Source organism: Lathyrus oleraceus, chromosome 5 (genome assembly GCF_024323335.1).
Source record: "Lathyrus oleraceus cultivar Zhongwan6 chromosome 5, CAAS_Psat_ZW6_1.0, whole genome shotgun sequence".
NCBI lineage: Eukaryota > Viridiplantae > Streptophyta > Magnoliopsida > Fabales > Fabaceae > Lathyrus > Lathyrus oleraceus.
Window position 1 is genome coordinate 291659328 of NC_066583.1, and position 72089 is coordinate 291731416.

The 72089-nt window shown below is 37.8% G+C and overlaps 1 protein-coding gene across 1 annotated transcript; it reads right to left on the reverse strand.

Annotated features, from left to right (window-relative positions):
* Window positions 1-43678: 43678 nt before the first annotated feature.
* LOC127083995 (LOB domain-containing protein 21) lies at window positions 43679-44442 on the reverse strand. The gene has a single exon (XM_051024357.1). The coding sequence runs from the start codon at window positions 44379-44381 to the stop codon at window positions 43833-43835; it is 549 nt and encodes a 182-aa protein (XP_050880314.1). The 5' UTR covers window positions 44382-44442; the 3' UTR covers window positions 43679-43832.
* Window positions 44443-72089: the final 27647 nt, after the last annotated feature.

A 72089-nucleotide genomic window follows, 5' to 3' on the forward strand; every position in this document is an offset into this window, starting at 1 on the left:
AGTATTTTTAAACCACTTAAAACAAAAGAGGAAAGAGAAAATTCATGAAAAATAGAAAATCAATAAAATAAAATGTGGAAAAATAAAAATCAGATGAAGAAAAATAAAAGAGAAATTTAAAAAAAATTGAGATATTTTTAGATAAAAAATGAAATTACTATGAATTTTTAAATAAAAAGAAAAAGAATTTATATCAGAAAAAACCAGGAGCGTTGGATCACGCCTCATTAATTGACGTGGCATATCCAACACTCCAAATGATGAGAAACCCGATGGAACACGCTGCAATCAGAACACATGATCCAATTTGAATTTAGCCAACAAAACATTTCAAAATTCCAACGTTTCTGGTCCAAACTCAGACCACCTGAGAAATACTCCGACCATCTTCTCTAGTGAGCTCTCACTGGAGTTTCATCGTTTGGTAACTTCAAGACACGAGACCACCACCATTGTGATCCTCTTCTCATCCCGAATTCAATCTTATGACTCAAACTCATTTATGTGAACTAAGGAAAGGGAATTTCAAAGTAGTTTCAGAAACAAGCAAGCCACGAAAAATAAAATTAAATGATGAACACGATCAATCAACACCAGATAAGTTAGGGGAAAGCATCAGAGAGTGAAGGACTACATTGTGGTAACTTATTTGAGTTCAAATGATGCCCAGAACTACCTTGTCCAAATGGTGATCAGAAGTTGATGAAGCTCGATCTGGCTGGAACAATTCAGAAGGTATCAGAGCTTGGGACTTGTTGCAAAAGTTTCAGAGGATGCCGATGGAGCTAATGGAATCAAGAAAATGGATTGAAACAGGCTGAAACTCAAAACACGATAGTTGAATTCTATGGAAAAATTTCAAGTTGCAGTAGGGGTTTATTGGCTCTCCAAAGCTTACAAATGAAGGAAATATCTTCCTCTATTTATAGGCAATGTGGTTGGATCCAAATACGTGTGGAATGATGCGGAATTAGTGTAAAACCAATTTGATCCAAGTGTGTGAAAAGTGTGACTTGAAACTCCTCAAAACTCAGCCAAATGATTTGTTTTAAGTGTCAATTAACTTCTGGAGGTCTGATTAAACATGTTTAGGACCAAAACACTTGCTAATTTGGCTTGGAATTGAGTTTAGTCATGATAAAAAAATCCGTGCAATGGTGATTTCTTCAGTTTCAAGTCACCATGTTCAATTCAATGGGGCATCCTACTCAAGAGGCTTTTTGATCCCATTCTTTTTGAAATGTGTTAACATCATGCCCAAGATTACAATGATCCAAAAAAGTTTTCATTTGGATGTTTGAGCACAAAGTTATGGTGTGTTTAAGTTGGCATAAAATACTGGTTCCATAACTTAGACATTTTTTGAATGATTCATGGCTGAAAATAACCTATAATGTCCCAATGAATTCCATGGCCTTCCAGGTATAATTGGCTCTTGTCATGTCAAGAGAAGTTGTAGAGGGTGTTGATAAGAGTCATATGCAAAAAGGGGCATTCAAAAAATGTTGAGAATTGAAGGAGTTGTGATCTTTGGAACTTTGACTTCAAAATGTTGACTTTTAGGTCAAACCACTTGGGACAAGCTTGGGAATTTGGACTTTTCTTGCACTTAAAAGCACATGGATGATCATGTGAACTAAAAATAAGGTGTCCTTAATTGCCTCTTGATTAAATTGCTCAAATCTTGAAGTTACTTGTTGAAGAAGGCATGGAAATAAACACATGAACCTTAGACTTTTCTTGAGAAGTAAGCCACCAAACTTTGAGATGCTTTTGAATTGAGGAGCCCTACCTTGCACAATAAACTTAAGAGAAACAAGACATATTTTGGTATTTTTATTAGTGGTTAGATAAGCAATGAACATATAAACACAAAGGTAAAAAAAATAGGTTCTTGCTAATCTCTGCAAGAAGCAAACTTAAAGATGGATAGGGGAAGAGACAAGATGTGACCTTGTTTGTATGCAAAAGATGCAAATGAGATGTGGGATCTTAGGGTATGACAGATGCCTCTATTTAAGTTTCTTCAATTTGGAGATATGAAGGTTGAAATCTTCGTCTCGACAAGATTGGAGAGACATAAATATTAAAGACCCAATTTTTGGCCCTAAGATACCACAAGATGTTTATGATATGATATGAATGCAAACAAAGATCTCTGTGGGGAATATAACACCACGAGAGACAAATAACTGCTAGAGACAAGAGGAGACTGAAAATCCCGCATGGGAATGACATATTCCAAAGGGGTGCCCAGATGGGGACAGACAAAATTCAGTAAGGGGAAAAGGAAAAGCTCAAAAATAACCGATGCATGGTTAGAAAATGAACTAAAGGCCCAACGGGGAAGACTTAACAAAGAAAGACTTAGCCGGGGAAAGGCAAACAACAAAAGGGGTAAAACCCGACTCCGTTAGGAGAGGAATATACCTTACTATTAGCCGAGTGATAGATTAACAAAGGTAATAAGCTTAAACAGAATGATTACCAACTACCAGCCAAGTGATAACTTAACAAAGGTAACCAATCACAAAGTAAAAGGAACTATTACCTACTATCAGCTGAGTGATAACTTAACAAAGGTAATAAGCTCGAACAAAATGATTACCATCTACCAGCCAAGTGATAACTTAACCAAGGTAACCAATCAGAGGTAAAAGAAACTATTACTTACTATCAGTCAAGTGATAACATAACAAAGGTAATAAGCTAAAACAAAATGATTACCAACTACTAACCAAGTGATAACTTAACAAAGGTAACCAATCAAAGGGGGACCAAAGTTTAGACCAGGAATGAACTGGAGAGAAGCGGTCAAAGAGGACTCAATCCAATAAGGGCATGAACTCAATGGGGAATTGATCCCATCCAGATAATGAACTGGAGGGGAAAATTGAAACAAAATCTTCCATGAGGATCAAACTCAGAGGGGAATTAGAAAGGATAAACTCTTTCTGCTTAAGATCAACACTCTCTAGAGAGAGGAAACACACACCCTGCAGGGAGAAAAGTCCTAGAGAGTGGTGAGGAATTATTGAAAAAATGCAAAAATGCATAAATAAACATCATGATGTTATGCATATGTGTATGATTATGCTGACAAAACAAACGCAAAGGCGCGAGACTGATAACACAGTACAAAAAGATTCTCGACTAATCTCAATCAAGATGGAGATGCTTGAAAAGATTTGTTAGAGATTACATCACTCTTGCAATCTGATGCTGGGAAGACTAGTATAAAAGAAAATCTGGCTTGTGGAAGTCACTGAATTCCACTCTTCAGGATCTTACCATCCTTGGGATTGCCATTGGCACTCCTCTTTTGTATTCACCAGTCAAGGAAAATACATATCTTTTTTTGTAAATTTTAAAAAAATATGATTGTTTAAATATATTTTTGTATCAAAATTGATCATAAAAAATAAATGGAATTTTGTAAATTGAAACAAAATAAGAGTGGCAAACATATTGGCAAAAGGCTCAAATTTTATTGAAAGAATGGTAGTCCGCAAATTGCATGACTCCATGGATCATTACAAAGTTGGAAGATGGTAAATACATGGAAAGGGCTACATTGAAATACAATTACCACCATTCTCCCTAACAACTTTGAAATCCAATATGCCCTGGACTTCGGTCGAGGATGACAGAAAAGGAACCTTTGATAGGCATTACTGCTTCAAATGATCTAGTCTAGCCTAATGTAGTTACTTGCCATATTCCTTATCTTTTTCCTAGATTGCCTTTTTAGGGTCAATTTACTAGGATGATTATTTTCTATTTTATATCTCTAACTTTTGCCTGGACTGTCCTTTTGGGTATTCAATCCACTGAGACACTCATTTTTGCCTAAGCCGCCATTTTGGGTTTTCAACTTAGCGAGTTGTTATTTTATTTTTCTAGGCAAAGAATTTATCAATTGCATCGGCATTCATAGGAAGAGGGAGCTCCTCACAATCCATAGTTGTAAGAATTAAGGCACCACCAGAGAAATCTCTCTTAACAACATACGGGCCTTCATAATTAGGAGTCAATTTGCCCCTAGAATCAGTGTTGAAAGACAAAATCTTCTTGAGTACAAGGTCGCCTTCTCTAAATACACGAGGTCAAACCTTCTTGTCAAATGCTTTCTTCATTCTCTTTTGATATAACTGACCATAACACGAGGCTGTCATTCTTTTCTCTTCAATCAAATTCAACTTATCATATCTGCTTTGACACCATTCAGCCTCAGACAAACTAGTTTTCATCAGGACTCGCATTGATGGGATCTCAACCTCTACAGGGAGCACTGCTTCCATGCCATACATAAGAGTCAAAGGGGTTGCCCCTATTAAAGTGTGGACGGATGTACGATACCCATGCAAAGCAAACGGGAGCATCTTACACTAATCCTTATATGTCACAACCATCTTCTGGATGATCTACTTAATGTTCTTATTTGCAGCTTCGACAACCCCATTCATATTGGGTCTGTAAGGAGAAGAATTATGATGTTCGATCTTGAAGTCGTCATAAATCTCTTTCATCATCTTGTTATTAACTTCGACCCATTCTCAGTAATGATCCTACTTGGAACATCGTATCGGCAAATAATCTGATTCTATAAATCAGACCACGACCTTCTTGGTCACATTAGCATAGGATGCTGCTTTAATCCATTTGGTGAAGTAGTCAATAGCTACCAGGACAAAACGATGTTTGTTTGAAGCTTTGGGGTCAATCATACCAATCATATTAATTCCCCACATAGATAAAGGCCATGGGGATGAAATAACACTGAGAAGTGTCGGCGGTACATGAGTCTTATCCGCATAAATCTGACATTTATGGAACTTCATCACATACTTACAATAATCAGATTCCATTGTCAGCCAACAGTAACCTTCCCTTAACATCTTTATAGACATTGCATGCCCAAGGGCATGAGTACCAAAGGATCCTTCATGAACTTCTCGCATTAACATGTTTGCTTCGTGTCCATCCACACATCTGAGGAAAATAATGTCAAAATTTCTCTTGTACAACACATCTTCATTCAGAAAGAAATTTCCAGTCAGTCTTCTCAAATGTCTTTTTATCTTTGTTGGATGCTCCAAACGGGTATTCTTGACTCTAGAGGAAACAATTAATATCATAATACCAAGGCTTGTCATCCGTGACTTCTTCTACTGCAAATACGTGAGCAGGCCTGTGAAGGTGCATAATTGTGATACTGGGCGTGTCATTCCAATGATTTACTTTGTACATAGAAGACAGGGTAGCCAGAGCGTCCTCCATTTGATTCTCTTCACGAGGTATATGATGAAATTCTATTTTGTTGAAGAAGGTTGACAACCTCCTTGCATAATCTTTGTAAGGCATCAAGCCAAGATGAAGAGTCTCCTATTCTCCTTTAATCTAATTAACAACCAAGGTTGAATCTCCGTATACATCCAGGATCTTAATTCTCAAATGAATGGCTTCTTCAAGACCCATGATACAAGCTTCATATTCTTCCATATTATTCGTACAATCAAACATCAATCTTGCAGTAAAAGGGATATGAGAACCCTTAGGAGTAATAATGATGGCCCTGATTTCATTACCATAAGCATTAACAGCTCCATCAAACACTAAACCCCATCGGGATCCAGGCTCTGGTCCTTCTCCAGGCAACGGTTCATCGCAATATTTAGCTTTTAAATATATAACATCTTCATTAGGGATATCAAACTTGATGGATTGATAACCATCGATCGGCTGGTGAGCCAAATGATCTGCAAGAATACTTCCTTTAATTGCTTTCTGAGTACGGTACTCAATGTCATATTTAGACAATAGCATATACCAACAAGCTATCCTTCCGGTTAAAGTAGGATTTGCAAAAATATTCTTGATTGGATCCATTTTGGATATCAACCAAGTGGTATGATTGATCATATATTGGCATAAGCGTTTGGCAGCCCAAGCTAAACAACAACAAGTCTTCTCAAGCATGGAATATCGAGACTCACGGTCTGTAAACTTATTACTCATATAGTAGATGGCATGCTCCCTTCTACCAGTTTCATCTTGATGTCCAAGCACACAACCAATGGACTCTTGTACACAGTTAAATACATAATCAAAGGTCTTCCTTCCACTAGAAGAGACAAGATAGGAGGTTCAAGCAGATACTCCCTGATGCTGTCAAAATCTTTATGGCAATCTTCTATCCAAACACAACTTTGATCTTTATGGAGAAACTTGAAAATTGTCCCACACATGGCAGTCATGTGAGATATGAATCACAATATATAATTCATATGCCCGAGGAATCCTATGACTTGCTTTTATATCTTTGGCACAGGCATCTCTTGAATAGCTCTGACTATATCAGGATCTACTTCAATACCTTTCTGGTTGACAATCAAGCCAAACAACTTTCCTGAACAAACACCAAAAGTACACTTATTAGGACTCGACCAGAGTTTAAACTTTCTCAACTGCTGAAACAGCTTCAACAAATACTCAACACGGTCTTCCATAGTCTTCCACTTAGCAATCATGTAATCAACATAGACTTCTATCTCTTTGTGCTTCATGTCATGGAAAAGAGTAGTCATGGCTCTTTGGTACGTTGCACTCGCATTCTTTAAACCAAATGGCATCACTTTATAGCAGAATGTTCCTCATGGTGTAATAAATTTTGTATTTTCCATGTCCTTGGGGGCCATCTTGATTTGATTATAAGCGGAGAATCCATCCATAAAGGAGAAGACGTTGAACTTAGCCATCTTATCTACCAACATGTCAATGTGTGGCAGAGGAAAATCATCTTTCAGACTGGATTTGTTCAAGTCTCTATAATGAACACACATCCTAACTTCACCGACCTTCTTTTGGAACATGCACAATGTTAGTAACACACAGAGGATACTCAGAGGTAATAAGGAACATAACATCAATATGCTTTTGAACTTCTTCTTTAATCTTGACAGCCATATCAGAGTGAGTTCTTCTTAACTTTTACTTGACCGGCAGAAAATTTGGCTTCAGCGGTAATCGATGCTCCATAATATCAGTATCAAGACATGGCATATCTTTTTAAGACCAAGCGAGCATATCTACATATTCTCTAAGAAGCTCTACCATCCTATTCTTAACATCTGGACAAAGCAGTTCCCCAATCTTGACATCTTTCTTGTTATCTTTGGAACCCAAATTGATCACCTCCAATGGTTCTTTATGAGGCTGAATGGTCTTCCCTTCGTGCTCAAGCAACCGAGAAATCTCATCAAGAACCTCTTCATCATCCTCTTCCATTTCAAACACAGGAAATTCAAAGTTGGGAGAGGGCATAGGGTCATTGTTTTCAATGGGTTTAACAATTAACATGCACAATGGTTTTATGCTTAATTTTAGAATATGAACAAATAGGCGCACATGGTGATGCAGATATAAAAGTAATTATTATTTTATCTTTTATGTTACCATCTTCCAAAATAAGAAAAAAGGAAAAAACATAATATGGATAAACGAAATAACATTTTATTAATGATAATGAAATTTGAAACAAACCCCACATAGATTCACTTTCACCTTGGGCATAGTGAAAGGATTTTGAAAATAACAAAAAGCAAACATATTACTTCGACAAGTGAATAACAGAAGGAACATAAACAACAACCCAATTCTGGCACACCGATCCATGTGTCACAAAGTCTGGCACTTGTTGCTCCTCATCGTCTTCTAAGATGGCGACATCAAACTGATCTTTGGAATGAATGAAGCCAGCACTATAAAACACTTCCTGAATTAGCTTCAAATATCTTCGAGTTGCACCAGGTGAAAAACTCAAACCATCTCTATTCTTGTTTTCATCAATCTCAACAATTTGTCCCCACTTAGAAGATTGGCCATTCTCCACCACAAACCGGGCGTCTGTCAAGGATGACATGGATTCACCCTTCTTCTTAATAGAAAAATTGTCAACAGAGAGAGCTTGAAACAATGTTCCTTTAGCTTCATAGGCATCAATATAGGAAAACGAGGAGAGATGGTTTACTAACATGGCCTGCTCACCACCTACGATTACTAACTTCCTATTCTTCACAAACTTCAATTGGTGTGAAGTTTATGTAACTGCCCCAGCCTCATGAATCCACGGACATCCTAAGGGACAAATATAGGCGGGATGAATATCCATCACTTGAAAAGTAATCTGAAATAAACACGGACCTATCTTTATCGGGAGATCAACCTCTCCAATTACAGTCTTCCTTGAGCCATCAAAGGCCTTTAGAACAACTCCGCTGAATCTCATCGGAGCAACTTGGTAAGAAGTTTTAGACAACATAGACTTGGGCATAACATTTAATGAGGATTCAATATCCACCATCATATTAGATATGGCATCTTCTTGACAGTTCATAGAGATATGCAGGGCCAAATTGTGATTCCTCCTCTGCTTGGGCAACTTTTCATCACTGAAGCTCAAATTGTTACATGCGGTAATATTGGCTACAATGCCATCAAATTGATCAATTGTCATGTCATGGTCCATATAGGCTTTCTCTAGGACTTTCTGTAAAGCTTCTTGGTGTGCTTCCTAACTCATTAGGAGGGATAACACGGATATCTTGGACAGAGTATGCAACAGCTGGTCCATCATATTGAAATCACTCTTCTTGATCAATTTCAGCACTTCATCTTAATCAATATTCTGATTCACAATACTGGATTGGCCGGCTTGTATAACAGGATTTTTCTCTGAAGTTGATTTCTCTATCACCACATCTTCAGTTCTCTTAGGAGCTGCAACAACAAATATCCGACCACTTTGGGTCACACCACTTACATCGGCAATGTTCGCAACGGATTGAGAAGTAGGAATAGGAAGTTCTTTACCATCTTCTACCATAGTATTATTATACTTGTAAGGCATGGCTTTATCAGACTCGTAAGGCGTAGGACCCGCCATATGAATAACCAACGGAGAAACAAAAATCTTGTGACCATCATACAAAATCACAATTGGTTTTGGGATATTGAAACGGGGAACTATGATGTTTACCTCATGCTCATCTTCATTTCTACCCCTCGTAACTTGAATGAGGTTGATGCAACATCTCTTTCAAGTCTATTTTCACAATAGCACATCTTCGGGGATCTCTAGAACATACTTGACAAGAAGCATGGTCATGCTCATGATAGCTCAGTTCACATAAAGTAGCATACATTTCAACCAAGGATCTTCTGATTAGATTGACGTCAAAAACTCGATACTTTCCTGGACATACTTCAACCATATTCACAGTTGCATTGACATGCTTGGGCAGCGAATTAGCTTGTACATTAGGATTAGAATCTTCAAATGACAATATACCACTTTGCATTAACCTTCTTACCTCATCCTTCAAGGAGAAACAATTCTCAATATCATGACCAGGTGCTCCTTGGTGGAATGCACAATGTTGGTCAGATTTATACCACCACGAAAGCTCTTTCGGAATAGCCAACGGAGTCCTTGTTTCCACCAAATTGTTCTGAATTAAAGCCGAAAACAACTCTTCTTAAGTCATTGGAATTGGGTCAAATTGTACATGTCTTTGGGTACAATTTTGTCGATTATGTTGATTCATGAGTTGTTGTAAATGCGGTTGATAACTCGGTGCTGCTTGAGAAACTAGTATAGCATTAATCACTTGAGTAACTGACGCGACGTGCTGATGATGTTGACTGTTCCTTAGAAGCCTTCTACGTTTCTTTTACAATATAGCATTTGAATCGTTTTTCTTCTTCTTGGGTAAACCATTCCCATACTTTCTGGAACCATCAGATGAACCACCTTCTTTTAACCGTTCTTCACGGACACCTTCTTCTAACCTCAAACCCATATTCACCATTTTAGTAAAGTCACTAGGCTCGCTTGCAACCATCTGATCATAGTAGAACGGACTCAATGTCTTCAAAAACAACTTTGTCATTTCTTTTTCCTCCAACGGAGGACTGACCTGTGCAGCGATCTCATGCCACCTTTGTGCGTACTCCTTAAAAGTCTTTTTATCTTTGCGGGACATAGCACAGAGTTTATCCCTGTCTGGTGCCATATCAACATTATATTTTTATTGGCGAACAAAATCCTCACCTAGGTCATTGAACATTCATATCTTAGTACTGTCGAGCCCCATATACCATTTTAGAGCAGCCTCAGTCAAACCGTCTTGAAAGTAGTGGATCAGCAATTGATGATTGTCAGTCTGAGTCGACATCTTACGAGCGTACATCACCAGATGACTCATAGGAAAAGAGTAACCTTTGTACTTCTCAAAATCCGGAACCTTGAACTTGTGCAGAATCTTCATATTAGGGGTCAAACATAAATCATGAGCATTCTTGCCAAACAGATCTTTCCCCCTCAAAGCTTAAATCTCTTCCTGCATAGCTTGAAATTGATCTAGGAACTCGTCCATTCTCTCACAAACACCAACAATCTTGCTTTGGTCAGTGTGAAAAACAAGTTCCTCGGTATAAGGAACAACGTGAACCACGGGAGGTGGTACTGACATCATAGGTTGGGCCACTAGAACTTTAGGTTGGTACCCCTCAGGCACAAAGTTGGGAGGCATGCCCGAAGGGAAACCAAAAGGAATGTGGTGTTGCGGAGCACTGATGGTAGCCACAGAGACTGGCATAGAGACAATGTGCAAAATTACGGTCCTTTGAAGCGGAGTCGGAGAAGGAGGTGGAGGCTGACTATGAGCAACCGCCAAAGCTTTCATCATAGCAGTAAGCCTCTCATATCCGTCACTCAAAGTTGTCACCTCTTAAGGAGCTCATAATTCTCTTGCTCTAGGCGGTCCATCATCTTCAACTGATTAGCTCGAGTATTATACCGGTGAGGCAGCTTGTCTGAATGAAGACCAAGAAAGAAATAAGACACCTGGCGAACTTGCTCAAAACAAGACCAAGATGCAACATGATGCATGATATGCAAATGCAAATGTTATATTGTTTATTTTCCAAGGAACTTTAAGACATAAGTTGCAAACATAATGATAACACATTCCAATGTACTAAAATCTCATTTTATTAATATAAAAAGGATTACAATCAGAAATACAATTTCAGTGATCATAAGCGGAAAGAAACTAGATCTATAGAATCATGACCGATGATGACTCAACTCCAAGTTGACACTTCTTGTGAAGCCTTTTGATCTCTCTCTCTCTCGTAGCTTCTTCTCATAGCATCCTTCTCTATCACGAGCTGGTCTACAATGCATTTCCAAACACCGGAAGTAGGAAGAAGAGTAGATGATGAACTGTTAGAAAAAATTAAATCCTCTTGGCCTCTGGATCTCTTCACAGCATGTTGCTCGAGTAATTCTATCAAGTTGTCCTTTTCTTTTAGCTTCTTTTGGAACTCTACGTTCTCAAGGTGTGAGATGTGAAATTTTCTTTCCCAATCATCCCTCTCTTGCTTCATCCTATCCAAAGCCTCTTGCAACTCCTTTATGCCTTTAATAGTGGACGATTTGACCATTACTAAGGACATAGGTTTTTCACAAGCGTATGGCATCTTGAATTCCTTTACTCTTTTCTTCACCCAACTAGTGTAAGCCTCAAAAGCTACACAATTCCTCAATCCAAGCTCACCTTTCCCTTTTCTATGAACATTGTGCCAAATATGCACTATCATAGCTTTCAACCCTTGAGTGTCCTTCCCTTCTTGGAAAAATAAACCTTCTAACAAAGTGTTATTAGGTTTATCCTTCATAGTGAACCCAAGTTGACACCTTGCCAAAGTCAGATTATAGTTGATTCCTCCTTGTGTACCAAGAAGAGGCACATTAGAGAACTCCCCACAACTATCAATAATCTTGACATCGTTGTAAACAGAAGAGTACCAAGGAATATCGTCATTGGTGAGATACATAAGTCTTTGAGGCCACCTCAAATAATCCTTGTTTTTTTGGAAGACAGGAGATGCAGCAAGTGAGAAATAAACCACTTGTACAATAAAGGCACATAACAAACTATAGTTCTACCTTCTTTAGAAGTCCTATAATGAATGGAGAAATAAGTATCGCCGAGCAGAGTTGAAACCAGATTCTTAATCAAGAAGATCCTCATAACATTAACATCAACGAAATTGTCAATGTTAGAAAACAATACCAACCCATAGATGAGTAAGGCAAGAATAGTTTCAAAGGCCATCATTAAACTGTATTTTCGAGTATTCCTCCTTCCAATATCAATGATCAAAATATATGCAATGTTTGCAACAAGAGTATCTAAGTTCCTTGAAAATTGCGTAAAATTCTTATGAATGCCATAAGTGCATGATGTAACAATCACAAACAAGGTCATACAAAGCACACAAACAAGGTCCAAAGGTTTGGAGTCACGAGCATGGAGCCAAGGGTAAGAACCAACCCACAAAGTATGTACTAAGGATATAACCACATGTAGAACAAGGTACTAAAAAGTTCCCAAATTCGTAATTCCAACTTTTGGATATTATCGATTTATACAACTACTCGTCAACTAATAATATTCTCAAGAAAAACTCGTTTGAGTGTAGTATCGCGTAACAACTAATTCAAGGCTACACCTGAATAGCCACCGCACTACATCCTAAAAGGCCCAAGATGGGTTAAGGGTTCTAAGGTCCTCATCTTCTCGGGCTCCCAGGTCGAAAAATGTAATGCTAACTATGACTACTCGTATGACATCAGTAATCCCAAAGGGGCCACCACTGAGTGGGGGATCTCAAGTCAGCTTATTAAGGATTAACTCCAGTAAGCCAAACATGATTATACCACCCTCTTATCATAAGAGCTCTCAAGTATGGGTATAGGACTTATCTCACCACATAGACACCACTAAGCACCAAACAGAACAAACAGTAACAAACAACAACAAACATAATATATACACAAAAAAACAAAGATGGGCTTAACCCACTATGGACTACTCCCCAGCAGAGTCGCCACTTTTCTATAGCGGTAAAAATTTTGAGATATAGCTATTGATTAAATTAACTCGCAAAGCAAGAGTCGCCACCATGCTTTTATTGTTTCCAAAGGAAAAGGGAAAAAGTACGAAGAAAACCCAAAGAAGTTTTAGAATAAAATCCACAAAAGAGAGAACAAGGGTCCGGGGGTTAGTTATGCAAAGCGAATGTATTATCAACCTAAAAATCCATGGTACTCCATGGGAATGTCTTTGAAAATATGAACATTTTAGATTGAAAAAGGTGTTGTTTATTAAAAGATTGGAAGGATGGGAAAATAAGCATTTTCATTATGATTTGGTGTTTGCCAAGACTTTTAAAGTCTCATGCCTACGTACCAACAAAGTGCAAGGGAGGATCAAAACCTCGTAGTTCATGGTAAAAATAATAAAAAGGGTTTATTTTGATTCACTTTTATTGAAAAAGAATTTTTGTCATTTTAAGGAGAATACTCAACTAGTCACCCACAAGTATGAGAACTTTGCATCATCATGACAAGGACTCCAACTTGGATAAGGATGAACAAGTATGTCACTAGCTCTCACGGATGGAAAATAATTATCATCCATATTATGGAGATATAAGGATTACAACTCAACTATGGAAATGACTCATGTCTAATGCCTTGAGAAAAAGTTTAAAAAGAGAAAATTGCACAAAAGGCACAAAATGGTTTGAATGAGTTAGGCATTTTTTAATCCTTTGAAATTAGTCTAAGTAGACTTAAGTTGGATTGACATTTATTAAGAAAAAGATTCTGAAAATCACTTGACAAAAGTCAAGGTTTATTGATAAAATGGTTCAAGTTTTAAAACAAGAAAGTTTTGAAAAAGAGAGGATATTTTGAAAATTAAAGAAGGGGGAGGATAAGGAGAGACTATCCTAAAGTATAAAATAAAAGCTAAAGAAGAAATATCTAACCAAGAAATATAAAGCTTTATGACATAAATCAAGAAAGCATTCCCTCCTTTGGATTAAGCCTCAAGAAAGTAAAATAAGCAAATAGTAATCCATGTGTCAGATTAGGGTTCTAAAGGTCTGGTTAATGCTTTTATGACACCACGCGAATGCCAAATATTTCCTCAACTAACATGAGGAACATCAGGACATCCAAAGTGCCACATTAACTGTAGCCATCATTTTGACCATTCCAGTATACGCCGGACAGTCGCGATGATCTCTTGCTACTTACCTAAGGTACACTAGATCCGGGTGTAGGATCTTTCACTCAAGCATAACATACCCAAGCAATCCCTTAAAAATAAATCAGACAAATTGAATAAGTGATCTTGTTTTTAAGGTAACCTCTCTTTTTAAATATTCCCCAGCAGAGTCGCCAGTTCTGTCATACGGTGAACTGGACTTTTTGTGGTTTTAATCGCAATGTCGCGGTTAGCAAGAGTCGCCACCGACTTTTCTTTTATCCAATAAGGAAAGGTGGAAAAGAACAGGAAAGACCTTAATTTAGATTTTGGGTTCGGGAGGTACATTATACAAAGGGAAGGTGTTAGCACCCTTTGTATCCATGGTTATCCATGGGCTCTTAATTGCTCGATCACTTATATTATTTTTGTCTAAAAAAAGTGTTTGTGAATTGTTTGGAAAATTGTTTTGAAAAGAGAATTTAACTTTGTAATGATTCTTGTATGAATGTATACAAAGTGGTTATCTCGTTTAGTTTTGAAAATTGTTTAGAAAAATATAACTCGGTAATGATTCTAGTATGAATGTATACCAAGTGGTGATTTTCTAAAGGTATTTTGAAAGGTGTGAGGTGCGAAAAAGTGTTTTAAGTTGTGAGCCAGCAATTAAGAGTTATACCGACCCAAGGTCTTTACGGGCATTTCCTATCCTTATGAGGGTAAAACTGTCCTTATTATTGAGAAATAAGTAGTTTTATCCTTTGGATGTAAAAGGGTCATCGTAGGGTCATCGATTGGTCATTGAAGGCAACAGTTATGAGGATACCTTAGCATTCGAAGGGACTATCATCATTTAATCGTAGGCAACATCGGAGGGTCATCGAGGGACAAAGTTGTATATTCGAAGGCAACATCCGAGGGACTATAATTTATTTTATGATGATTTAACCGAAGGGTCTTTGCTAAGGGTATCCCCACATTCGCGGGACATGACCGTAATATCGTAATCGTAAGGCAACAAAGAGAGGTCCAAGATCACTTATTCAAAGGCAAAGTTTTACAATTAATTAGGTGATTAGGAGGAATTCTCCCACATTAAAATTAATACATTAAAATTAATACATTAAAATTAATACATTAAAATTAATACGTTAAAATTAATACATTAAAATTAATACATCAAAATTAATTAGGTAATTTAGGGTGAAAACTCCACAAGGGTATCCCACAAATAAAGTGGAATACCTAGCCAATAACCTTTTCCTGGGATATGTGAACCTTTTCGAAGCTCAAAAAGAAACATGTCAGAATACCAAATCAGGGTGCAATCGAAGATTACACCGGAAAAATATCGCAACAGTAAATAGGATAGGATGAATAATGCATGGCTATGATAAAAACATAAAAAAAAAACAGACTAGAAAAATCAGGTACTGTCTCGTTCGCCTCTGCCTCGCCTAGCGAAGACCAGGCGAACGGCCACGGATTTTGAATTTTGAGAAAAACAGCCCCATGTTAGGAACCTTGAACTTTATGGCATTTTATCACAGGAACAGCATGGTCAAACATTCAGGGTATTCAGGCATATTTAAATTCACATACGAAAGCAAATTATATATCAACATTTAATCATGATGCATTATATGTGTAGATATGGCCAATTGAAAGTATAAACAATAGAGATACGCAAACCTGTTTGCCAATTCAAGGTTGAAGGGATTGACCACTTGTGGTATCGGAATGAGTTAGGCGGCGGGAATTGGGCGGCGATGGCTTCGGGGCGGATGAGCTGCCTTCAGGGTTTCTTTATTCTGAATTCTCCGGGTTGGCAGGGTTCCTATGCCAAAGTTTCTATCCGTCCTTCTCTGTTCTCTCTCTTTCTTTTTCCTCAAGGTTTTGTTCCAAGGAAACCTCAGAGTGTTTTGCTTCTCTTCCTTCTTTCTCCAGTGAATCTCCCAGTGTAAACTCTAAGTCTAACTCCCAGTCCTTTTCCTCTACTGAAACTTCAGTATTTATAGACTAATTTTGTGGGTAATGGGCTTGGAATGAGGGAGACCCAAGTCCAAAATAATTTGTTATATTTTATTTATTTATTTATTTTAATTATTTAATTAATTAATTAATTAATTAATTAATTAATTAATTTTTTTTTTTTCAGGAAAAATGATGGGTAAATTTTGGGGTATGACAGCTGCCCCTGTTCAATATTCTTGAACCGAGAGAGTTAGGTTGGCGTGTATGCCATTCGTGGTCTGGAGGTGGAAGATTATTGAACACTAGAATGCCCCAAAAATTTGCACTTGAGGATCGACAGTTGGTCTTGATGGAGATGGGCTTAAAGATGCCATCCGGGAGGTTTGATGACGAAAGCTTCAGATCGAGCCGTACATTAGGCCAATGGGTGCCACACTGGGTCGTACATTAGATCGAATAATGAGTCATCCATTAGGCTGCCGACTTCGCTGGGGAGTCGGAGTGTGTCATATGCTGTTGGGGATAAAGGATCAGAATGGACCATACGCTAGATCGTATCTGAGTTGAAGAGAGAGTCGTCCGTTAGGCTGAATCTGATGATGAAAGGGGTAGTCGTACACTAGACTACACTTCAGAAATGTACCGTACACTAGGTAGCATCTGAGTAGTTGAGGATCCGAATGGGTCGTACGTTAGACCGCATTGGAGTTGCTGGAGCTCAGAATGGATCGTACATTAAATCGAATCTGAGTTGCAGAATGAGCCGTCCAGTAGGCTGAATCTGATGGTAAAAGGGAGTAGTCGTACACTAGACTACACTTCAGAAATGTACCGTACACTAGGTAGCATCTGAGTAAGGGAGTAGCCGTATACTAAACTACCATTCAGAAATGTACCTGTCCGAAGGTAGCATCTGAGAAAGGGAGTAGCCGTATACTGGACTACCATCCAGAAATGTACCTGTCCGAAGGTAGCATCTGGGAAAGGGAGTAGCCGTATACTAGACTACCATCCAGAAATGTACCTGTCCGAAGGTAGCATCTGGGAAAGGGAGTAGCCGTATACTGGACTACCATCCAGAAATGTACCTGTCCGAAGGTAGCATCTGGGAAAGGGAGTAGCCGCATACTAGACTACCATTCAGAAATGTACCTGTCCGAAGGTAGCATCTGAGTAAGGGAGTAGCTGTATACTGGACTACCATCCAGAAATGTACCTGTCCGAAGGTAGCATCTGGGAAAGGGAGTAGCCGTATACTGGACTACCATCCAGAAATGTACCTGTCCGAAGGTAGCATCTGGGAAAGGGAGTAGCCGTATACTAGACTACCATCCAGAAATGTACCTGTCCGAAGGTAGCATCTGGGAAAGGGAGTAGCCGTATACTGGACTACCATCCAGAAATGTACCTGTCCGAAGGTAGCATCTGGGAAAGGGAGTAGCCGCATACTAGACTACCATTCAGAAATGTACCTGTCCGAAGGTAGCATCTGAGTAAGGGAGTAGCCGTATACTAGACTACCATCCAGAAATGTACCTGTCCGAAGGTAGCATCTGGGAAAGGGAGTAGCTGTATACTGGACTACCATCCAGAAATGTACCTGTCCGAAGGTAGCATCTGGGAAAGGGAGTAGCCGTATACTAGACTACCATCCAGAAATGTACCTGTCCGAAGGTAGCATCTGGGAAAGGGGGTAGCTGTATACTGGACTACCATCCAGAAATGTACCTGTCCGAAGGTAGCATCTGGGAAAGGGAGTAGCCGTATACTAGACTACCATCCAGAAATGTACCTGTCCGAAGGTAGCATCTGGGAAAGGGAGTAGCCGTATACTGGACTACCATCCAGAAATGTACCTGTCCGAAGGTAGCATCTGAGTAAGGGAGTAGCTGTATACTGGACTACCATCCAGAAATGTACCTGTCCGAAGGTAGCATCTGGGAAAGGGAGTAGCCGTATACTGGACTACCATCCAGAAATGTACCTGTCCGAAGGTAGCATCTGGGAAAGGGAGTAGCCGTATACTAGACTACCATCCAGAAATGTACCTGTCCGAAGGTAGCATCTGGGAAAGGGAGTAGCCGTATACTAGACTACCATCCAGAAATGTACCTGTCCGAAGGTAGCATCTGGGAAAGGGAGTAGCCGTATACTGGACTACCATCCAGAAATGTACCTGTCCGAAGGTAGCATCTGGGAAAGGGAGTAGCCGCATACTAGACTACCATTCAGAAATGTACCTGTCCGAAGGTAGCATCTGAGTAAGGGAGTAGCTGTATACTGGACTACCATCCAGAAATGTACCTGTCCGAAGGTAGCATCTGGGAAAGGGAGTAGCCGTATACTGGTCTATCATCCAGAAATGTACCTGTCCGAAGGTAGCATCTGGGAAAGGGAGTAGCCGTATACTGGACTACCATCCAGAAATGTACCTGTCCGAAGGTAGCACCTGGGAAAGGGAGTAGCCGTATATTGGACTACCATCCAGAAATGTACCTGTCCGAAGGTAGCATCTGGGAAAGGGAGTAGCCGTATACTGGACTACCATCCAGAAATGTACCTGTCCGAAGGTAGCATATGGGAAAGGGAGTAGCCGTATACTAGACTACCATCCAGAAATGTACCTGTCCGAAGGTAGCATCTGGGAAAGGGAGTAGCCGCATACTAGACTACCATTCAGAAATGTACCTGTCCGAAGGTAGCATCTGAGTAAGGGAGTGGCCGTATACTGAACTACCATCCAGAAATGTACCTGTCCGAAGGTAGCATCTGGGAAAGGGAGTAGCCGTATACTAGACTACCATCCAGAAATGTACCTGTTCGAAGGTAGCATCTGGGAAAGGGAGTAGCCGTATACTAGACTACCATTCAGAAATGTACCTGTCCGAAGGTAGTATCTGGGAAAGGGAGTAGCCGTATACTAGACTACCATCCAGAAATGTACCTGTCCGAAGGTAGCATCTGGGAAAGGGAGTAGCCGTATACTGGACTACCATCCAGAAATGTACCTGTCCGAAGGTAGCATCTGGTCAGATGAAGGTCTAACTTGGTCGTGCATTAGACTGTACTTGAGTTGAAGAAGGTCAGAATGGATCGTACGCTAGATCGTATCTGAGTTGTTGAGGGTCAGAATGGATCGTCTGTTAGATCGTATCTGAGTTGAAGAAGGTCAGAATGGATCGTACGCTAGATCGTATCTAAGTTGTCGAAGGTCAGAATGGATCGTATGCTAGATCGTATCTGAGTTGAAGGAGTCATATGTTGAGCTGAATCAGAATGAACCGTATGTTAGGCTGTATCTGTATACGTTGTACTTGCAATAAATGTCTGGGATGGGCTTAAAGATGCCATCGCTAGGAGGATATCAAAGTGTTGTCAGAATGAATGTTCCCATGAATTGCATCTGGAATATGTATCTGAATCTTGTCTGTGATTGATAAAGGCGTCTGCCTGAATGAGCCTTTTACTTTGACTATATCAGGAGGATAATTAACCTGCAAAGAAAAGTTAGCTTTATGCCATGTCATGATGCATGAGATGTTTTATGCTTTCGAAAATAAATGCGAATGTTGTATGCATGCGTATGCTGTGAAATGATGCAATGAATGAGTTATGCGTATGAGAAGTTCTGCTTGGGGACTCTACTGGGGAAAATAAATCCCCATCTACTGATTGGAGATATTCGTGTTGAGGACCCTCTCTCGGCTGGGGGTTCTGATTTCTGTCTGATGGTAGAGATATTCAACAGAGCCTGGCTGGGGATGGATGAGATGATCAATCTGTCTGATGATGCCGACCTCTGTTGGGGAATAGCTGGCTGTGCCGGGGAATACTGCCAACTTCTTCTGGGAAAAAAAACAGGCTTGCTGGGGGGAAGAGAATTGGTAGTGGATTCATTGGAAGCATGATTAGACCTTTTCCTTGATCCTGAAGTAGGGTAGTAATTGCTATTGCTATTCTATGCATGTATTTTGGTAAACATTGGTCATATTCAAATGCACATATTAATTCAAATTAAATCAATGGACATTTACGCAACCAAAACAGAAAAGTAAAAAACAAAAGCATCTTTTTTGAAAGAGGGTTGTATTGATTTTTGAAAGAAGGCCTATAAACAGGAAAATTGTGTACAAGGAGATAGAAATCCTAGTAAGAGGAAATTTTCAAAAACAAAGAGAAAGCTATGCAGAAAAAGTCCTATTGATTTTAAGTCTACTACTGCCATTATGTCTTCAAGCATCTCATCCCCTGCTGTCGGATAGAAGTGATTGGCTTGGTCAGTCCCTTGAACTTGGATGAAAGTTGACTGAGAACGGGACATAGTCATACGCTTTAATCCCTAATTTTTGCCTGGACCGCCTTTTCAGGTTTTCAGTCCACCAGGATACCCTTTTTTGCCCAAGCCACCTTTTCAGGTTTTCGACTTGCCGGGTGTACATTTTTTTATATATATCCCTAATTTTTGCCCGAACCCTTTTGGTTCGCCGGGATGCCCTTACTTTTGCCTAGATACGTCGATCTAGCGGGTCTTTTTCATGCGTAGTATTTTTTAACTATGTCCGCGTTCACGGGATGCGGGAAATCTTCGCCATCCACTGTAGCAAGTATCATGGCTCCACCAGAGAATACCTTCCTAACTACAAATGGCCCTTTGTACGTGGGAGTCCATTTGCCTCTGGGATCAGTTTGCGGTAGCACGATACGCTTGATTACCAAGTCGCCAATTTGATACACTTGTCGCTTGACCCTTTCGTTGAATGCCTGGGTCATGCGTTTCTGATATATCTGCCTATGACAAACAGCCGCGAGTCTCTTCAATCAAATTTATCTGATCGAGTCGAGTCTGAATCCGTTCCTCTTCATCTAAGCCCGCCTCTTTCATGATTCTTAGCGAGGGAATCTGAACTTCCACTGGTAAGATGGCTTCCATTCCATAGACTAAAGAGAACGGAGCTGCCCCTGTCGAAGTGCGTACTGAAGTGCGATAGTCATGAAAAGCAAATGGTAACATCTCATGCCAGTCTTTGTACATTACTGTCATCTTTTGTATAAGCTTCTGGACATTGTTAGCAGCCTCCACGGCGTCGTTCATCCTTGGCCGGTACGGAGAAGAATTAGAGTGTTTTATTTTGAACCGCGTGCAGAGTGCAGTAACCATCTTGTTGTTCAAATTAGCACTATTATCAGTGATAACTCTTTCAGGAGACAACAAGTTTCTCGAATAGATATTTGATAGAACCCATCTTAGAAATCAATAAAGTGGTATGATTCAACATGTACTGTCTTAGTCGGCGAGCAGCCCAAGCCAAAGTGCAGCAAGCTTTCTCGAGCTATGAGTATCTTGTTTCACAGTCGGTACCTTTTGCTAAGGCGGTATATGGCATGCTCTTTTCGACCAGACTCGTCATGTTGCCCCAACACACCTCATTGGATTTTCTAACACGGTCAAATACATGATTAGAGGTCTTCCTTCAACTGGTGGTGTCAGAATTGGAGGTTCTTGGAGACACTTCTTGATTTTATCAAAAGTTTCCTGACATTCATCATCTCTTGACTGTCCTCAGTAATTTGAAGATAGGTTTGCAAGTAGCAGTCAAGTAGGATATAAACCGGGCAATGTAATTCAAGTGCCCCAAGAGGCTTCTGACTTCTTTCTTGTCTACTTTTAGTACTCAGATCGACAGTTTCAATTGACTCCTCATGCGGCTGTATAGTCCTTTCTTCTTTCAGTAACAGTCTGGCAAGTTCTTCAGGTACTTCACAATCTTCCTCACTTCCATCTTCGGCTTGGTAGATCGGATTTTCGAAGTCATAATGAACAGTAGCAGAACTATTATCAACAGGATCCAGAGTGGATGTGGATACGCAATTTGTTACGTAAGTGTGTGCAAGAAAGCATAGCTTATTTGAAAAATGACAGGAAAGATAAAGAGCGCAATATTTGAATGCAAAAAGTCCATTGATTTATTGAATATGAATATGCTTATGAGAATGACAAAACATTTAACCAAATTTGATACATTGAATAAACAACAAACAATTACTCCTGACTAAAGGAAGTTGGAATAGTGTCTTCAGCCTTCCAATTATCCAAGTTGCAATCGCTATTCACATCTTCTACAGCATTAACAGTCTTGTCATGATCGGGCATAGGAGCAGTGATGACATTAGGAATATCCAGAGGATCAAATTCAAATTCCCCAGCGTCGATCATATCCTGAATCTTGTTCTTCAGCGACCAGCAATCATTCGTATCATGCCCGGGGCTATCGGAGTGATAGGCACACCTGGCGTTGGGATTATAACGAGGAGAAGTAGTGTTGGGTTTTGCAGGAGGATCTCTGAGGGTAATTAAACTTACTTTTAGCATACCCTGCAGTGCTTGTGCTAAAGTCATATTGATCTTCGTAAACTGCCTTCTTCCCGGGTTAATGTGCCTCACAGATTTCTTGTCCTTTTTCTTCTTGAGCAAGAGAGTCTTTAGTTCCTCCTGCCCCTTGGATAAGTTCAAGATCATCTCCTGGAGTTGAGCATTCTGAGCCTGGAGATCTTTGACAGTTTGTTCGAGGTCCATTTTTCTGTTTGAAGGAAAACCGTGAGAATACTGATCCTTTTAGAGTACCTGTTATGCAATGTCATGTTATGCTATGCAATGTATGAAATGTTTTCAAGGACTTTTGGAATTTAATTTTGCATAAACTACCAAAAAAGAAAGCCACTTTTATTAATAATATTTGATTAATATTCATTATAATAAGAAGTAAAATACAATAAAAGCTCAGGTCTCCCAGGGACGGCTTCTTTTTGGGCGAAGATATGTATTGAGTCTTCGTTCCTCATTAAGCTGGCCGGTGAGCTCTAACACCTTCTTCCTTGTAGCACAGAACTGGGCTTCAAAAGTATCCCTTTCCTCTCTCAACTGGATCCAGGACTTCTTTAACTCTTCAACATCGGTAGGCATATCTGGATAAGGAACGATCTGAGGAGTACCTCCTTCAGCTTCTGGTTCAACAATCAGTGGTCCGACTGCCAGATATGGCATGACAAGTTCACGAGCTCTTGTGCGGACCCATCTGAGATAAGGTTCCATAGGAATAGAGTTTTTCTGTCCTAAAGTACTTCTTTTCACCATGCCCCAAGCTCGCACAAATCTTTGACGGAGACCTTGGGAATCGTTATCATAGTCAAACACCGTGCCTTGTATAATTATTTCATGTGGACCATCTCTTCGAGCACAACCAAACTGACGTAGGGCTAAAGCAGGATTATAAGTAATACCTCCTCTTATCCCCATGAGTGGTACATTAGGGAATTCTCCACAACGGTCAATGATGATATTGTTTTCTTTGAAATGAGGACACCAACGGATAACTGAGTGGGAGAGCGACATTATCCTTTGAGACCATCTCAAACTTTGCTCATTCTTCAAGACTGACTGAGGAAGGTGCGAAATAAACCACCTGGATAATAAAGGTATGCAGCACATGAGAGTCCCTTGCCTCTTCATAGTACGAGTGTGAAGGGAATGCAGAATGTCGCCGAGCAAGGTAGGCACAGGGTTACGAGCGAGAAATATCTGAATAGCATTCATATCTATGAATTGATCTGGATTAGGGAATAACACCAAACCATAGATTAGTAATGCTAGAATCTCCTCGAAAGCATGGACATTCATGACTTTTAAGAATTCTCAGGCCTTATTCATCAGAAATTTGGCAAGTAAACCCTTAACTCCACTTCTTGTTACCCAATTAGCTTCAATATCTGACTTTGTCATGTGTAAAGCTGCGGCAACTTTTTCGGACCTCGAAATCTTTTCTAAACCACTGAAAGGTATTTGATCAAGAATAGGTATCCCAAGCAGTTGGGAAAATTCTTCTAATGTGGGCACCAACTGATAATCTGGGAATGTGAAGCAATGATGTTTAGGATCGAAGAACTGGAATAGGACTCTCATCATATCTTCTTTGAAACCAGTGGTAACCAAATCGAGGAGAGAACCATGCTTTTTGACGAACTGAGCCTGATCAGGAAGTTCTGACACTAAATCCTTGAGTTGAGGAGAGATGACTACAAAATTTATCCGGATAGTCTTCCTGGGAGCCATAGCCTTACAAAATAGAGCCAAGTTAAATCCCTAAGTCCTCGAAGTGATTAGTGCAATGTCATAATGTTATGATGTTATGATGTTATGATGTTATGATATTATGATATTAAACAAATAACAAGCATAAGCAAGTCATACAACAATCATTCCTAGGTTTTAAGGCTTGCATGAGTTCCATAGGTAAGTACCCTCCCAACTGAAGTTTGGTGGGTTCAACCTGTCTTAGAATAGTAACCGGGTTCTAGAAGGATCTCAAATCATTGACCTTTCCTTAAGTCCACTTCAGTGCAACACCAAGTGGTTGACCGAAGCTTCCCTAAAGTCCAATCTCAAAGAGTGTAGTATCGAGTCTCAACCAACTCCAGTCGGAACCGAAGCCAGTTATCTCACTACTTTCTAATGGCCAGGATGAGTCAATTAGGGTTCTAAAGGTCTGGTTAATGCTTTTATGACACCACGCGAATGCCAAATATTTCCTCAACTAACATGAGGAACATCAGGACATCCAAAGTGCCACATTAACTGTAGCCATCATTTTGACCATTCCAGTATACGCCGGACAGTCGCGATGATCTCTTGCTACTTACCTAAGGTACACTAGATCCGGGTGTAGGATCTTTCACTCAAGCATAACATACCCAAGCAATCCCTTAAAAATAAATCAGACAAATTGAATAAGTGATCTTGTTTTTAAGGTAACCTCTCTTTTTAAATATTCCCCAGCAGAGTCGCCAGTTCTGTCATACGGTGAACTGGACTTTTTGTGGTTTTAATCGCAATGTCGCGGTTAGCAAGAGTCGCCACCGACTTTTCTTTTATCCAATAAGGAAAGGTGGAAAAGAACAGGAAAGACCTTAATTTAGATTTTGGGTTCGGGAGGTACATTATACAAAGGGAAGGTGTTAGCACCCTTTGTATCCATGGTTATCCATGGGCTCTTAATTGCTCGATCACTTATATTATTTTTGTCTAAAAAAAGTGTTTGTGAATTGTTTGGAAAATTGTTTTGAAAAGAGAATTTAACTTTGTAATGATTCTTGTATGAATGTATACAAAGTGGTTATCTCGTTTAGTTTTGAAAATTGTTTAGAAAAATATAACTCGGTAATGATTCTAGTATGAATGTATACCAAGTGGTGATTTTCTAAAGGTATTTTGAAAGGTGTGAGGTGCGAAAAAGTGTTTTAAGTTGTGAGCCAGCAATTAAGAGTTATACCGACCCAAGGTCTTTACGGGCATTTCCTATCCTTATGAGGGTAAAACTGTCCTTATTATTGAGAAATAAGTAGTTTTATCCTTTGGATGTAAAAGGGTCATCGTAGGGTCATCGATTGGTCATTGAAGGCAACAGTTATGAGGATACCTTAGCATTCGAAGGGACTATCATCATTTAATCGTAGGCAACATCGGAGGGTCATCGAGGGACAAAATTGTATATTCGAAGGCAACATCCGAGGGACTATAATTTATTTTATGATGATTTAACCGAAGGGTCTTTGCTAAGGGTATCCCCACATTCGCGGGAAATGACCGTAATATCGTAATCATAAGGCAACAAAGAGAGGTCCAAGATCACTTATTCAAAGGCAAAGTTTTACAATTAATTAGGTGATTAGGAGGAATTCTCCCACATTAAAATTAATACATTAAAATTAATACATTAAAATTAATACATTAAAATTAATACGTTAAAATTAATACATTAAAATTAATACATCAAAATTAATTAGGTAATTTAGGGTGAAAACTCCACAAGGGTATCCCACAAATAAAGTGGAATACCTAGCCAATAACCTTTTCCTGGGATATGTGAACCTTTTCGAAGCTCAAAAAGAAACATGTCAGAATACCAAATCAGGGTGCAATCGAAGATTACACCGGAAAAATATCGCAACAGTAAATAGGATAGGATGAATAATGCATGGCTATGATAAAAACATAAAAAAAAACAGACTAGAAAAATCAGGTACTGTCTCGTTCGCCTCTGCCTCGCCTAGCGAAGGCCAGGCGAACGGCCACGGATTTTGAATTTTGAGAAAAACAGCCCCATGTTAGGAACCTTGAACTTTATGGCATTTTATCACAGGAACAGCATGGTCAAACATTCAGGGTATTCAGGCATATTTAAATTCACATATGAAAGCAAATTATATATCAACATTTAATCATGATGCATTATATGTGTAGATATGGCCAATTGAAAGTATAAACAATAGAGATACGCAAACCTGTTTGTCAATTCAAGGTTGAAGGGATTGACCACTTGTGGTATCGGAATGAGTTAGGCGGCGGGAATTGGGCGGCGATGGCTTCGGGGCGGATGAGCTGCCTTCAGGGTTTCTTTATTCTGAATTCTCCGGGTTGGCAGGGTTCCTATGCCAAAGTTTCTATCCGTCCTTCTCTGTTCTCTCTCTTTCTTTTTCCTCAAGGTTTTGTTCCAAGGAAACCTCAGAGTGTTTTGCTTCTCTTCCTTCTTTCTCCAGTGAATCTCCCAGTGTAAACTCTAAGTCTAACTCCCAGTCCTTTTCCTCTACTGAAACTTCAGTATTTATAGACTAATTTTGTGGGTAATGGGCTTGGAATGAGGGAGACCCAAGTCCAAAATAATTTGTTATATTTTATTTATTTATTTATTTTAATTATTTAATTAATTAATTAATTAATTAATTAATTAACTAATTAATTAATTAATTAATTTTTTTTTTTTCAGGAAAAATGATGGGTAAATTTTGGGGTATGACAGAAATGATATGTAAATCCTCCTCCTAAAATTATGCCACACAAGAAAATGAAAAGAGAGGGGAAGATCAAGCACAAAGGCTAAGAGGATGGTCAATTACTTCAATCCACATTTCATGACACTTAGGACAATTTTATGCATCAATCTAAAGTACCTTAAATACTTTGTGATCATTTAGAAGGCAGGTTTAAAATGATGAAAGTTCATCAAGCACTAATCCACACGTCATGAACAAGATGGACACAAATCCATCCAATTGATCAAAGGGAAAAAAAGGGGATGAAGAAGAAAGGGGACAGGAGAGGTAAAACCCAAATTGAATCACAAATTTGATCAAGTCATCATCAAAATCAATCATCCATTTTGGTGGATTAGGTTTCCACCCCATCAACACCTAAGATTCATTGAGTTTGATAAGACTTTAAGTCAAAATCATTATGATCCAAGGCCAACAAAAGTCCACAAGGTCAAACAAATTTAAAATGCAACTAAATGAAATAAAAATGCATTAAAGGCATTTTTAAATAGAAATAAAATTGAAAATCCACAAAGTCCTTCAAAACACCAAATAAAATGGCCAAGAAAATTATGGAAGGTTGGAAATAAAATGAGAACCATAAAATAAAATTTTCAGAATTTAAAAATGCATAAAAGTATTTTCAAACCAATTAAAACAAAGTATAACAGAGAAAGTTCATGAAAAATAGAAAATCAATAAAATAAAATATGGAAAAATAAAAATTAGATGAAGAAAAATAAAAGAGAAATTTAGAAATTATTTAGGGATTTTTTGCATAAAAAATGAAATTACTACGAATTTTTAAAGAAAAAGCAATTTAACCACATTAGCAGACAACACAGACAAGAGCTTCCCATGACGTTGCTTAAAGTCCAAGGGATCTAATACAAAAGATGACAACTTCCTTAGTGTAGCGGGGTATTCGTTACCTTTAGATTTATTGACTAAATCAAAAGTAAGCATACAATTCGAGTCACCACTGTAACACCCTTCTAAAATACCCCAATAATTAATTTAAAACAACCAAACATAAATCAGAGTAAATATGCAATCAAGGGTGTCACACAATCACTTCACACCATTCACCAAAATAACTGTCATGCTCTTTATTTAATCAAAATAAACATTGCATAATTCGCAGCAGATAGAAATCAAATCAATCATGTAGAACATGTAACACATTACATGTAAACTGGTTCAACAACCCACAATAAAACAATTAAAACATCCCTTCCCGATGTTACATCTACCAGAGCATGACCCACTAAGGAACTACACTAGACTCCAAGTACTAGCTCCTACTCAATCACTGCTCGTTACCTGAAAAATAGTTGTAAGGGTGAGTTCCTCAATCGATATAAAAAGCATTATAAAATATCATGTAATGCTAAGTAAATAACACATTAATCACCCTAATCATATCACACATTCAGTAACGGCACATCAACTCAAATATCATACTCAATACCAACCCAATTCATACTCATACTCAATGCCAACACAAACACACGTATAATATTGGAATACATCCATTCATATTATACGCCATACATACATTATGCAATGAGACTCCATCCATGCGGTACCGACTATTCGTGAACATATAGTTCAACCTCACCGATCAAATCCAGATACGGCTACCAAGCCCACTAGTCCCACTCATTTGAGACCTAGTGACTCACTCACTAATTCCTCACCATGGGAATTAGCTACCACCCCAAGGGCTATGCTATGCACGCTAATCACCTAGCATGCAAACATCAACAACAATCCACAATGATTTACTCATTAATTCCTCACCATGGGAATTAGCTACCACCATAAAGGCCACAATATGCAAGCTAAATCACTTAGTCATGCAAACATCAACAACAATCCACAATGGACATATGCTCACACTCTAAGCCATAAAACAGTTCATCCAGAATTACATACAATATATATATACATTCGCAACATTATGCATATTTTCACACATCATCAGCATATTTATCACATAATCATATCATGTCATGTCAAATAAGTCAATCACAGTATTAGCACCCTCTACTAATACCTATACTACTCAAAACAACGGGAAATGATCCCTACTATATCACATACCGATATAGGCCAACCATCAAATATGTACACAACATTTAAATACCAATTTTCCCACTTTTCAACAGTGTTAACCGGTTAACGCCCTGGGTTAACCGGTTAACGCAGACCAAAACACGCTTCCTGGCAAAACTTAACAGTGTTAACCGGTTAACGCCCTGGGTTAACCGGTTAACGCAAGCAAAACAGCAATATTTCATAATTCACAACAGTGTTAACCGGTTAACACCCTGGGTTAACCGGTTAACGCAAAACAGAAAGCTGTTCCTGCGCTAACACAAAGCAGAATGCAGAATTCTCCGCATTTTCCGCCGTTGGAGGACTTCCGGACCTCCAATTCCAATTCCGTAAAAAGCTACGTTTTCGGAAAATCACTACCCATCCAATTACAGATTCAATTTCAGTTTTAACACAACTTATCCATCACAATTTTTCAGCATTCAACATCCCAATTAGGGTCAAATCAATGGTTCGTCACTACCCATTACATGTTAACCCATAATACCCATTAAACGACGATAAACCCCCCTTACCTGAGTTAATCCGGCAATCCTTTAGCCTCAAGCTCTTCTCTTCTCCAACCTTCTTCCTCTTGCTCTGCCTCTTTGCCCTTTTCCTCTTTTTGAGCCGCTTCTCTGTTTTCACGTGAAAACTCTTTTTACCAAAATGGAACTCTTTTTCCTTATTTCCAACTTATATATATTCCAATACTAAATCCAATAATAATAATAATAATCCAATAATATTCCAAATTATTTAATTAAATTAATAAATATAATATTAACTTAAATTAAATAATTATCTTATTTTTATCGGGGTGTTACAACTCTCCCCCACTAAAAGAGTTTTCGTCCTCGAAAACATACCTCAAGCGAATAACTCCGGATAAGACTCCTTCATCTGACTCTCAAGTTCCCAAGTCACATTGCCACCTGCTGGTCCTCCCCAAGCTACTTTTACCAAAGCAATCTCTTTACCCCGCAACTGCTTCAACTCTCGATCCTCGATCCTCATAGGTGATGTTTCAACAGTCAGGTTATCTCTCACCTGTACATCATCTATTTGGACTACATGCGACGGATCAGGAATGTACCTCCTCAACTGAGACACATGAAAAACCTCATGCAAATTCGCAAGTGACGGCGGTAAAGCGATACGATAGGCTACCTCCCCTATCCTCTCCAAAATCTGGTAAGGACCAATAAATCGAGGTGTCAACTTCTTCGACTTCAAAGCTCGACCAACCCCAGTTATCGGAGTAACACGAAGAAACACATGATCTCCCTCTTGAAACTCAAGTGACTTCCTCCTCTTGTCGTGATAACTCTTCTGACGACTCTGAGCAATCCTCATCTTCTCCTGAATCATCTTAATCTTTTCCGTAGTTTGTTGAACAATCTCCGGTCCAACCACAGCACTCTCACCGGACTCATACCAACATAAAGGCGTCCGACATCTCCTACCATACAAAGCTTCAAACGGTGCCATACCAATGCTCGAATGAAAACTATTGTTGTAGGTAAACGCAATCAAAGGTAAATAACAATCCCAAGTACCTCCCTTTTCCAAAACACAAGCTCTCAAAAGATCCTCCAGTGACTGAATCGTCCTCTCAGTCTGACCATCAGTCTGCGGATGATATGCAGAACTCAATCTCAGCTTAGTTCCCAAAGCCCTCTACAAACCTTCCCAGAACTTCGATGTAAATCTAGGATCTCTGTCCGAAACAATACTCGACGGAATACCATGTAAACTTACAATTTTCTCAATATACAACTCAGCTAATCTCTCTAACGGATAATCCATTCTGATCGGAATGAAATGAGCCGATTTTGTCAATCTGTCAACAATCACCCAAATAGCTTCAAAATTCTTAATCGTTCTCGGTAAACCAGAAACAAAATCCATACTGATACTATCCCACTTCCACTCTGGAATAACCAACGGTTGCATTAGCCCAGATGGCTTATGATGCTCAATCTTTGACTTCTGACAAGTCAAACAGGAATAAACAAAACTCGCAATTTCTTTTTTCATTCCCGGCCACCAAAATAACCTTTTCAAATCATGATACATCTTCGTAGCCCCAGGATGAATACTCAGGCCACTACGATGTCCTTCCTCAAGAATACTCTTCTTAAGCTCGGTAACATCCAGAATACACACCCGATTACCAAATTTCAAAACACCATTCTCATCAACTCTGAATTCACCACCTTGACCTTGATTCACTAGAGTCAACTTATTAACCAAAAGTACATCGGATTTCTGACTCCCTCTAATCTCATCCAGAATACCACTCGTTAACTTCAACATTCCCAATTTAACACTATTGTGAGTACTCTCACACACCAAACTCAAGTCTCTAAACTGCTCAATTAAATCCAATTCCTTAACCATTAACATAGACATATGCAATGATTTCCGACTCAATGCATCAGCCACTACGTTTGCTTTACCCGGATGGTAATTCAAACCAAAGTCATAATCCTTCAGAAACTCTAACCATCTCCTCTGTCTCATATTCAGCTCTTTCTGATCAAACAAATACTTTAAACTTTTATGGTCACTGAAAACCTCAAATCTTGACCCGTACAAGTAATGCCTCCATAACTTCAGAACAAAAACCACAGCTGCCAACTCTAAATCGTGTGTCGGATAGTTCCTCTCATGAACCCTCAGCTGTCTCGAAGCATAAGCTACAACCTGCTTATTCTGCATCAACACACCACCCAAACCCAACAATGAAGCATCACAGTAAACCTCAAATGGTTCCGACGGACTCGGTAATATCAGAATAGGAGCAGTAGTTAACCTTCTCTTTAACTCTTGGAAACCTTCTTCACATTTTGAGTCCCAAACAAACGCTTGCCCCTTTCTAGTCAACATCGTCAACGGTAACGCCAACTTAGAAAATCCCTCAATGAACTTCCTATAATAACCAGCCAAACCAAGGAAACTTCGAATCTCAGCAACAGACTTCGGAGCTTCCCACTGAGATACCGCTTCTATCTTAGAAGGATCAACAACAACACCACCTCTTGAAATCACATGACCAAGAAAACTAACCTCTTCTAACCAAAGTTCACACTTGGACAGTTTAGCAAATAACTTCTTTTCTCGTAGAACTCCTAAAACCACCCTCAAATGCACAGCATGCTCTTCTTCAGATTTCGAATACACCAAAATATCATCAATAAACACCACAACAAACTTGTCTAGGTACGGATGGAAAATCCTATTCATATACTCCATAAATACTCCAGGCGCATTAGTCACACCAAAAGGCATTACAGAATACTCATAATGTCCATACCTTGTTCTGAAAGCAGTCTTCTGAATATCCTCAGTTTTCACACGTATCTGATGATATCCCGACCTCAAATCTATTTTGCTGAACACACTCGCACCAACTAACTGATCCATCAAATCATCAATCCTCGGCAAAGGATACCGATTCTTGATCGTCACTTTATTCAGTTGCCTGTAGTCCACACACAACCTCATAGTACCTTCTTTCTTCTTAACCAATAACACTGGTGCACCCCACGGTGACACACTCGGACGAATAAATTTCTTGTCCAACAGATCTTCCAACTGACTCTTCAATTCAGTTAACTCAACAGCAGACATACGGTACGGAGCCATCGACATCGGCCTAGTACCAGGTACCAAATCAATCGAGAACTCAACTTCACGCTCGGGCGGTAATTCATTCACTTCTTCAGGAAACACATCAGGAAAATCACACACCACGGCTAGATCGCAAATCACCAGTTTATCTTTAGCCTCCACAGTCGCTAACAGCATAAACAACTCTGCCCCATCAGCTACTGCCTCATTCACCTGCCTTGCTGATAGAAACAAACTCTTTCCTTCCTCAATCTCAGGAAAGATCACAGTCTTATCAAAACAGTTGATATAAACTCGGTTAAACACCAACCAGTTCATACCCAGGATAACATCAATCTGCACTAGTGGAAGACACACGAGGTCCATCCCAAAGTCTCTACCAAAAATACTCAAAGGACAATTTAAACAAACGGAAGTAGTAGTCACTGAACCCTTCGCAGGAGTATCAATCACCATACTTCCATGCATCTCAGATATCTCTAATTTAAGTTTCACAGCACAATCCAAAGATATAAAGGAATGAGTCGCACCTGTGTCAATAATAGCTACAAGAGGAAAGCCATTAATATAACACGTACCTCGGATCAAACGATCATCTGCAGAAGTCTCAGAACCCGATAAATCAAAGACCTTGCCTCCCGACTGGTTCTCTTTCTTCGGCTTAGGACACTGTGGGCTAATATGACCCATCTCTCCACAGTTGAAACAAGTTACAGTCCTCAACCGGCACTCTGCAGCCAAGTGACCACCTTTTCCACACTTGAAACACTTCTTCTCATTACTGGTACACTCATGGATACGATGTCCAGCCTGACCACATCTGTAACACTTAGCAGGGGCACTGGAGTCTCCCCCACTAGGTCTCTTCATCCCACTCTGTCTCTGGAAACCTTTGCCAGCTGCATACGGTTTCCCACGATCATTCTGATTCTTGCCTTTCCTATCAACCCTCTGCTGATAGCTCTCCGCTCTGGCTTTGGTATCCTGTTCAAAAATCCTGCAACAGTCAACCAAATCAGAAAACACTCTAATCCGTTGATACCCAATAGCCTGCTTAATCTCGGGGCGTAACCCGTTCTCAAACTTCACACATTTCGAGAATTCCCCAGTAGCCTCATCATAGGGAGTGTAATACTTCGACAGCTCTGTGAACTTAGCAGCATACTCAGTAACAGACCGATTGCCCTGCTTCAATTCTAAGAACTTTATCTCTTTCTTTCCTCTAACATCCTCTGGAAAATACTTCCTCAGGAATCTCTCTCTGAACACAGCCCAAGTGATCTCAGCATTCCCAGCAGCTTCCAACTCAGTGCGGGTAGCAACCCACCAATCATCTGCTTCCTCTGACAGCATATGCGTACCGAACCTGACCTTCTGGTTATCGGCACACTCAGTCACTCGGAAGATTCTCTCGATCTCCTTCAACCACTTCTGAGCACCATCTGGATCGTATGCTCCCTTGAACATTGGAGGATTGTTCTTCTGGAACTCACTCAGTTGACGAGCAGCTCCCATTCCCACAACATTCGGATTCCCTCCAAGTACTCCAACTAGCATACCCAGAGCCTCAGCAATCGCAGCATCATCTCTACCTCTTCCAGCCATCTCTATTCTGAAAACCCAACAAGCTAAAACAATAAGTACTGATAGGGTTACACAACACCTATCACGTACAGGGAAACGGAATAATTACGACTCGACTCGACCGACTATGCTCTGATACCACTAATGTAACACCCTTCTAAAATACCCCAATAATTAATTTAAAACAACCAAACATAAATCAGAGTAAATATGCAATCAAGGGTGTCACACAATCACTTCACACCATTCACCAAAATAACTGTCATGCTCTTTATTTAATCAAAATAAACATTGCATAATTCGCAGCGGATAGAAATCAAATCAATCATGTAGAACATGTAACACATTACATGTAAACTGGTTCAACAACCCACAATAAAACAATTAAAACATCCCTTCCCGATGTTACATCTACCAGAGCATGACCCACTAAGGAACTACACTAGACTCTAAGTACTAGCTCCTACTCAATCACTGCTCGTTACCTGAAAAATAGTTGTAAGGGTGAGTTCCTCAATCGATATAAAAAGCATTATAAAATATCATGTAATGCTAAGTAAATAACACATTAATCACCCTAATCATATCACACATTCAGTAACGGCACATCAACTCAAATATCATACTCAATACCAACCCAATTCATACTCATACTCAATGCCAACACAAACACACGTATAATATTGGAATACATCCATTCATATTATACGCCATACATACATTATGCAATGAGACTCCATGCATGCGGTACCGACTATTCGTGAACATATAGTTCAACCTCACCGATCAAATCCAGATACGGCTACCAAGCCCACTAGCCCCACTCATTTGAGACCTAGTGACTCACTCACTAATTCCTCACCATGGGAATTAACTACCAGCCCAAGGGCTATGCTATGCACGCTAATCACCTAGCATGCAAACATCAACAACAATCCACAATGATTTACTCACTAATTCCTCACCATGGGAATTAGCTACCACCATAAAGGCCACAATATGCAAGCTAAATCACTTAGTCATGCAAACATCAACAACAATCCACAATGGACATATGCTCACACTCTAAGCCATAAAACAGTTCATCCACAATTACATACAATATATATATACATTCGCAACATTATGCATATTTTCACACATCATCAGCATATTTATCACATAATCATATCATGTCATGTCAAATAAGTCAATCACAGTATTAGCACCCTCTACTAATACCTATACTACTCAAAACAACGGGAAATGATCCCTACTATATCACATACCGATATAGGCCAACCATCAAATATGTACACAACATTTAAATACCAATTTTCCCACTTTTCAACAGTGTTAACCGGTTAACGCCCTGGGTTAACCGGTTAACGCAGACCAAAACACGCTTCCTGACAAAACTTAACAGTGTTAACCGGTTAACGCCCTGGGTTAACCGGTTAACGCAAGCAAAACAGCAATATTTCATAATTCACAACAGTGTTAACCGGTTAACACCCTGGGTTAACCGGTTAACGCAAAACAGAAAGATGTTCCTGCGCTAACACAAAGCAGAATGCAGAATTCTCCGCATTTTCCGCCGTTGGAGGACTTCCGGACCTCCGATTCCAATTCCGTAAAAAGCTACGTTTTCGGAAAATCACTACCCATCCAATTACAGATTCAATTTCAGTTTTAACACAACTTATCCATCACAATTTTTCAGCATTCAACAACCCAATTAGGGTCAAATCAATGGTTCGTCACTACCCATTACATGTTAACCCATAATACCCATTAAACGACGATAAACCCCCCTTACCTGAGTTAATCCGGCAATCCTTTAGCCTCAAGCTCTTCTCTTCTCCAACCTTCTTCCTCTTGCTCTGCCTCTTTGCCCTTTTCCTCTTTTTGAGCCGCTTCTCTGTTTTCACGTGAAAACTCTTTTTACCAAAATGGAACTCTTTTTCCTTATTTCCAACTTATATATATTCCAATACTAAATCCAATAATAATAATAATAATCCAATAATATTCCAAATTATTTAATTAAATTAATAAATATAATATTAACTTAAATTAAATAATTATCTTATTTTTATCGGGGTGTTACAACCACCGCACTTCTATTTATCCAAAGGAAAGGTTAGAAAGCGAACAAAAACCAAAAAGTTTTATCAAATCAAAAACTAATAAAAATGTCAGAGATTTGGGTAAGGGGGTTGGTTATGCAATGGGAAGGTTTTAAGCACCCAAAACATCCTTAGTACTCTAAGGGAGCCCTTTTTGCCAAGTTGTATGGTAGGTTGGTATTTGCGAATATATTTATGCAAACATGATTGGGGAGATGAGAAAAGAATATACAAATTATTTACAATTTTGTTGTTTGAATGGATAAACCCATTGCCTACGTACCATCACAAAGGTATGATCAAAACCTCGTAGTTCGGGATAAAAATCTTTAAGGTCTTTTGTTATCAAAGGGAGAAAACTCAACCTAAACCAACAATCCACCATGTGAGGAGAGCTTCAACATACTAGTGAGGGATCCACCCTATAATAAGTATGGAAGACTTATAGTCCAATTACTAAGGATAAGGCGAGGTTTACATCAACCACTATGATAACTCAAACCTATGGCTAACGTTTATGAAAAGTTTTAACAAAGGTGGCCATTGGAACCACAAAAACAACCTGAAGTGAGTTGTATTTACAAGTTAGGAGTATTTGCAAAATGAAGTTAAAGTTGACTTAAGGTTTATTCAAAATAAGTATTAATGAAAAGAGTTTGAAAAATCAAAGGCATATGGCCTAGGTTTCTAGTTTTGAAAACAATGTCAATGTTTGCACAAAATGAGTTTGGCTTGGGTTAGAGTGGAGAGAAGAAAAGAAGGGCTAGTCCTAAACATGCAAAGATGAGAGAAGAGATACAACCCTTGGAGTTCCTTTCTTGAGATCATAAAGATGATTCAAGATGCTCCTTTCCTTTGGACTTAGCAAGCAACAAGCAATCAAAACAATTAAACATTCAAGCTCCTAGGATCTCCATTTGGCTTGTCTTTCTCTTAACTTGGTTATCCATGACAATGGTCCTTCTTACTATCTCAAGTTTGGATTCCCTATCACACAAGAACAAAGAATCAAAAAGTTCACAATGCAATAAGAGGAATGGACAAAGAAAGAGTTTTGGATTAGGGGGTCCATTGAAGACAACTTCAAGATTAAGCATTCTAAAGGCATGAGGCCTAGTTGCTCTTCAATCAATTTTAGCATTCTAAAGGCATGAGGCCTAGTTGCTCTTGGACTCCATTAAGCATAGGTAAGGTCCTAATTCTAAGTATTTTCTCCTCTTTTTTTTGCATTGGGTTCACACAAACAAAGACAAAACAAGCACAAGGCAATAATATATTTACACAATAATATGCTCAAGTGAGCAAAAGGCAAATAGCATAAACATAAAATATGAGCTCAATTGAGCAAAGGGAAAAGGAAATATGAATAAATGAGCAAGAAATTAAATTGCATTAAAGTAAATTGCAAGAATTAAATGCTTGAATTAAAAGTTAGTAGTTAGTGCTAGTGTTCCATAAGGCAATTTAGCGTTATGTTAAGCAATCGTAAGTGGACTAATGTAGTAGTCACACCTATCTGAGGCCGGTCAATAAAACTATAGGCAAATAAACACAAGTTAGAAATCATGACTAGTAATCCAAGCTCCTACAACATGCCATGCCAAAAGAAAAGAAGAATGACCTTGTATGGATTTTAGGTTTTTTGCTTGACCAAGAAGCAACCTATCTTGGACACAAAGCAATTCACTTGATCTTTGATCAAGTTGAATTTGATTTGGATCAAAGAAGGTTAAGCCTCTCATATGTCAAGGTTAACCACAAATCATTAACTCATTGGTCAAAAATAAAAAGAAGAAGATGAAAATGAAAATGAAATGGACAAAAGGAGTATTTAAATGACATAATCAAAATACAATGGTCAAATGTGAATGGGATCAACATCAACCAATGGTAAACAGAAGTGAAATGAAGATTAGAAGTCAAGAAAGGTCAAACATATTTTTGGTATTTTTTGGAATTAAAATAATACATAAAATAAAATGAACAAATCATGGTCAAACTTCAAATTCAACTCAAATCAACTTGGATAAGTCCAATTGAATCATCCTAAGTCTAACATGGTCAAACTAGGTTTGACAAGTTTTCTCAACATTTTTTGAAAACAGAAACTATTTTTAAACAATTAAAAATGAAGAAAAATAACACAAATGGACTAAAATCTCAAATAAATCTCAAATCAATTAAGAAATTGATGAGAATATTTTTCAGACTTATCATCATCCATATGTATTAAGAAAATATTTTTGGCACTTTTGAATATCAAAAGGTATTTTAAATGAATTAAAAACTATCAAAAGTAAAATAATTCACAAAAAATATTAAATGGAATCACAAAAATAATTAAAAATCAGATTATGAAACTAGATTTTAAAAGAAAAATTTTGCAATTGGTCCCATATTTTTGTGATTCCAAATAAAAGAGTTATGAATTTTTGAAAATAAAAGGAATTAAAGAAAATAAAATAGAAATTAAGAAAATCTGGAAAATCCACAGCGCTTGTATCAACATTCATTAATTGACGTGGACAATCCAAAGGCCATGAGGCGCGCGCGTATGGTGATCATTAGTCAACAACATCACACGTTGGATTAAAAATAGTCAAATAAAAGCATGGCCAGGATTAGATCACTTAATCACCATCCAATGGCTCAGAGTGGTTCCACGTGGGGACGGTGGTGGAAACCATCGTCTTCTCCGGTGAGCAAACGAATTCCGGCCACCAGTTGCAGGTTTTGCAACCTCAACCAAACTACACGTGCCTTATACCAAATTAAAGTTGGGGTGATGTACATCACCCCTGTAACCTTGGATTATACTCAAGATCCCTATGGAAGGAGAAATCTGAGATGGAAAATCCAGGTGTTCAATCTGAAATGCATCAATTCATAAAATTAAAGTCACCATTGGCTTGCCTCTCACACGAGGACTTCAGAGAACCAAACAAACACAAGCAAAGCACAATGTATGATGAGATTCAAATCAAAACAGTTGAGATGTAAACCTTTGAAGTGCAGCTTTGATGAGCACGATCCAACCAAATTCTTGCTTGCAGCTTGTTCTTGAGGTATGGCATGAGTGCAAGGCTAAGGAATAAGTGTTGAAGATCAACTGATTTTGTTGAAATTCAAACTTGAAAAGAGAAATGAAAATTCAAAATTCCTTTGGTGTAAGGTTAGGATTCAATTTCTGCAGAGCTTTAGGCGCCTTCAGGTTGAGAAATGGGTGAAGCATGGCATGTATTTATAGTTGAAGCTGCAAGGAATATGTGTGGAATCCGTGTGCATGAAGCTTTGGGTCCTCCATGCATGGGCCTGTACAGGTGCATGTGAGGCCCAAAAGCTGATGGTTTTGTAAGCTGATAGCATAATGAAATGATTTGGACGTGTGGCTTGCATCGCAATTGCTTGTGCATGAAGTTTCATCATGAATTCCATAATTGATCACAAATGTTCCCCTCTTCGAAAGTCACTCTTGGAAAATCCAAACATAGGCATGTGAATAATGGTTGGAAAGGTCTTGTCATAAGGAACAAAAGCTATGTTGGACAAAAATCCATTTGGAGTTTGGAAAATTGTGAAAACTGGCCATGAAGTTTGATGTACAAAACATGTCCTTGAGAAATTTGCCAAAAGTGACCAACTTCAAGCCCTTCTGTTTCAATGATGAAAGCCTCAAATGGAAAAACCTCCAACATCAAAGTTGTATATCTTTTCAATATAATCATTTTGGATTTAAATTTTGAATCATTTGGATTTTTGATGAGAAAGTTATGGGCACTTAAAGTTGGACTTTTTCAAGATTCAATGGCTTTGGTCCAAAGTGACCTATAATGTTTTGTATTATCACATGTGTTTCTTTTAGGAATATGAAATTTTGTACAAAATAACATTTGAAGTAGACATCTTAAACTTTTCAATGCAATTGGTCTCACCTCAAAATCATAAAAAATGAGTGAGTTAGGTCCTTGGGAAGTTGACCCAAAATTAGGGTTTCCTTGGGAAACAATCCTCAAACCCTTTGGTTTATCTTGATAAAATTGGCCAATTGAGATACTTGGGAAACATATATGATGATTGAGAGCTTTGGGAACCATTGTCATGCTTGCTTTCATCTTCATCTAGCCATTTCCTTGAGCATAGGAGCCTCCTAGGAGCAAGGGATCTCATGATTGCTTAAGCTTCAAAACAAAACAAGTTAGTGACATATTTTTGTGCTTTTGGTTAGTAATCAAAATAAGAAAAGCAATAATATACAATTCAAGCATGCTTGGTGGTCTCAAACCAACTCACACAAGTTCCAACCCTAGGGTAAGGAACCAAGATGCTATGATCCTTAAGGCAAATGCAATGAGCAATGATATGATGCCATGAGGGATCTTAGGGTCAAAATTAGGGTCTTACATATATGATAGGTCTTTTGTGAGTTTACGTATGGAAATTAGGCTAGTAGCCAATTTTGGGATATGAAGGACGTTGTTAGGAGTCATGGATGAATTAAATTTAATTGTTCCTTCACCTGCTAGAGTTATAAGGGTACCATCTGCGGTGAATATTTTTTTGTTACTAGGGCAAGGTGAATAGGTGGAGAAGTGTGTGGATAAGGATGTCATGTAGTCAGTGGCTCCAAAATCTAATATACAGTGTTGTTTAAAGGGTATATCAGAGGCATTAAGTTCAAACGGAAATGGAGAGTTTCCAAATGAAAAAGATAATAGAAACGTACATGGACGTGTTAAAGAACAAGTACCTGATGGTTTCTCCAACTTACTGAGGAGAGATCTCACATTTTCTACTTAACTTAGGTTAAGATGCACCCCTCTTTCTAGACAATCTCCACTAGTACTTTCAACCATGTGTACATGTCCTCCCTTTCTGGATAAGTCTCTTTTTTGTCCATATTCTCTATTAGGAGGTCATCCAATCAATTTTCAACATTTTTCTCGAGTATGACGAGGCTTGTTGCAATAAGTACACCATACTCCTTTTCCCTTTTTCTCGACATAGGTTTCTCCTAATTTCTTCTGATCAACTAACATGGTTGAGCTCTTCTCAACTAGCAATGTTGAGCTTTCTACAGATGGTGGTGTCAGCGTTAATTCCCTTCTACTTTCTTCACTCCTTACTATAGAAACTACATCATTAATGTTCGGTACTTTTTCTTTGCCAATAATTTATACTCTAACATGGTCAAAGTCAGAGTTGAGCCCTACCAGAAAGTCGTAGACTCTATCTTGCTCAATGTACTCCCTAAGTTTTGTTGCATCTGTTGTACATTCAATTTTGATAACTATGTAGTGGTTTAACTCCATCCACAAGGCTTTGAGATGATTAGCGTATTCTGTAACTGTTTTGTTGCCCTGTTAGTTCCTAGTGTTTTCACCTTCACATCATATATTTGGGTAGCATCTTTAGCTTTAGAATAAGTTTCTTCTAATGCTTTTCAAATCTCTTTTGTCGTACTTAGGAACATGCAAGTGTCACTAATTTATGGAGTCATTGAAGCCCATAATCATGCAATGATCGCTGAATCTTATGTATCTCACTTTTCAAATTTGGTATCTTTCTCTTTGGGAGGTGCGTTTGTAAGGTGTTTCTCTTTTCCCTTACCTTTCAAGGTCCTTTTCACTAGTTGAGGCCACTTTTAAAAAAAAATCATTCAACTTGTAAACTTGAGGAATAATAGGTAATTCTGATTCAGATTTGTACACATTTGTTTCTTCTTTATTGTTAGCCATTGAAAAAATTTAGAAGCAAATGCAAATAAAAAAATCACAAGTGAGTGCGAGGTTGTTCAAACTGTGGTGATAGGCAATACCGCAAACAGTAGCAATGAACAATGCTGAAAAGTACTGTAAATAGTGCCAAAACAGTAGCGATGAACAGTGTTGAAAAGTGGCGGTGAATAGTGTTGAATCGAAACAGTACAATGAACAGTGCCGAAACAGTGTGGTGATCAGTGTCGCACATTATGGTGAACAGTACCTGCAGTGCGATGAACAGTGTCGGCGGTGCGATGAACAATACGTAAATTTAAATCGTACTGTGAATAGTGCCATAATGAACGAAAATAGTGCGATGAACAGTACCGAAATAGTGCGGTGAGCAATACCGCACAGTACGGTGAATAATACCGCACAGTGCGATGAACAGTACCCGCGGTGCGATGAAGAATGCGGAAAGTTAGAACCATATTGTGAATAGTGCCATAATGAAAAGTGGCTGGGATTTTTTTTATGTGGAAGCGAAACCCTCTCCAAGGAGAGCTCGTGATACCATATCAAAGTTGAATAATTTGATATATTATTATTAAAAATATACAAGTGTTAATCTCTTTAAATAAGTATTTTGATATAATGGACCTTACTAAAGATCTAAACTTAAATTACTAATAAAAATAAAAAATTAATTAATTATTTATAACATTTTTCTTCTCTGTAAGCAGACAACTCCAAATAAATCTTATGTCTGATTGTAATTTTAATTTACGCCTACTTCACACTTTATGTATTCTAAATGTTTCTCCTATTTAAGAGGAAAAATATGACATTTCTCAGATATTCAAATTTATTATCAATCTCATGGCATTTTTTACTCTCTTATATACTTGTGTGTCGGAGTGTTAACTTTGCAAGTCAACTGCCTCTCCATCACACCGAAAACTCAAATATACCATAACTAACACTACTTCATCAATTCACGGAAGAACCCTCGTTCCAGAACGGAATAGAACATAAGTGAAATATTTGGCCTATAATAAAATACGACTTCATGTGAACTATAATAAAATACGAGTGTGATTATGACCTTGTGGAAGATAACGAATGTAGTTTAATTGAACGGTTGGCATTTTCTTTTGGGTCACATTATATATCATGTTGCCATCTGAAATGTACATATCCCAAAGAAACTAAAAAAAACTTTCGGTGTGTTGGCGTTACTCTTTGGATTCCCATAGTGATAATAAATCTCAAGGGCCATTGGTGGGGTTGGTTACTTGAAAGAAAAATCATAATGGATACTCCATGTTGCATTGAAACAGTACAGTTAATGGACCCACTATTTTGTGCAGCAATCGTGCAAAAATCAACTATAGTAGTGTTATGTTGCTTTCTTTGTGCGCAATGGTGTCTCACACTTATAGGTAGTGCCAATCAATGCATTGGTCTCCATCATCAACACTAGAATGAATCCAATTCACACTTGAGAAGTTTTTTTTCTGCATCACAAGTCCTGGAAAATCTTGTCTTTGCAATAACCAAACCAAACCAAACTGGTCTCAGATTATCAGAATTTGCATAAAAGGCCAAGAAACCAATTCTTATCTCTTATAATAACAATTATTAACACACAATCATACATGTATTTTACTTCATTCCTAATCTTGAAGTTCTTATTTATAGCATATACATAACACTTCACTTACATTTAAAAAAGGACCATAAGATCAAAATATATATGGAATTTGAATAAAATCGTCGACGGTTTCAAGCCGGGTCGATAACTGAGAAGAAGAAGAGCCATGACAGAAGATATCACTGAGATCATTAGAAGGTGAAAACTCAGGAAAAGGAGGCAAAGTAACACAATCGACAGAAGGAATTATGGCGGTGGTTGTAGCAGTGGCAGTGGCAGCAAGAGCGCGACAGTGAGCAAGACGATCTTTAGCAATGTCCAGATCATGTTGAAGTTCCATCATCTTTCTCTGCAACAAAGCTATGGCACCAATGCATCCATAAACCGGGTCTCTAAGTCTTGCTTCTGCTTCATAAGCCAAAGAATTCACTGTGTCTTCTCGCTGTTTTTCTGGGACTTCAATGAGTATTTTGCTAACATTGCTTGCTCCAAATACTTTGTGGACTTTGGCGAATTTTTTGCACTCGTTGGAGTGAAAGTAAGGTGCAAATAGGCAATTTGGGGTGCATCTTCTTTTAAGTAATTTGCAAGCTGCACAAGATGAGCTTGAACGTGGCTCATAACCCTTGGTGCCTCTCATTTCACTTGCTTAAAGTTTCCTATATATGTTTGCTCTATCCTTTGTGCTTATAAATATAGGCTCCTTTATGTAGGCACCTTTTACTAAATATATATATTTTTTTTATATATTTACATAACCGTCTCCATCAGCGTTGATTAGCCGAAATTTAACTATAAAAAAATAAATAAAAACTTTATTTAATTACAATTTATATTTAATTTTATAGATGTAATATTTTATAAAACTCTATTTAATATCACGGTAAAATCTATGCGGTAACTCGTCTTTTACAACGAATTTTAAACTATGTGCGGTGATTTATTTCGGACGTCCTAAAAAAATGTTGCGTATATACTTAAATTTTTAGTAAAGCAGAGGGGTATGGGGCCTGCATGGGGGCAATGATGTCTTGTAACTCTAGTTGTATTTTCTATTTTGCCTTTACAGAATTTTAATTGGAGTTTGGATTTGAATAGATGGTTTTGAAGGGGGAAATTACATGTATTTTTCATTAAAATGAGAGTGTAGAGTTAGGTGGCAATAATTGATTTGCGGACAATGCGTGGGTGGGTCGTGTTGTGGATAGTTTCCTAGTCAGACATGATGGTTCAAGAATAAATATGGGGTATTTTCATTGATTGAAAGAAAGAAATATTCTCTAAAAAATAAAATTATTCGCTGGTAGGGAGAAATGATAAGGTCTAGGCGGTCATCACTAGAAGGAAATTGATGAGATACATATAGAATATAAAAGCTTGTTAATCCTATAATTTAATGGTGTCTTTGATGTTGGTCATTTATTTGACTATTTTGTCCTTTAAATAGGATTGGAATAATTTTGGTGGTCTTGATAGGGATATTCCATGAAAAATTGACAAAGAATTAGTTAAATTAATGTTGAGCAAGCTCTACACATAAACAATAGCTACCTAAATTATACATATAGATCGTATGAGATGAACCGTCTGATAGGATCAAGGTCGAAACCTGTGATTTGTATCATCTATCGTGTTGAGTTAAACTGCGGAAGCTTCGACAAATAAGGAACAGGAAAGTTAATATGAGACACAGGAATTTAACGAGGTTCGGCAAATTGCCTACGTCCTCAAGGTGAAACACTCTTTATTATATGAAGGATAATATCTGACAACTTGTACAGATCACAAGCTTGTCGTAGAAAAGAATATATTCTCACAAAGAAATATAAACCTCTCTGTGTTTAATATCCTCTCTCAAAGATGAACAATCTATCTTTTGTGTTTTGTGTTTAGAAGATGATTTGATGATCTTTCTCTTCCTCTCTTTTCTCTCTTATATAGAAAATATCTCATATCTCAATTAACAATGAATAAATAGAAAACTCCTCCTATTTTGATGTTGCTATTTTCACCGATGATGAATAAGAGATATTCCTCTTTTCTTGGCTTCCTATTCTTAACCATGAATTATGCTCACAATTGGCTTCCTATTCTTAACCATGAATTATGCTCACAATTCTCCACCTCGTACACAATTTGAAAGACCTCAAATTTTGGACGAATAATGAGAACACCCTGTGGCATACCAATTTTTATCATCATCTGGGCTGCATCATTATACACATACCTGCCTACGTACCCTTTGATCGGGATCAAGCCAATCGTAGTTCTACTTGTCCTCCATATAGTCTCCACCTCACCCAAAACCGCCCCGAAGGGCCATGCCCTTATTGGGCAAACTAACATGGGCCAATCTGAAGCAATGTCAAGTAGTGCTGGAATTTACTACCTGAAACAACTTTAGTTAACATGTCGGCAGGATTGTCACTTGTGTGTACCTTCATAAGAGAAATGTCACCATCCTCTATGACATCTCGAACAAAATGATATCTAACATCAATATGCTTAGTACGAGCATGATGGACCTGATTTTTAGCCAAGTGAATCGCACTCTGACTGTCACACCACAGATCCACTCTATCCTGCTTCATTCCCAAGTCATACATAAGACCTTTCAACCATAATGCTTCTTTTACTCCCTCTGCCATAGCCATATATTCTGACTCTGTTGTTGAGAGTGCAACTGTAGCTTGCAGCATTGATCTCCAACTTATTGGAGAACCATATATCTTGAAAACATAACCAGTAGTAGATCTTCTTTTATCTATATCACTTGCATAGTCCGAGTCCACAAAACCACTTACTTAACATGTATTTCCACCAAAGTATAGTCCGATATTTGTAGTACCCTTCAAGTACCTCAATAACCATTTTATTGCTTCCCAATGTGCCTTACCAGGATTTGCCATGAACCTACTGACAACACTGACTACTTGTGAAATATCTGGACGTGTACACACCATAGCGTACATCAAACTTCCTACTGCACTTGCATAAGGTACACCATTCATGTGTTCCTTTTCTTGTGCTGTAATCGGAGATTGCTTACTAGAGAGTTTGAAATGTTGTGCCAATGGAGTTGCCACCGATTTAGCATTTTTCATACCGAATCGATTGATAACCTTCTCAAGATATCCTTTCTGACTCAAGAACAATCGACAACTTTTCCGTTCTCTTCTTATCTCCATACCCAATATTTTTCTAGCAGCGCCCATGTCCTTCATATCAAACTCTTTACCAAGTTCGACCTTCAACTTATTTATCTCCAACATGCTTCTTGAAGCAATAAGCATGTCATCCACATACAATAAGAGATAAATAAATTCACCTCCAAGAAGCTTCTGAATGTATACACAACAATATAAACACTTCTGGAGAAACCATGCTTTAGCATAAAAGAATCAAATCGCTTGTACCACTGTCGAGGGGATTGTTTCAATCCATATAAGGATTTCCTCAAGCGACATACCTGACTCTCTTTTCCCTCTAGTTTGTATCCTTCTGGTTGATACATGTAAATTTCCTCATCTAAATCTCCGTGCAAGAAGGCTGTTTTGACATCGAGTTGTTCCAACTCAAGATCACCATGAGCAACAATGCTCATAAGCACCCGAATAGAAGTATGCTTTACCACCGGAGAAAATATCTCATTATAGTCTACACCTTCTTTCTGTGCAAAACCTTTAGCCACTAATCTTTCCTTATATCTTGTACCACCGAGCTCAGATGAATCTGCTTTTCTTTTATACACCCACTTACAACCAATAGAAGTCTTTCCCTCAGGCAATGGGACTACCTCCCATGTCTTGTTCTTATACAGAGATTCCATCTTTTCCTCCATAGCAACCAACCATCTCTCCCTATCAGAATCTTTGATAGCTTGTTTGAAGGTGACCGGCTCATCATCCTCCACCGAGAGAGCATATTCTAACAAGTTTACCTACCCATAATGTTTCAGAGGCTCATCGGATCCATACCTCTGAACTGGTTTATAACCCCGCCTTGACCTAGTGGAAGCCAAGGTCTCTTGTTGTTGTTGTTGTAGCACTTGTGCATTTTCCTGCTGGACCTCCTCACGTTCAAGATCATCATATTCTTCACAATGTGTGTCATCATGAGCCTCTTGATCATGAGTAGAATCTGGTTGGTCTTCAGATTCTTCTATCTCAACTACTTGAGATTTTGATGTTACAACATCACCACCTTTGGATACATCTGCTTTTGGTAAACCAACCATGGAGTTCTCATCAAAAGTAACATCTCAGCTGATTACAAACTTAGAATCCTCTAAAGACCAAAGTCGATATCCCTTGACTCCTCTTGCATATCCCAAGAAAATTGCCTTCTTGGCCCTATTATCAAGCTTGTTATCTTTGACATGATAATAAGCAATGCAACCAAACACTCTAAGTCTTCCATAATCTGCATGTTCTCCTGACCACGCCTTAAAAGGAGTGTCTCCATCCAATGTCGAATGTGGAGATCGGTTCACAATATAAGCAGTTGTGGCAACTGACTCAGCCCACCATTCATGACCCAACCCAGAATTGGAGCACATACATCTAGCCTTCTCAAGTAGTGTACGGTTCAACCTTTCTACAACTTCATTTTGTTGTGGTGTGTCTCTAACTGTCCAATGTCGAACAATGCCTTCTTCATCATAGAACTTCTTGAAAGCGCCATCTGTGTACTCTGTGCCATTATCAGACCTCAAAGTTTTTAGCTTTCTACTTGTTCTATTCTCAACCATTGCTCTCCATTGCTTAAATGTCTCAAACACTTCATTCTTATGCTTAAGAAAATACACCCAAGCATATTTTGAGTAATCATCTACAAACGAGACAAAGTACCTGGAACCCCCTTTGGAAGCAACTTTAGCCGGACCCCAAACATTTGTATGCACGTAGTCTAGTATTCCTCTGCTTTTATGGTTACTTGTTGAAAATGAAACCCTGTGTGCTTTTCCATACACACAATGCTCGCAAAATTCCATGCAAGGCTTCTTCATATACTTCAACAATCCCTTCTTACCAAGCAAATTTAGACCCTTCTCCGACATATGTCCAAGGCGCATATGCCAAAGCCTAGTATACTCTGTTTGATTTTTCTTGCTTCCAACTGTTCCAACCGATACGTCACCTGTAGCTATACTGCCAACAAGATGGTACAAATTCTTTGGCGAATCCCCTTCATCACCAGCAAAGAACCACTAACAACTTTTAGAATCCCGTTCTCGCCAATTAGCTTGCAACCTTTTGATTCTAAGACACCAAGAGAGATAAGATTCTTTCTCAAATCAGGGACATGCCTTACATCCATTAGTGTTCTGACAATTCCATCATGCATCTTGATTCTGATTGTACCGATACCCACCGTCTCACAGCCTTGGTCGTTTCCCATCAAAACGGTTCCACCATTTATAGCCTTATAGGAAGTGAACCACTTCCTGTTTGGGCACATATGATAAGAGCATCCTGTATCCAGAATATAATTTCTTGAATATTTAGATGTAATGGAATAACATTCTCCGCCCCACTCACCTGAAGCTACACTAGCTTCGTGCTTCACATCTTGATCTCCCTTATTCTTGTTTTTTTTGTCCTTCCATTGTACCCTCTTATTACGACAATCCTTCTTCCAATGCCCAAGCTCACCACACTTGTAACAACGAGTTTCCACTAGAGATCTAGATTTTGATCTAGACTTTCCCCTCTTGCTATTTCCTCGATCATTACCCTGTCCTCTTGCAAACAAACCTTGTGCTTGTTCATTGCTCCCAATTGTCATGTTACTAGTTGCCACCTTCCGCAAATCATCCGCTAAAAGTGCAGTTCTAGTTTCATCCATGGTTAATGTATCACCCACAAGCATTAATGTTTGAACAAGATTCTCATATGATTTCGGCAAAGAAAGCAAAAGCATAAGAGCTTGATCTTCATCTTCAACCTTCACATCAATATCCTTCAAATTTGAAATTATACTATCAAATTTGTTGATGTGATCATGGAGTGAAATACCTTCGTCCATCTTGCAAGTATATAACTGTGACTTGATATAGATTCTATTTGTTAGGGTCTTCGTCATGAAGTTCGCCTCCAACTTTTTCCACACACCCGATGCGGTTCCCTCATCATCCACCATAAATGCGACATCTCTTTCAATACATAATATTATGGCAGCGCGTGCTTCCATATCAAGCTCTTCCCAATCACTATCCTTCATATCTACGGGTTTCTTATCCTTACCCAACAACGCCTTGTGTAACTTTTGAGATATTAGCAAATTTTTCATTTGCATCCTCCAATAGGAAAAATCATTTTTCCCATTGAACTTCTCAATCTCATATTTCCCAACTTTAACGGTTCCACTAGTAGAAGCCATTATCTTCCTTGGCCAAAAAATAATAATAAAGTTTTACCACTCTATAATTTTACAATTGGCTCTGATACTAATTGTTGAGTTAAACTGCGGAAGCTTCGACAAATAAGGAACAGTAAAGTTAATATGAGACACAGGAATTTAACGAGGTTCGGCAAATTGCCTACGTCCTCAAGGTGAAACACTCTTTATTATATGAAGGATAATATCCGACAACTTGTATAGATCACAAGCTTGTCGTAGAAAAGAATATATTCTCACAAAAAAATATAAACCTCTCTTTGTGTTTAATATCCTCTCTCAAAGATGAACAATCTATCCTTTGTGTTTTGTGTTTAGAAGATGATTTGATGATCTTTCTCTTCCTCCCTTTTCTCTCTTATATAGAAAATATCCCATATCTCAATTACCAATGAATAAATAGAAAACTCCTCCTATTTTGAGGTTGTTATTTTCACCGATGATGAATAAGAGATATTCCTCTTTTCTTGGCTTCCTATTCTTAACCATGAATTATGCTCACAATTGGCTTCCTATTCTTAACCATGAATTATGCTCACATATCGCACATGGTTACGAGAGGTGGCGGAGAAATAATCATCCAGAAAATCAGTTAAGGAGGAATAACTACTTCATCCATGATGAAAGGAGAATTTGTCTCCTCTATTCCATATTTTGGGGATAGGGAAACCACCACTATTTACTCTTCATCCAAGCCCAAAAATCTCCTATATGTACTCTGATTTGAGAACGAAGGAGAGAGACAAAAAAAAATCTCTCATAAACGCACATAAGAGCTCTCGATAAACCTTACGTGGGCGAGCTCTCAACAAACCGCAAACTCTAAAACCCCAGACAATCCTACTTAATAAGGGGTTGTCCATCATTGTACTTTTTTAGCAAGTACAATTAGTGTCCACCGTGGGGCCCTAGTAAAAATTATATGGGCCACACTCACCTTCATTTATCAGCTGCCTCAGTCACCTTCAACATGGTGGCAAAACGAGACGCCACAACACTTACCAATGCACATGCACCCATTTACACCATAGTAGAAGGGTTTTCTAGAGATGGAAAATTCAACTCTTCTTGTCGGAGGTATGCTCGGCGGTTTTTGGCGAAGGAAGGCATTACCTACCACCTCCAAACCAAACTTTGAAAATGAGCCAAAACACGAAATCATTTTTAATAGTAGAGACGTCATCGGCATCCTTTCTCACAACACTAACATCATGGCCATAATTGTGCAATGCCACATGTGGGACATAGAGCGGATGTTGATTGACCCTCGAAAGCTCAACAAATGTCTTGTTCTTGAATGAATTTGAGAGACTTCTGCTAGATCCATATGATATTCAAGCATTTCAAGGTTTCTTGGTCGGGCTCTTTGGCGAGCACGTACAAGTGAAGAGCCACATAACTCTTAAAATGTTGTTTCCACTAAACGAGAGCGCGAAGACAATCAAGGTCATATATCTTATAGTAGACGCTCATTCTCCATACAACATCATCGTGGGGTGGCCTACCCTTAACCTTTTAGGATCCTCTATGTCGACCTTGCATTTAAATATGAAATAGTCACTACCTAATAGACAGATTGGAGTAGTCCAGGGGATCAAGAGTCCACCCAAAAATGTCATCAAAGTAACCTTGGAATAAGAAGAGTGAGGATGCTCGCAGCCGCCATTCTACGACCAAGCGCGCCAGGATTGAATGTTGCAAATTTGGACCCCAGGATAGAGCTTTAGAAGATAAGTCTAACTCCCACATAAGATCTGAAGGAGATACAAATTAAGCCACAAGGTTTTCAAGTCACCAAACTAGACACTTCCTTATCTGAAGCATAAGAATAAGAGTTGGTCACCCTGCTAAGGAGAAACGTCGACTTGTTCGCTTGGACATCTGCCTACAGACCAGGTATAGATGATAGAGTAGTCTATCATCTCCTCGTCATTGAATTCAAAATGAATCTTTTGTCTCAGAAAAAGCGTAAAGTAGGTGGGGAGAAATGAGTGGCGGTCGATGAAGAGTTGAAGAGTGCAGAGTTCATGACTGAGATCAAATATCAAACTTGGTTGGAAACGTGGTCCTGGTTCAAAAGTCATCAAACAAATGGAGAATGTGTGTTGATTTTATCGACCTTAACACATCGTGTTCAAACGATTCATACCTATTACCCAACATTAAAAAGTTGATTTATGCGTCTTCGGGCTATAATACTTTGAGCTTCATGAGCGCCTACTCTGGTTACTATTAGATAAAGATGGATCCTTTTGAAGCTCCCAAGATGGCGTTTATGTCCAACCATGATAATTACTATTACAATATCATGCCTTTCGGACTAAAGAATGCATGTCATATGATGACAAGCTATCAGTGCACGTCATTTAGCAAGAAAACTCGTCAAATTCTAACAAGAATTGAGCAAGTTAGAAACATTTAAGTGAAAAAGTTGGAAAAGGCACTTTTGGGTGAAGAAAGGAACTTAGTGAAAAAATTGCTGAAAAATGATCTAAAACACTTTGAAGCCCTTGGATTTTACGTGTCCATAACGCGCCCATGCTACCTCTAACGTGTCCGCACTAAAAAGCAATGTGTCAGTGTTGATTAATAGTGCATCCATGTTATATCTGTTTGCCAAGAACATTTTTCATCTACTTTATAAGGAAGAGAGAGAGAGAGAGAGAGGGAGAGAGAGAGAGAGAGAGAGAGAGAGAGAGAGAGGAAGCGGGGGGAGGGGTTTGACTACCAAGAGGAGAAAGTGACATTTTAGAGCAATTTTTGAGACTTTTAAGGCCATTTAAGCCATTGGGAAGCTTTTTTCTTTAGTGATTTTTCATTCTCTTCGAATCTTAACTATTGGTATTTCTTAATTTCAGCATGAGTAGCTAGATTCCTCTAGGTTAGGTCAAATTTGATAATGAACCTATTTTTGCTTGATTAGGACATATGATCGGTTGATGTTAATGTTATTGTTCTGACTTATTGTTATTATTCAGTTATTGATTGAGTGCATTGATTTTTTTATTTTTACGGTATTTGAATTGATATTGAAAAGTATTGACTACTGACCCTGGGGCTATTTAAATCAACTACTTTAACTATTGAATTCACTAATTGGCTAGGGATAGTACGATTAGGAATTGTGACTTAGGGGTTAACGTGCTTTGTTGCCTAATCTGACAGGACAATTTTCCTAATGGATTGGGGAGTTGATTCCTAGATTAGTGAGCTACACGCCAAGGGAATGGGTGTATTGGTAGAGTTAGTTTGTCATGTAACTTTGTAGTCAACGTATATCTATTAATGTGTGTTTCATCAATCAAGTAGAAATAGGGGGTTCTGATAATGTGACTTGACCGTCTTTCTCATCATCGTTCTAAAAATATTTTCTTGTGTTTTCGATTAAAGAAATCTTAACCCCCTCCCCCCATTATTGTTTTTATTTACATCGAACAACATTTCTTATTTTAAGTTTGCAATCCCTATGGAGACAAATTTATTTTATCACTCGATAACAACACTAGTACACTTGCTAGAAATATTATCCATCAAGTTTTTGACGTCATTGTCTGAGATTGTTGATATTTTCAACAAGGCATAGTATGCGACTTATTTTCCTTTAGCCTGTAAATTTTCTAGTATGATATCGTTAAAATTTCTACTTTTAGTGTAGTTTGAATTTTTAAGTTGTTACATATTTATTTGTTCTATTGGTATAGTGTTGTCAACGTATTATTGTTTGTGTTTGTGCGAGGTTTGGATTAAGCGCTTCTCCCGTGGGATCTTGAAATCAGAGAGAAATGTTCATGCACACAAAATATGGTGATTCCACCACAACAGATATGGGGGGATTACTGTAAAGAACCGACACCAGTCAGATATCATAGGGATTCTGACCTGCGAATCTTGTGACATATGACATGAAAAGTTCGGTATTGTTGGGTTTAAGAGACAAATAGTTTGATGGGTAGACCATAAAAGATCATTGGCAACATCTGATTAGGTTCTATGAGACATGTTCAACGTGCTACCTGAATAAGGTCACGGCTGATCAGGTGAAACTATAGTTATTCGGTTTCTCGCTGACTGGCGGGGAAAAGTAATGGTTTCAATGTATGCCAAGTGGTATTATTAAGACATGGAAGGAGTTAAAAGACAGATTTCTAGGGAGATTCTATTCAAATGAGCAGTTTGTGGAAAGAAGATCAACCATCACAAATTTTAGTTAGGATGAATACGAGTCATTGTCATAGGCATGGGAAAGGTTTAAACTTTTACTTCGCAAGTGTCCAAACCATAACATGAACTCCATGGAACAACTAACACACTTTATTAGCAAATTGACAACTCCTTCACGCATGTTTCTTGATGCTTCGTCAAGAGGTATATTGAGAACTAAGACTAATGATGAGATGAGGATTATAATTATGAATGTATGTCATAATGAATATTATTCTAGCAAGCAGGGTACAAAATAAAGAAACATTCTCGCTACTGACTCACATGCAGAGACTATAGCTCAGATCAAAATGTCAATAAAGAAATTGATAACATCAAAGGTAGATAACGCAAACAGCAACCATATATAGGTCTTTCATTGTGATAGTATGGGGGATACCATCCAAATGGGAGTTGTCCATTTATGAGGGAGCCGGAAGAAAGCAAACATGTAAACTTGCAAACAAACTGGTCATGTACTCCGAGTTGGAGAGGCCAACAATTATTTCAAGTAGGTAAACATTTTCATTCTAGGGACAGTCAAAGAAGATCATCCTTAGAGGAATACCTAAAAAGACTTATGCAATCCACTAAAGCAAGTCTGGATGAAATGGTCAAAAATTAGAGAGAGATGAATAAGAGTCGGACTACCATAATCAAGAGTTTATAAATACGAGTGGGATATCTATTTCACCAAATGGCATTTTAGAGTGAATCTTGTCAAAACCTTGAACTAAGAAACCGAAGTGTGCCAACAATGCACAAGGCAATAAAAGAGAAGAAAAATTATGACAAAGAAAAGAAGGAGGTGTAGTTAAAAAAAGAAGTCGAATAAGAGTCATAATTGAAGGAAAGATCTGAGTGAGAAAAGCATGATGAGTGTGCAGAAGAGAACATGAGGGGTTACACTCTTAATTAGTTTATAGATAAAGACTCTCCATGGAGGAGGACTAAAAAGAAAATCCTAAATGATTTGAATCCTAAGTTTCCAGACTACGTTAAGCCACATTACCCGTTCTTGAAGAAGAAGCAAATGAAATATCTTGAAACAGGGCAGTATAAAAAGTTCATGGAAATGTTGAGAAAGAAACAAGTCAACATTCCATTCAACAAAGCTCTTGAACAAATGCCTACATATGCTAAATTCATGAAAAAACTTTTGTCATGAAAGAGGAAATCTAAGGAGGATGAAAACATAGTGTAAGCTGAAGAATACGGTAGGATCATCTAAAGGAAGTTGCCTCTAAAATTAACTGATCATGGATGGTTCATAATTACTTGAATAATTGGTCGATTAACGATATGGAAAGATTTATGTGACTTATGGGCCATCATCAATTTGTTGTCGCTCTTTATGATGATGAAGTTAAACTATGGTGAACTGAACTAACTCATATGACTCTAACACTTGCTGATAGGTTCGTCACTTATCTGTATGGTTATTAAAGATGTGTGGATTAGGCTGGATGGTTTATTATTCCCTACTGATTTTGTGATCTTTGGCATGCCGGAAGATGCATAGACATCCCTCATATTGGGAAGACAATTTTTAGCAACAAGGAGAGCACTCATCGATGTAGAACTCAGAGAGTTGATATTGAAATTTAATAAAGAAAAAATGGTCTTCAATGTCTTTGAAGCCATGAGACATCACAAGGAGAATCTATAATATTACCAAATTGATGTAGTAGAAGAAAGTGTGAAGAAAATCTTTGACATAGAGACATCACCATTTTTTATAGATCGGGTCATTGTGAGTTCAATGGAGCAGGTGGGAGGTAAACCTAAAGTGGAAATAGCATAATGCTTGTGTCACCTTCAAGCGACTCAAGATTAGAATGCTATGAAAAAAATTCAAGAGTTGGGAAAAATGAACAATAAAGCCAAATCCAGAGCCATAAGATCTAGAGTTGAAAGAATTGCCAAAATATCTTAAATATACCTTTTGGGGTGAAAAATGATAACATGAAACTATATCACATTTTTAGACTTGATTTAATTAAATTATATTGTTATTTGATTCAATTTATTTTATATTATTCGATATTACTTGGTATTCCCCTATTATTTATTTCAGGTAACATTATTTGAAGCATGTGTGAAAAAGAAAGAAAAGGGGTGCAAAAAGAGGATTCTCTAGGAAAAGCATCTCACTAAAGCCCAACCCACGTTTGGGGCAAGCAAAATGGTTATGACGACCGCCACACTCACGTGTCGAGCGTCACGCCCCTTTACCTAGTGTTACGACCGTAACACATAGTGTGACGGCCGTCACACCCCCACTCCTATATTTTGGCATTGACGCGCGTAACAGAAGGACATTCTCTCCTATTTTTCCTCTTGACTCGTTGACACTTTGGAACCCTACTGAAGATGCTTTTGAGGAAACGGTTATTTTATGGATGAATATAAATAGACCCTAAAAGATCCAATTGGAAGAGGGCTATGCCGTGCAATATTTTTTTTCCTGCTTTCTAATTTTCCAGCATTCTATTTTCTTAGCATTTTATTTTCTTTTCTTTGCTAGCTTAATTTACTAAGCATTCAATTTATTTTCTCACGATAGTTTCTACACCGGAAACTATTGTGTAATTTTTACTGGATCTAACCTTACGTTAGATCATAGTATTTTATTTCTTTGTTTCTTACCTTCCTGTCTGACCAAGAATTGTGAAGAACAAATCCAACCAACTTGTGGTGGAGTGTTCGAGCATCGAGGCTAGGAACAAAACCAAGATTTCTAGTAATTTTCCAGGTTCATTAATTAATTGAGTTATTGTTTTAATTTACATATGCTTTGTGCTGCTGTTTATATATATTGTCTGTTTGATATGGCCGTATTTATGCATGATTATTGTTTAGGCATGTTTAGCATGTCCGGCTAATCAATTTAGATATCGGTATGTAAAGTAAGCGGAATAAAGGAATCAAAACTGAGTTGGTTTAAATTTATTTCAAAATATAGTCACTCCTTTTCTGGTCTCAATTTACAGAGTTAATACCAAAGTTTTTGTACGAGAGTAAAAGACATAAAGAAGTTAAAATCAATAGAACGATGGTTTGAGCTTTTAACTGGACAGTGTAAATTGAACATTAACTTTAAATCAGGGCGAAAGCAATTTTTAAAGTTAATTAAATTCTAATCATTTTCAAAAATTATTTTTAAAGGTTAAATGTGAGGACGAGAGTTAAGCATTTAAGTTTAATCATATAGTCTAAGTCAACAGAGCGAGAGTTTGAGACGAGGGCGTTTAAACGGTTAGTATTTTCTTAAAAAGAGTTTCTATAGATTCTATTGTTTTCAAAAAGTGATTTTAGATTTAGCGAAATAGTGAGAGCGTACGTTAATATAAAGTCATAGTCTGATTCAACAGAGCGAGAGTTTGAGGACAAGACTTTTAATTAATAGTGTCTACTGAAAAGACTTATTTTAAAATTAAGAAAAAGACCAACGAAGATTTGATTCCCTAATTACGACGAACTACATACCGATATTCGTGTTATTTGATATTTAATCTAGATCTAAATTTAGTTTTACTATTCCCCCTAATCATCAAAGTATCATCCGCCTTAGCTTTACGCAGTAACCCTAGAAAAACGGTATATCGATTCATTAAGTCCCTGTGGGATCGATATCTTTTAAAACTACGCGATTAGACTGTGCACTTGCAGTTAATACCCCGATAGACTCACAAAGTCGCGATCAAAAAACAGTTACAACCTACAATAATCATTAGTTCCTTGTCAACTTTGGAGGAGGAGAAATTATTGAGGGTTTTGAGGAATAATAAAACATCATTATGGTGAAGTATAAAGGATCTTAAAGGTATTAGTCCAGCCTATTGCATGCATAAAATTTAGTTAGAAGAAGAGTTTGAGCCCGTGGTACAACCACAAACGAGACTTAACCCCGCTATGAAGGAGGTGGTAAGGAAAGAGGTTTTGAAGCTACTAGAATTCAAAATGATTTACCCAATTTCTGACAGTTCATGGGTGAGTCTTGTGCATGTAGTATCCAAGAAAGTAGGTATGACAATCATTTGAAATGAAAATAACGAGCTTGTCTTATCACAAACTATTATCAGATGGAGGATGTGCATTGACTACAGAAGGTTGAATCTAGCAACCAGAAAAGATCATTTTTGCACTACCCTTCATGGATCAGATGATAAAGAGGTTGGAAGGAAAAGATTACAATTACTTCTTGGATGTCTATTGATGTTCAGTAATTATGTGATATCGTATCCATAGGGACTGATGCGACACTACAGTCATTCAATAGTGAATTAACGATTTAAGCAGATTCCCAAGATGTTTAGATTGTAAACTTTAAAAATATAAAATGCAATAAAAGGTAAATGGTAAAAGAGTTTCACAGATGATAAAACATGTTAGGATTGAATTTCATCCACCGAATATTTATGAATTTATCGATCATCTTCAGATGTAATCGTAATGTTCATTCATATCATCATGAATCCTCACAATAGGTTTTATGTCTAAAATCCTGTCGAGACTTATATTGTATTGTTTAATCGATGATTTTTCAATCTATCAAACAATAAGATATTATGAATCTTTTATACTTCGCGTTAATATCATACTCGAATCTTATGGCTAGCGATCAGAGTTTAATACAATATTATCTTAGATCTAGATTAGAACAGTATTTGTCAATAACAATTCAAATCCATAAAGTAGATCGATAAAACAAAGATAATATTTGACAAAAATAAACAACTGGATTATATAATATGATGATCAAATGGTATACATATGATTCGACGGATTACATTCAATCCTAATACAAGAGAATGGTTTAGTTATCCATCGTCATGCTAGCTTGATTAACAATGATGAAATGGGGATGAATCTGCATCAGACGCAATTTCTTGGCAATATGATGCGTATTCAGTTCCTTTCTTACATGCACTCTTCTTCTAGTTACATTTTTACTATTGTCATTTCAAACTGAATAGATATCCCTTTTGCTGAAATAACTTGTCCTTATTTGTAGTTTTCCAAACTGCCATGCCCGCGTTATGCGCCTTGAAGTTGTGTTGCAGCGCAACCACGTTGCTTAGCCTTGAACACTTCTGCAAATCAGCTTTGGGTTTAAGCCTTCATAGTGTGTTTTGTGCAAAAAGTCGTGCTACAACGCACTTGCGCTACAACAGCGCTTTACACAGCATAGTAAAACCAATCTCATTTCCTCGATGTATGTGAGTTGGCAACACAAACCCACTGGAAAGTTTATGGTTCATGCTCGATGTAGCGTGTTGCAGCGCGTATGTAGCGCTAGTGCTCGTGGTTTGTCTCTTTTGCTCGTTGCTATGTGCTATAATAATAAGAAGAATGTAAGGCATTCTAAGCTTGAATCTACTAATGATTTATCTTATTCTCAATTACAAAAAGCTTTTGAAAATCTACATACACAAGCCGCATACGCTTTTAAAAAGTTAGCTTCAAACAAAAGAATTTTTTCACACTTGGAAGCTAAAGTTTTGGAAAATGAAAAGAATATGGAATATCTTAGAAATCTATGGTAAATATTCTAAAAGATAAGAATGAGGATAAAGAACCTTCATGGTTTGGTTGTGAAACTTGTCACATTTGGAGAAAAAAAAGGTAAATATTCTTCAAGCTATGTTGGATAAGGCATTACAACCAAAGGTCACTTTTGTTATTGACACTACTAAATATTAGATGCCTTCTCATAATCCTTATAGGAGGTGTAGCTTTGTTGAAAAGGTTTAAATATAAAAAGTATGTCTTCTCCTAACTTATATTGTCATTATTGTTGCAAGAACGGACACACTATTGCAAAGTTCAAGTTTAGGAGACTCTTTGTTCCTAAAGGTGTATTTCAATGGTTGCCTAAAAGCAACCAAAGTTTTACTAATCCTTAAGGACCCAATGAAGATTGGGTACCTATCACTTTTCGTTGATCTTGTAGGATAAATGTCTTGGCTCTATGAAAAGATTACGGGATCTCGTTTGTGGATGCTCAAGACGTGATACGGGTGACATCTCCTTATTTCTTTGACTTTGTGGCAGGGAAGAAGGGTTATGTTACCAAAGAGGTTAACATCTAGTGTTCTTTTAATTGGTAAAAGTGTGTTTATTACTATTAATGTTTCCTATCCTAGAAATATCAGAAAATGTATTTTGTTTAATGATGTAGGTGTATCTTCAATAAGACATACTCAAGTACATCGATTAAGGGATTGATTAACCTATGTCGATGAAATATGAGGAGGAGCAATATAACTATAATAATTTTAACAAGAATGAAAGTCCAATCATAAAGAATGATCATCAAGTCAATAACCTTCTTGGATACATTATTAGTCACACTTTCGAGTAATTTGCAAAGAGAAAGGTGCTAAGAACGTTTGATTTCAAAAGATTTTTTTTGGCACTTTTTGCATTTATTCCAACTTTTGTTCAAGAATTCCTTATGGAATGCAAGTTCATCCTCCATCATTTGGACAGTGAGTTAATATCGTTTCAACTTTCGCTTTGTAAGTAAGTTCTTTTTTTTACTTGTTTATTTTTCAAAGGTATGTGATATATTATGTGTATGATACATGTTATGGGTGTTCATTTCCAAAAAATTCAAATAACAACCATTGTGTGTTTCATTTAACATGTTTATTGCGGCCTCATTCTAAATATCTTCACATGCATTCTATATCTTTTAATATTTCATGCTTACATTTGTGTGTTTGCATGTTATTGACTAGCAAATCATGAAAAACAATCATTTGCATGTGTCTCTCATAAACTAGTTATGCATGTGACAAGTTGAGTCTTACAAAGTCAGCCTAAAATCATGTGTCAAAATTTTCAATCTTTTGACTTCATGTGTCGACTCATGTTTTGTATAGGTCAGCACATGAAAACATTTTTCAAAAAAATTCAAATTTGGTTCAGTATGTGTCAACTCATGTTTGTATAGGTCGGCGCATAGAAATAATTTTTCAGAATTTTTCAAACCTATTTCAGTATGTGTCGATTCATGACCTTTTCAAGTCGGCACGTGCTTCCAAGAGGTCGTCACATTAAGTAATTTTGGGTCATTTCACTTCATTTCTCATTTCCTCTCATACATGCACTCAATCTCCAAAACTCTTCATTTCTTCTTGAGTCTTGCAAACATTTCGAATTGTCATTAACTTTTGTTAGATTCATTCACCATATATCATCCATATTCAAATCGCCACCAAACCATTAAGCATTCTCATTCATGATCCTCATTTCATCTTCTAAAACCCTTATTCACCCAATTTCTCTAAAACTCTAAAGTTGCACTCATTTTTTCTTTTTCTTCACATCTTTGTGTGTTTTTGTGTCTGTTTATCTTATTTGAGTTTGTGGGTAATCATTTATCTCTTAAACATCTACATTCATCGTTCACACATTCAATCGAACACTTGGCGTGCGAATTCTATTTCAATAATTCTCAATGGCACCAAAACTTGCAAGAACTAAGGGTGATTCTAAAGGTAAAGGTAAAGCTACCACTTCTTCTATTATTCTAAAAACTCAATTTTCATTGGTTTTAACTAAGTGTGTTGAGGAATTTGAGGAAAACATCAACACTTGCTTGTTGTGAAGCATAACATTTGGAAGCCTATTGTGGATGGCTGTTTGGATATTCCAAATGTTGTTAGTCATGTTGAGCATCAACATATTGATTACTTTCTGGAGCTTTCACACGACTACAATGAGGACCTAATTCGTGTGTTCTATTCGGGGCTACATGATAGGCGTGATTCTTTATTCAAATTTACCATAGGTAACATTGCTTATGAGTTTACTAATGAGCTTTGGAAGTCTTTATTTGGTATTAATATTGTTGATGTTGATGTTGAACCGTTGGTGACGGATATCAACCTTCATTAACATTTTAAGTGGAACATACATCTGAATCAGTTACATAAGGCTCCTCGTTCTGATGATTTCTATGATCCTATAACAACTGGTTAATTGAAGATGGTTCCTAGCATTTTGTTGTGGATGGTTTCTCATGTCTTTGCCCAAAGAATGATGGGTTCTCAAGAATATACGGTATTGAAATTCATTTGGTATATATTCTTTTGAACAAGACTAAAATTAATTGGGCAAATTACTCTGTGTCTCAGATGTTCACCATCAAGGACTGCAACAAAGGAGTGTCGTTCTGCTATGTTTCCATGATTGCCAAGATTTTGAACTATTTCAACATTGGGATGTCGAATCTTCAGTAGAGATTTTCAGGTCAAGATCAAGATTTCTCTCAATGTTCCCTAACCAACATGGGTTACTTTTGGGATGTAAATCATCGAGTGTACTACTTCCATATGGACAAGAATGGTAGGAAGATTTTAAATTTTGACGATCCTGCAGAGTTTGGTGATCATGTTGTTGAGACACATATGATTGATGATCAACCAATTGGTACGTCTCATGATGGTCCTGGGGGTTATGATTTTATGCAAGATGTTACTCATGAGGATGCTCATGGTAATATCTTTGGTTTAGGATTTGGTGGTCCATCTTCCATCATGACTATGCTACAAAATATGCAGCTTTGGCAAGATGAGCGTTATGAGGAAGATTGTAGGAGGAGAGATGCCTATGAGACTGCTCAAGTGGAGAGATTTCGTCTAATGCAAAAGCATATTACTGCACAAGATGCCAATTTTGAAGCCTTTTCTTCTTATGTGACGGAAAGTCTTGTGTCTATGCGCAATGAGATGGATGCAAATCATGCAGCTATGATTGCTAGGATTAACCATATGATCTCGGCCCAAAATGAGAATCATTACCATTATGCTCTATTTTATAGAGAAATGTGTGACTTCTTAGATCATCATTTTGGTAATGATGGGAAAGGTTGGCATCGAGAAGTGAGGTCAATGCCTAGGGGCCATGGAGGATGATGAAGTGTTGTGTTGTTGTCTTGTTGAGTTGTTGTGTTGTTGTGTCTTTGAGTCACATGTCTTGTGGAGAATTTATTTCATGGAGTTCATTCTTTGAGTCATCATGCATTGTTTTTTGTTAGCTTGTTTTGCTTTTAGTTATGTCTTGACAATGTTATTATTTGTTTAAATATGAGATAATGGTTTTACTATGTGTATTGCCTTGGATGACAATTGTGTAATTTTGTTATATTTCCATTCTATTTATGTTGTGTTAATTTCTATTGTGTGTCTTCATATATGTAGCATATATGTGAAAGCACGTTCTTATCTTTGCAAACACCTATGTATCGTATATTGTATATGTGATATGTTGTATCTATGTGATACTGCTAATAGCTTGTTTTGTCTCTTTTTGATGTTGTCAAAGGGGGAGAAGCATATGAATCTATGAAGTTATGATGCACACATTCATGGAGAGCCTTCATAAAGACACAAAATGTAACATCTCAAGTTTTGCCATCATCAAAAAGGGAGAGTATGTGAGTGAAACTTTTCGTTAAATGTATTTTGTATGATGTCAAAACTAGGATACTTTAGCATTTATGTATATTGGACGGTATACTTTAAGTCTAAATATGCTTATTAGCATAACAACATGTTGGAAAATATTTATAAAAGGTTCAAGCATCAAAGTAAAGGTTTCATGTATCAAAAATTGATTTTTATGTGAAAAACAGCTATGTGTCGACACATATGCACTATAGGTCGACACATAGAAGGAAATTTTCTCTACAGGTCGACACATACAATTTTCAGGTCGGCTCGTATACTCTATTTTTAAAGTGTGTAGCCTATGTTTGATGTGCCACCTTTACAGATCGACACATGACCTATACAAATTGACGCATGATTTATACAGGTCGACACATGCATCGTATGTGCCAACACATGACTTACATAGGTCGACACATACATTAACAATCTTGAAAATTTGTATTGTTTATTATTCCTTTTGCATTTCTTTTACTTCATACTTGCTTATATATATATATATATATATATATATATATATATATATATATATATATATATATATATTAAGGTTCTAGAGTAAACCTTTCAAAGAATTATCATCATATTCAACCTCATTCTATGCATACACACAAACAAACTACACATACTCATTCTTGGTTTAGGTACCATCTAGAATTAGGGTTGATATCCAATTTAGTTTGATTGAATTGTAAATTGGGTTGAGATCTTTGAGGGTTTCAAATAAGAAAACCAATGTGCAGTTTTCCTTCAAGATCAAATTAGGATTTAAAGGTTTTGGAAAATATTATGCAATTTGGATCCGATCGAGTGAAGGTTTTAAATAATGGAAGGTTCTCGCAAAGGAGTAGCATGGGACGGTGGGTCATATTCGTAAATCTTATGTTACAACAATTTGCAGTTTGGATTCGATTAAATATAAAAGCTTTAAAGAACAAGGGGTTTCTTGCAAAGAAGTAGCGTGAGACGGTGAATCAAATTGGCATTGTTGGGTTACTTGATCAAGCTTTGATCAAGGGAAGAGAAAGTGTCAGAATCAACATGAAACTTAAGGTTTATAGGGTTAGATTGCAATATTTCTCTTGTATACATACTTTTGCAAAGTAAGGTTAATTTCATTATCTCAATTTGAGTTCGAATTGAGCGAAGACGTACCCATAGCGTGGTTTTTTGGGGAACTGCCTAAACAAATCCTTGTGTACTCTCTCTCTCTCTCTCTCTCTCTCTCTCTCTCTCTCTCTCTCTCTCTCTCTCTCTCTTATTTTGCAAAATTTTGAATTCATCGATCGTGCGATCATTATGTTTGGATAGAATTTTTTATAAACCTTTTGAAAGAGGTTTTGTTGAGTTGATCATAATTCTTTAGATTGTGATTGGATTTGAAGATCAATAAAACCCTATAAATTTCCAAACAAAATTGATTGCACACAAGGTGTTCGATAATTTGTCTCAATAGATTTATTTTGTGATTTATCATTAGAAATGGTTGCTACTTCTAGCATTGCATTCAATTGATTATGGTTGATAGATTGTTGGTCTAATTTGTGTTCATTATCATATGTTGATTGCAATTATGCATATCTGAGCTTTTTGATAGAGGTTCAGTTAGATGATTCGATTCGGGTTACTTCCCCCTCTCCCTCTAGATCAAAGTCTATCGTCTAACACGTTGGGCTTTGCAATGCACCTACTACTTTCCAAAGGTGCATGCTTTCCATCTTTTCATATATGATTGAGTCATTAATAGAGGTATTTATGGATGATTTTTTTCACTTTTTGGAATTTATTTTGATAGTTGTCTTGCGCACTTGGATGTTGTCCTCGAGAAATGCACAGAAATGAACCTAGTTTTGAATTGGAAAAATGTCATTTTATGGTTACTTAAGGTATCATTTTATGGCATAAAATATCCTCAAAAGGCGTCGAAGTAGACCAGACAAAAATTAAGGTAATTGAAAAACTTCTTCCACATGTGAATGTAAAAGAAATGAGGAGTTTCCTTGGGCATGTCGATTTTCACTGATGATTTATCAAGGATTTTTCCATGATTGTTAAACCACTATGTCTCATCTAGTGAAATAATAGAGTTTTGTTTTTGATGATGAACGTTTTAAGGAGAAACTTGTGACTGTCCTCGTAATTGTAGCACCAAATTTGAACCTCCCTTTTGAATTAATGTGTGATGCTAGCGATTACATTGTGGGCGCAATTCTTGGTCAACGCCATAACAAATTTTTCCATGCCATTTATTACGTTAGTAAAGTTTTAAAAAAAAATAAAGTCAACTATTCAACCACTGAAAAAAGTTACTAGTCGTATTATTTTCATTGGAAAATTTTCGAGCGCATCTAATTGGGTCCAAAGTTGTTATTTTTATAAATCATGCAATATTAAAGTACTGATTCAATAAAGGAGATTTCAAGCCTAGGTTTTTACGGTGGATCTTATTGCTGCCTGAATTTGATCTAGATATAAGGGACAAGAAGGGGGTTGAAAATGTTGTTGATGATCACTTGTCACCATTAGAAAACCATGAGGTTACAAAGAAAGAGAAAAGTATAAACGAGAAATTTCCAGATGAGCATTTGGTGGAAGTTAGAGAACGACCTTGGTTTGATGATATGGCTAATTATAAAGCGACAAAAAAGGTTCTTTATTATTTCACTTTGCAGCAGAAAAAGAAGTTTTACAAGGAGGCGAGATATTTCTTGTGGGATGAGCCTTATTTGTTCAGCGTGAGTGTAGACGGGCTTATTAGAAAATGTGTAGCAGGAAAAGAAGCAAATAACATTATGTGGAAATGCCATAGCTCATCTTATGGAGATCATCATAGTGAAGAGATAACAACAGCAAAAATACTTCAAAGTGGTTTCTCGTGACCAACAACATGCAAGGATTATAAGGAATATCGGCAAAAATTCCCTAAATATCATAAAACAGGTAGTATCTTTAAGCGTGACAAAATGCCACAAAAAGGTATAGTAGAAGTCGAACCTTTTGATTGTTGGGGAATATATTCTATGGGTCCTTTTCCCCTATCACATTATCATCTTTATATTCTGGTATGTGTGGATTATATTACTAAATAGGTTGAAGCAATCATGTGTGCAGCTAATGATGCCAAAACTTTTGATAACTTTTTTAGGAATAATATTTTTTCTAGGTTGGGAGTATCCAGAGTCTTGATCAGCGATGGGGGGGTGCATTTTTGCTAGAAATATTTGGAAACTGTGTTGAAAAAATACAACTTAAAGCACCAAGTATCCATAGACTTGTGGATAGGTAGAAGTTTCCAACATGTTAGACGAGGGCATAAATCTAGGAATAGATCGCCTAATGAAAATTCTCTAATTAAAAATTATGTTTTTAAAAATATTTTTCTATGGAAAGCGAAAACGAATTTGGAACAACCCTCGTCTATTCGAATTGTTATTGGTAGGACCGGATAGGCGCACAAACCATAATATAAAGTATGCTAAAGATGAGAAAATCCAATCAACAAGTTCAATAGTTTATTTGAATATAAACCACACTTAAGATAAACGATTTCCAATGAGAAGTAAAAATAAACTTGACAAAGGACTTTTATTGAACACTTGGTGTGCAGTAAGTTTATCGAACACTTGGTGTGCAATGCATCAAGCTTGATTCTCTTTGTGTTGAAGTTACAACAAATTAATTGTAATAGTTTATATTGAAATGGTTTTACACAAACAATTTTAAACACTCCAACATAACTAGAATTCTCAACAGTTCAAATTACGCACTAAGTGTGACCAAAATCTAAAAGGAAAGTTGAGAGAGAGAGAGAGGGAAAGAGAAAGAGAGAGAGAAAGATTATATCAATATTTGTTTAGGCAGATCCCCAATTGTCCTTACTATGGGTACATCTGCCTATAATTCGAAATCAAATTGAGATATTGTAATTAACCTTTGCAATATCAGTTTATAAGAGAAGTAGTAGAAATGAAAACCTCAAAACATATGTTTGATGTTGATCCTAGCTGCTTCTCTACCCTTGATCTTAGAAATATCAAGTCACATAAGATCTCTAATATGATCTTCCAGTTACCACTACTCCTTTGACTGAACCTTTCGTTCTTCAAAGTCTTCACCTGGTTGAATCCAAATTGCAAAATATTGCCCCGAGCCTTTCAATTAATCCTCTGATTACCGCTACTCCTTTGCAAGAAGCCCCATTCTTTAAAGCCTTTTCTATTCCGAATCCAAGTTGAGAAGACTTGTGAAAAACCCTCTAAATCAACTCTTGATCTTGGAGTAAAAACACTAAAGGTTTTATCCTTGAATCCCCTAAAGAAAACCTGAACCCAATTGGATTACACAATCCTAAATTGGACCTTATCAATCTTTTCTTGCCAACAAACAATCAAAAATGATTATATGTAATTGATGAACGTGTCAAGAGAGGTTGAAGATGATAAGAGTTCTTTGTATATTTCAGGATTCAATGGTTAGAAATGATGCATGTATGAGTATTTATATGTATGTTTGAGTGTAAAAAAGAAATGAGTAAAACAGATTTTTAGCCAAAATGCAATTTTTAATGTTTGGTATAGAATGTATTGACTCTAAAATGGAATGAATCAATACATCAGCTGAATGAGTCAATACAAGGCCAAATAAAGTCGATACATTGGAGGCAGTAGCTAATTTGAGAGAAAAATGTTTCAGAATGAGTCGACTCCAAACATGGGAGAGTTGACTCATTTGCTCAGTGTATCGACTCATTCCTTCAATGTATCGATACATTGAAGGCAGTGGCAAGTATTTTAAAAACACCTTTCAGATTGAGTCAACCCAACCAAGAATGAGTCGACCCATTCGGAGGATGTATCGGCCCATTTGCAGGATGTATCGACCCATTCGAGGCAGATACAAATTCTTTGAAAATCCCCTCAATATGTATCGACCCATGCATGACTCTTTGTGGAAAAAAAATCATATATTTTGGCATGTGATGGCTTATGTAATCGAGTCTTACATGTTCTATGATGATGATGATGATGATGATGATGATGATGATGATGCACATTTGAGATTGTAAGATCTGAATACACAAATATCTAAGCTACCTATTTTAGACATCATTTAAAATACATTAAGAGCATATTGCACTCACATACTCCTCATTTTTTGATGATGGAAGCTCCCTCTGAATATGTGTGTCATACCCCAAAATTTGCCCGTTGATATTACAAGGCATCTTTCAAAGCATCCCTCAAGACCCTCCGACTTGCTCTGCAAGGCACTGATATCAAATGAACAAAAGCCCAGCTCACAACAGGCCCAATCCCGAAGTGGCCCAAACTAGCTTGCTCGCTAGGCGAGCAATTCCTTCGCCTAGCGAACACTTCATCATGATACTCGCCCAGCGAAGCATCGGATCCAGAAAAAAGCCCAAAACTAGCTTGCTCGCTAGGCGAGCAATTCCTTCGCCTAGCGAAGCTTGCGAAAATCTGAAGTTTTGGACCTCATTTTAAGCCCATTAGGTCACCTCTACTACTATAAATACCAGCTCTTCACAGACACACAGGGATATAGACGGACAGACACCGAGACGGAGAGACCAAGGCGAAGGACGGAAACCCTGGTGCAAAAACCCTGCTAACCTGAAGACAGCCCCTCCGCGCCGAAACTACCGCCGCCTCCAAGCAATCAGTCCCTTTCAATATCGCGATTGCACACAGGTTTGCGTATCATCGCTGTTTTACGTTTCCAATTGATATTCTTCACATACATGATGCATTCCGATTAAAGTTTTGATATGTAATTCGATTTCGTATGTGAATCTAAGTATGAGCATCATGTATAATTGTCTATGCTATGCCTGTGATCAAATGCCATAAGAGTGCAGGTTTTCGGAAGTCATGCTGCTGTCAAACTCCAAACCCGTGGCCGCTCGCTAGCTCATCGCTAAGCGAGCCTGCAGCGAGCATTCGCTGAGCCTTCGCTAGGCGAAGCAGAGGCGAACGGGACAGTGGCTGCTTTGTCTCTTTGCTGTTCTATCTTATGCTTATCTAATTACGATTTTGCATCATTTGGCCTGAACTTATAACTGTTATTGTTTATCTTATGGTGCAATTGTCAAATCATACTTTATCTCAATGCTCTAACCCGTGTGTTGAATGGTGTAAAGGCTTCCATATCTTCAATAAGGCGGCCGGCTAGGTACTCCACTTTACGTGTGGGAGACCTTCGTAGAGATGGATTCTAAATTGCTTCACTTTAATGTGAAGATTCATATTGATTGCCTAATTAATTTTAATGTATTAATTTTTAATGTATTGATTTTAATGTCTTGATTTTAATGTGGAGATTCATCGTAATTACCTAATGAACGTTAAAACATGGACTTTAAATAAATGATATCGGACCTCTCTTTGTTACCCCACGATTACGTAATACGGTCATGTCCCGCGAATGTGGGGATACACTTAGCAATGGCCCCTCGGTTAAATCATCATAAAATAAATCATGGTCCCTCGGATGTTGCCTTCGAAAGTACGATTTTGTCCCTCGATGACCCTTCGGTGTAGCCTATGGCTAAATGATGATAGTCCCTTCGAATGCTAAGGTATCCTCACTACTGTTGCCTTCGATGACCAGCCGATGACCCTACGATGACCCTTCTACATCCCAAGGATAAAACTACTTACTTCTCAATAGTAAGGACAGTTTTACCCTCACAAGGATAGGAAATACAGTAAAGACCTCGGACAGGTATAACCCTTAATTGCTCATTCATAACCTAAAATACTTTTCACACCTCACACATTTCCAACACATTTCCAAAACATCCTTTTTAGAAAATCACCACTTGGCATACATTCACACTAGAATCATTGCCGAGTTATATTTTTCTAAACAACTTTCAAAACTAAATGAGATAACCACTTTGTATACATTCATGCAAGGATCATTACAAAGTTAAATTCTCCTTTTCAAAGCATTTCCTACACATTTCTCAAACACTCTTTTTCAAACTAGGAAAACATAAATGATTGAGCAATTAAGAGCCCATGGATAACCATGGATACAAAGGGTGCTAACACCTTCCCTTTGTATAACGTACCTCCCGAGCCTAAGAATCTAAATTAAGGTCTTTCCTGTTCTTTTCCACCTTTCCTTATTGGATAAAAGAAAAGTCGGTGGCGACTCTTGCTAACCGCGACATTGCGATTAAACACACAAAAAAGTCAGTTCACCGTATCGCCAGAACTGGCGACTCTGCTGGGGAATACAAAGAGAGGTCACCTTAAAAAATCATTTATGTTTTCAAATTGTTCCTTCTTGTAAGGGAATTTTTGAGTGAAAGATCCTACACCCGGATCTAGTGTACCTTAGGTAAGTAGCAATAGATCATCGCGACTATCCGGCGTATACTGGAATGGTTAAAATGATGGCTACGGTTAATGTGACACTTTGGATGTCCTGATGTTCCTCATGTTTACTTGAGGAAAAATTTGGCATTCGCGTGGTGTCATCAAAGCATTAACCAGACCTTTAGAACCCTAATTGACTCATCCTAGCCATTAGAAAGTAGTGAGATAACTGGCTTCGGTTCCGACTGGGGTTGGTTGATACTCGATACTACACTCTTTGAGATTGGACTTTAGGGAAGCTTTGGTCAACCACTTGGTGTTGCACTGAAGTGGACTTAAAGAAAGGTCGATGATCTGAGATCCTTCTAGAACCCGGTTACTATTCTAGGACAGGTTGAACCAACCAAACTTCAGTGGGGAGGGTACTTACCTATGGAACTCATGCAAGCCTCAAAACTTAGGAATGATTGTTGTGTGACTTGCTTGTGCGTGTTCTTTACTTAACATCATAACATCATAACATCATAACATCATTTCAAGGACTTAGGGATTTAACTTTGCTCTGTTTTGTAAGGCTATGGCTCCCAGGAAGACTATCCGGATTAATCTTGTAGCAATCTCTCCTCAACTCAAGGATTTAGTGTCAGAACTTCCTGATCAGGCTCAGTTTATCCAGAAACATGGTTCTCTCCTCAATTTGGTTACCACTGGTTTCAAAGAAGATATGATGAGAGTTTTATTCCAGTTCTTCGACCCTAAACATCATTGCTTCACATTCCCAGATTATCAGTTGGTACCTACACTGGAAGAATTCTCCAGACTGCTTGGGATACCTATCCTTGATCAAATACCTTTCAGTGGTCTGGAAAAGATTCCGAAGGCTGAAGAAGTTGCCGCAGCTTTACACATGACGAAGTCTGACATTGAAACTAATTGGGTAACAAG

Coding starts and splice junctions, on each gene's coding strand:
- LOC127083995 (XM_051024357.1), bottom strand. CDS start 44,381: ATGAGAGGCACCAAGGGTTATGAGCCACGTTCAAGCTCATCTTGTGCA.